Source organism: Antechinus flavipes, chromosome 2 (genome assembly GCF_016432865.1).
Source record: "Antechinus flavipes isolate AdamAnt ecotype Samford, QLD, Australia chromosome 2, AdamAnt_v2, whole genome shotgun sequence".
Taxonomy (NCBI): Eukaryota; Metazoa; Chordata; class Mammalia; order Dasyuromorphia; family Dasyuridae; genus Antechinus; species Antechinus flavipes.
Window position 1 is genome coordinate 261,942,443 of NC_067399.1, and position 72,089 is coordinate 262,014,531.

General features: G+C 34.1%; 5 protein-coding genes and 1 pseudogene across 6 annotated transcripts in view; all 6 read right to left on the minus strand.

Annotated features, from left to right (window-relative positions):
• Positions 1-10,198: 10,198 nt before the first annotated feature.
• On the minus strand, positions 10,199-11,149 carry LOC127552493 (olfactory receptor 11G2-like). Its single transcript, XM_051982997.1, has one exon. It carries the CDS (start codon positions 11,147-11,149, stop codon positions 10,199-10,201), a length of 951 nt encoding a protein of 316 aa, XP_051838957.1.
• Positions 11,150-23,438: 12,289 nt separating this feature from the next.
• Positions 23,439-28,123, minus strand: LOC127546603 (olfactory receptor 11H6-like). The gene is made up of 2 exons (XM_051973631.1): positions 27,901-28,123; positions 23,439-24,091 (listed from the first exon to the last, which is right to left on the minus strand). Exons 1-2 carry the CDS (start codon positions 28,121-28,123, stop codon positions 23,439-23,441), a joined length of 876 nt encoding a protein of 291 aa, XP_051829591.1.
• Positions 28,124-36,999: 8,876 nt separating this feature from the next.
• On the minus strand, positions 37,000-38,121 carry LOC127546604 (olfactory receptor 11H6-like; annotated as a pseudogene).
• Positions 38,122-46,993: 8,872 nt separating this feature from the next.
• Positions 46,994-47,935, minus strand: LOC127546605 (olfactory receptor 11G2-like). Its single transcript, XM_051973632.1, has one exon. It carries the CDS (start codon positions 47,933-47,935, stop codon positions 46,994-46,996), a length of 942 nt encoding a protein of 313 aa, XP_051829592.1.
• Positions 47,936-64,011: 16,076 nt separating this feature from the next.
• LOC127552494 (olfactory receptor 11G2-like) lies at positions 64,012-68,108 on the minus strand. 2 transcript variants are annotated; one of them, XM_051982998.1, is made up of 2 exons: positions 68,077-68,108; positions 64,012-64,942 (listed from the first exon to the last, which is right to left on the minus strand). In XM_051982998.1, the coding sequence occupies exons 1-2, from the start codon at positions 68,106-68,108 to the stop codon at positions 64,012-64,014; spliced, it is 963 nt and encodes a 320-aa protein (XP_051838958.1). The 2 variants fall into 2 exon arrangements, with proteins under 2 accessions (XP_051838958.1, XP_051838959.1); XM_051982999.1 differs by lacking the exon at positions 68,077-68,108 and having other exon boundaries at positions 64,012-64,950.
• Positions 68,109-71,246: 3,138 nt separating this feature from the next.
• The window catches only part of LOC127546606 (olfactory receptor 11G2-like), a 4,223-nt gene continuing 3,380 nt past the window's right edge, over positions 71,247-72,089 (minus strand). The window contains exon 2 of the mRNA XM_051973633.1: positions 71,247-71,301. Coding sequence (XP_051829593.1) covers positions 71,247-71,301 — 55 coding nt within the window. The remainder of the gene's footprint in view (positions 71,302-72,089) is intronic.

A 72,089-nucleotide genomic window follows, 5' to 3' on the forward strand; every position in this document is an offset into this window, starting at 1 on the left:
TTCTTTGGACACAAAATCCTTCCTTCTCCATAGATCTGAGAGGTAAACTATCTTATGTTCTTCTAATTTGCTTATAATATTCTTTATGTCTAAATCATAAACCCATTTTGGCCTTATCTTGGCATATGGTGTTAGGTGTAGGACGTTGTCTAGTTTCTGCCATACTAGTTTCCAATTTTTTCATCAATTTTTGTCAAATAGTGAGTTTTTATCCCCAAAACTGGGGTCTTTGTGTTTTTCAAACACTAGGTTACTATAGTCATTGACTATTTTGTTATGTGAACCGAACCTATTCCATTGTTCAACAACTTTATTTCTTAGCCAGTACCAAATTGTTTTGATGACTACTGCTTTATAATTTTGTTTTAGGTCTGGCTGCCTTCATTTGCATTTTTTAATTAATTCCCTTGAAATTCTTGACTTTTTGTTCTTCCAGATGAACTTTCTTATTATTTTTTCTAGATTGGTATGACACCAAATAAGTAGATTAATTTAGGTAGTATTGTCATTTTTATTATATTCACCGGGCTTACCCAAGAGCACTTCATATTTTTCCAATTGATTAGATCTGACTTTATTTGTGTGGAAAGTGTTTTGTAGTTGTGTTCATATAGTCCCTGACTTTGCCTTGGCAGATACATTTCTTTTCTTTTTTTTTTTAATTTACAAAACATATGCATGGGTAATTTTTCCAACATTGACCCTTACAAAACCTTTTGTTCCAATTTTTTTCCCTCCTTCCTCCAACTCTCAGCTAGCTGGCAGGTAGTCCAATACATGTTAAATCCAATATATGTATACATATTTATACAGTTATCTTGCTGCATAAGAAAAATCAGATCAAGAAGGAAGGAAAAGAAAAACTGAGAAAGAAAACAAAATGCAAGCAAATAACAACAGAGAGAGTGAGAATGTTAGGTTGTTTCCCCACACTCTGTTCCCATGGTTCTCTCTCTGGGTGTAGATGGCTCTTCATCACTGAACAAGTGGAACTGGTTTGAATCCTCTCATTGTTGGAGAGAGTCACGTGCATCAAAATTGATCATCATTGATCTATGGTTCCTCTGTGAGAAGTAGCCTTAGGTAGTGGAGAACTGGTTTTCAAGTCTCATTATATATATTTACTAGCTATTAGACCTTGGACAATCAGTCGATCTTTTTTTTTTTTTTATGATTCTGTTTCTTCATTTGGGCCACAGAATATTAAAGAAGAGTTTGGACTTTACCTCTGAGCTCCTTTCTAATTCTTACTCTATTTTCCTATGATGAACAACAGCATGTCAACTGATTCAGCTCTCCATTCTTCCAGGGAGTTGTGTGAATATATTCACATATATTCAACATTTTGACAAGCATCACCTTAGGACAATGACAATTATGGGTATATGGGTCTGTAGAAGAATCTTCTATTTATTAATTTTTGTCCAACTTTCTGATGATTGTATGTATACATGAATGTGTAATAGTATGGGTGGATGCATACATATTTCCTTTTCCATTTTCATGTCCCAGTTTTTTAGCTATGAGTTTCTTTCTTTTTTTTGACTATATGTTTCTTTTAGAATTTCTCTATCTAAATATATCAGCCTATCTGATTTTATTTTTGCTAGTACATATATTCAGGTTAGGACTTCAGTTTTATGAAATAAAGCCAAAACTTTATTTTAAAGCTGTATTTTAAAAGTATGTAATAAAAATTTTGGTATCATCACAATTTTATTAAACAGTTAAAATATAATTAATTACTAACCAATGCTCCTTTTATAAAAGATGAAGGAATTGGAGGTCAATTTAAAAATAGAAATTGACAAAATCAAATTTTTTTATAGTTTTCTTATCCTACAAAACCATAGATATAAGTAAAATGATGATTTGAGCCAACATTGTTATCATATTATGTTATTATATTGATATCATATTGAAAAACTAATTGGTATTTCAAATTCCAGAGAATCTGAATCTACAGTTAAGTAATCCTGTTTAGATGGTGCCTTTTCCTCCCCCTGTGTCCAGAAGATTAGAGGAATGGAATGAAATTCTTGCTGAACTGCATCTATGGAATTGGTTAGTTGTGGCCATTAAAAAGTATTCAGCACCTAGAGAATGAGACATCAGTATCAGATCTTGCTATTAGAGAGTCATGAATCTCAAGACTCAAGATTGAAATGAAGTATGAAATTAACAAAAGTCAATAATAGATGAATGTCATGAATCCAAGAAGCAAGAAGGTATCAGAGATCATTTTGAGGGAAAGAATCTGAAGTCTATAAATCTTATAAGTCACTCCCCTACAAAAACACCAACTTAAAAACTAGATCGAGGTATCAACCATAGTAGAACCAAGGTCAAAATTAGCCAAGATATGCTAGGGACCTATGGTGGAGAACTGGTAGGTTTAAACCTATAGTAAATAAGTAGCTGATTATTATTGGAGCATGAGATGAAAAGCAGTAGAAGATGAATCTGGTGACCTAGAGATTTCTTACATGCTCTTGCCAATTTTCATCCTCATTTGGATTTTTCTCAGGGCAGTTTTCATATCTTTATTGTGTAAACTATAAATCAAGGAATTTATAAATGGAGTCACAGATGAATAAAACAAGGTCACAATTTTTTAACATACCAACTGGATTTCCAGTGGTTAGATGGATATACACAAGTCTGAGTGTTTCATAGAACAGAGCTATAATGTTCTCTTCTTTAAAGTATATGTTCTGTGGGAGCAGGTTTCTTGGGGGGCTTCTGGAGGCAGCCTTAGTTTCAGTTCAGTTCAAATGCAGCCAGCTATTAAAGTCCAGATCCTTTATTTTCACTTTCTTTCACTTGGAGCTTGGCTAGCTTTCTGGAGGCCTTCCGGATCTTGGTTTCAGTGTTCTCCGCAGGACAGCCTGCCACCTCTTCTCTGTCTTCCTTCATTCTGCCCAATTGAATCCTGGCTTCTCAATCTCCTAGAGTGCTCTTTGGCCCTGAGAACTTCTTGCTTATATGCTGCACACTGAGTATATTCCAATGATTACATCACTAGGAAACCATTATTTGTTGTGGGATTAAATCAATGCTAAATTAGATTTAACCATTGTCTCCTCAATTCCACTGACTTAGCACCTTGTAAGAATTCTAACACAGAGATACCACAAGTAAGTGGGAACTACAAGTGGAGGAAAACCTAATCCTTCCAGTTGTTGAAGGCACTTACAGTTCAGTTTTGATCACCAGAAAGTAAGATACAAGCATTAACAGGAAAGTGATGATGAAGGAACTCAAAATTGAATTGGAAAGTCCAATTTCTAAAGCAGGGGTATATTACACAAGACCCAATATTGAAGTCTGAGCCACAAAGTGATCAAATATTTTTAGGCCATAGAAGGACAATTACGTATTAAAATAAATTGGAACTTGATAATAAAGAAAGGAACTCATTCAATTGAGTAACATTAGTTTGATGCAGTGTTTGTAAGAGAGTAAGGTGATGTGTCCAGCAAATTGTCAAGACTACAAAATAGCCACAGGGATAGTAAAAAGGTAAGCTGGTGTCAATAGAGAAAAAAAGCAAAATAAGGGAAATGGAAAGTGAAGCAGATGATTTTGGCCTAGGAGAGGAAATTGGGTTTTGTACTGTTTTATTTATATTTATGTAGCAGATTTCCAGGAAGTTGTACATAAGTATATGGAGCCATTAGTTGAATTTCACTGCACAGATGCATACCTATTCTTCACTATGATCAGTCTGTAGGTAAGAAAGAACATATCAAAAAGAAGGATCTGAATTGTCTGGTGCAGAAGAAGCTCAGAAGTTTGAACTTGATCATTCAGTTTTTTCTGACTCCTAAATTTGTGATGCAGACAGATATGACCAAGACATGGATTACTTTGCTCCTTTTCCCTCACACATTCTCAACTTTTAGGAATTTCTAATGCTCTTCCCTGCTTTTAAATTCTAAGATTCCATGACTTTATGAAATCAACAATTACCTATCATAGGTAAACATAAATGAACAGTTTAAAATAATTCTTCGCATTTCTTGTCCAAAGCATGAATTCTGTGCCTTTGCTTTTTTCTTCTTCTAGTTGTCCTCTCCTTTAAAGATAAAATCATATAAGTGACCAGCTTGGGTAAACAATATATAACATTGCAGAAGACTATTTGAGAGCTTATGATTTTCTTATATCATGAGTGTTTGTGATATAAAATAAAATCTGAAAAATTAAGTAAATAATATGTTTTATATGTGTACTATCAAATAATCATACAACTATAATTATATTTAGTGAAAGGGGGAGAGAGAAGAAAAAAAAAGATGAGTAAACTAGTAGAGTGGATTTCTTTGCCTTTTACTTTCATATGACTCACATGGATATAGTTAGAGGAAAGTACTCTCTCCTTACTAAAGATTTTGAGTTCTTAAATTTTTTGTTGAACAATGTAGAGGTAATGACACAAATACTTTTGCTGAAGTTAAAATATTAGTTAATCTAGTATACAAAAGGTTGTGTAGAGAACAGATTTTCATAATTTTGTTGCAAATACGCTTTTCAACCTTAGCTTATTTTATACTAATCCTATAAGATAAGGTCTAGGTTAAAAGTTGATTTCTTGCAATTGACAAAAAAATTTCCTAAGTTTTCCTACTTAGATGTCTTCATTTATGTGATTCCATACAAATAAATTAGCTATTCATTTCTGTAAATAAAAACCATTTGAAGCTCAGTTCAAAATCCACCTTCTCCATGAAATCCAAGCTATAAATATTTTCCCCCTATTATGAACTTTCTTAGCACATTTATTTGTGTGTCTCCCACATTGCCTAATAAACTGACTTGTGCAAATTTTGAATTTAATGAGTTGAATGAATGAATAGACGATCCTCAATTCTTATATCAATATATTGTTGAATCTTTTCTCATTTTATTCATTGATACAGTTTCTTTCATTTAATGAACAAATATTAGTTTTGGGGTAATTTCTTGGGTATCCTCCATTCACTCTCAAGTAGGCAGAGCTACTGATACTAATGAATTTCCAATCTGTACTTAGTATGATCTTTCCAGTGAATCAGAATTTAGAGAGGTTACATGAAAATTTCAGAGACAGTGTGGCCTTGTTGTAATTTTTCAGTGCCCAAGGAGATCTTTTGAAATTTCTCAGTGATTATCTTCATTGTAGGTTTTCTCAATACAACTCTATTTTTGCTTTTGTCTCTGCTTCTGCCTTTATGATCTCTATCTTTCTTCTGTATTTGCTGCTATCTATTTAATCTCTATCTATGACATGTATAGTTCTACCTTTATGTCTCTGTTTCTTCCCCATCTTCATCTTTATCTCTATATCCTCTTTATCGGAATCATTTTCACCTTTATTTTTACCTTCATTCCATCTATATCTATATCATCCTTATCTCTATGTCATCTCCCTCTCCATTTTTATCCTGTTCCACTTTCCTCTTTCATTTCAGTTATGAGATAAACTACTTTATGGTAGTGATGAGGTTTAGATTTGGGGAACCCAAATGAAATTAGGGTTTTTGGTGGTCAAGGAGTTAAATGAGGTCTAGTGGCAGGTTTGGAGTTCAGGGAATTAAAATGGAGGGGTTTGGCTCCCCTGCAACCCTTCAGGATTCGACACAAGGATAGGGAGTTTTGGAGAACTCTCTTCTGGTAGCACAAAGGCTCCCTGTAAAGGAATTTACAGACCCAAAAACGTACATTGATAAAAGAGGTTTATTATGGGGATTGGAAGTAAGGTTAAAGTCTGATTAGGGAAAATAGGTGAGGGTAAAGAGAGGATAGCACTGGAAAGAGTATTCCAGTGGACAGAGGCTCCTTGGGATGCTAAGGATGGTATAGTTAGCATGTTTGGAACCTCTGCAAAGAGAGGATTTTAGTTGGCTCTTTTTATAATGAGAGATTTAGCTAAAAGGGGCCTATGGGTGGAATGCCAAGTTGGCTCCTAGCTGGGTTTCAGCTAGGGCTAGAATTTGAATTGAATTCAATGAGTTTCAGGACTGAGCCGACCCCACCCAGATAACAAAGATGAAATTGTTTGTCCTTGGGGCAGGGTCCCTCACTGAGGCAGAGTTGAAGGAGATTTTCTCCTTTAAGGATTTTCAGACTTTGGGGATCCCCTCTTCAGTAGAACCTATCAGGGGCAATATGTTTCATTGGCAAATTATTATTTGGAATTATGACTTGGATTTTATGAACACATTCAGATAGAAGGAAAAGCACTGAACCATAATCATAGGACCTCTGTTTAAATTCAGATGATTCTCTTTATTTCTTTTGTGAAGGTCAAGTGAATCTCATTGGCTTCAGTTTCCTTATCTTTGGATCTTAAAAGGTTAGATTCAATAATATCTAAAGTTCTTTTCAATTTTAAATCTATTTGAGAACATATGAACATAATATTATCCTAGATCTTCCCTTCTTGTCCTACCTCCTGAGGATACCCACTTTATTGATGCTTCATAGTGAAAGGAATTTCAAAAGGCCTGTGGATGGTTGGTGTTTATGGTAGAAATGGGAAATAATGAAATAGTAAAGGGGAAATGGAAGAACCAGAGGCTTCAATCATTCAGGGAGGTAAGAAAAAACAGAATCTTCTTCCAGGAACCCCCCAGGAATATTTCTTTGTCCTATTATTGACTTTATTGCTATAGGTCTCAAAGGTTGATCTGTTTGCTTTATGCTCTGAAAACACCTGATGCTTTTAATTAGGATTTTCTTTTCAGAAGAGGGCAGATTTGAATTTGTTTTCTCAAAATTTTCCCTAAGTACTTGACTCTAAAGCATATATATAATCCACTGGGAATTTCCTAAAGTGTTATTTAAATTGCTAAGAACAAAGGGGACATAGGATATAAAAAGAATCCCTTCTAGGCCAACTCTCTCTCCCTCCATTTTTTCTTTTTTCTATTTAGTCTTGTCAGGAAAGACAAACTGAGTCTTTGTACACAAAGATGAAATTACAATTTAATTATATTTCAGGAAAAAACAGATTTTGGTTAATAAGTACTTGTTCTTTGGATCTGAGATGAGGATAGGAGCTCTGAAAAGTAGAACAAGATGGCTGAGTGTAAAAAAATGATATGGATATTGCTTTGTAGTTTGGAAAACCAATGGTTGTGGTAGAATTTAAATGGACTTGGATATTTAAGATTTTTTTCCTTCTCTCCATTTTCTTTTATCAGTCCTACTACTGTGTACCAAACTTAGATGGAATGAGAAGTAGGCATGGAATAGGAGTGAGAATTAGTCCTAGACCACAGATAAAAAGAGTATGAAGAGAGAGAAGGAAATGTTAAAAGACACCAACAAGTTTATATGTAAGAAATGAGAGTAGGTGAGTATACACACACACACACACACACACACACACACACACACACACACACATATATATATATATTCCCAGTTTTGGAAGAAGGTTCAGAAATCTTCTGCTCCAACCCTTGCTTGAGTGGAAAAGACCATTAACATTTACCCAATAAAGATCGCCTAGCCTATGCCAAATGTCTTAAGAATAGCAAATGCCTTAGGAGTTCAGAGTAGGGACTAACAATCAGGACTTGAGGTAGATGAAGAGCAGCTTGAAAAAGCAATCAGAGAGTAATTAACTCAAGAAAATTAGCCCTGAAAATCTGGGATTACTCAATGTCGGTTGAATGGCCAGCAATTATGAACAAAGGTCCAAGGTTGCAGCATGAAGGTTGCATAAGGTCACTATTCCCAACAATTGACAATAGTCCTTAAAATTTATGACACCAGGAACTGAGGTAGAGATATATTTTTGGGGCAAGGGAGACTACCTGGACCCCTGAAATGCCTCTTAATGATCTGCTTATTTAAATTATTGGTAATGTAGACCATATGCTTTAAACAGAATACAAGGTAAATAGAAATCAGGATTTCCAGGTTGTAAAAAAAAAAAAAGCAGGAACAATAGGACAAATAGAAATAATAAATATGAATAATATATGAATGAAAATTATTCATAAGACTGATTCAATTAAATTCAACAAACATTTATTATGCATGTACCATGTACAAGGTTCTTTGCTAGGCTTCATATATACAAAGAAAATATACAATAATCCTTCTAGGAGCTATCAAGAATTCTACTTGTTTGGGATTTTTTTTCTGACATGTGGTTGCTCTTTTTTCTCTCAGCATCTGATTTACTATTGTATCATTGAGATATTTATTTGACCATAAGAAATGGTAACATTTCTAGCCCTTAGAACCCCTGTCATTACTCTTTTTTTCTTAGTTCCTTCTTAGAATCCATATCTCTAGCACCTGTGTTCTCATGAACATGTCTATTTTCCTATCTTGAGAAAACTTTAAGTGCATAAGAAAGCAAAAATCCAGAGTCTAAACATTCCATCTTGCTCATGTCTTTATAATTGGTACAGGCCTGTTTACTCTATTCTAGCAAAGGTGATTTTTATTTTGTTTACCAAATCATGTCCATATTTCATGAACTCACTTCATGAAGTTTTTCAGAGTGAAGATCCAGAGAAAGAAAGAAAATTCAGAGTCCCTTGTTTGTTCATCTGTGTTCTAAATCCATTTCCTCTGAGAAAGAGTTGGAAATCACTTTCTGATTCCACAAAACCTTTGCTTCTTACTCTGAAATATTGACTGAATGCAAGAGCACATGAAATTCCAGGCAACTGACAACTGAAAAAGGGAATAAAAAGAGACACAGATATGATCTAAGAAATTATTTGGTATATTTGTCCCAGGATTGAATTTTAGATATGTGTCAAAGAAGACTGAAGAACTTCATGAAAACATTTGAGTATTTCTCTACTCAAGAATCAGATATATTAGGGGCTCAAAATGCAGGATTGTGTCAGGGGAGAATTTTCCATCTTGTTGCAACTGGTTGTCCTCTTCCAGATTCAGTATCCTCTTGGGATTCAGTCTCCTAAATGATTATTGTAATATTTTCATTCCATTGTCATAACAAATTATCTTGATTCCATTGATCCCTCAATTCACTATCTTCTATGGGTCAGGCACAATCACATCACCATTCCTTTCTCTCATTTGTTAACACAGAACTCTTAGATTTTTTTGGGGGGAAATCCCCCCCCCTTTTCCATGAATAAAAACATAACAGTTGTCATATGGCATAATTAATGGTCCATCTAAATTAGACAACTTGTGTCTCATTTTGCACCTTTCTGATGAGAGTTAACTCATCTTTCACCACCTGTATTCTGAAGTAATCATTGGTTACTTCATTGACTATAATTCTGTCTTTTTCCCAATCTTTGAGAATTCCTCTAGGTCTCATACATTAGAATTCCAACATCAATTTCTCTGTACATCTGGGGTTAGTATTTGATAAAAAAATGTAGAATTTATTTATAAAATAGTTTGTAAACTCTTGCTTTTTGTTTTCATTAATCTAATATGCTCATTTCTCTTATATTCTTTTCTTCCCTTTTTTATTTTGCCTATTTGCTTTGATCAATGTAAATTGACAAATTTATTTTACAAAGCATATTTTAAGTTATTTAAATAGATTTTTTAAACTTTGTCTTTTGTAACTATAATTTGAATATTAAGTATGTCTCCATTTAGCAACTCTTCTCCCTTGTCACTCTCTTTACCCTAGTCATTTGTGAGCATTTTGTGTTGTTTTCTCAAAATGTCATACCATGTTTTTTTTTTTTTTTTGCTGAAAAAATTGGGATCAAGTGACTTGTCCAAAGTCACACAGCAAAGAAGTGTTAAGTGTCTGAGACCAAATTTGAACTCAGGTCCTTCTGAATTGAGGAATGGTGCTCTATCCACTGTGCCACCTAGCTGCCTCATACCACTTTTTTAAAGCATGGAGAGCATAATTACACTTAATGTACTAATTTAGACATACTCATACTTTTGCTGAAAATGCTAAGTATTTTATGTCTGTGTTAGCTCCAATTGATTGCTGTAGCCAGAAAACTCTAAAAGGTGGTCTATTACATGAATACTTGGCCTCAAAGCCAGGAGGACCTGGATGGATTCAGGTCTCTCTTCTGAGATATGCTTATGCAATCCTGGGCAAATTATATCAAGGTTAGAAAAATAATGAGATTCCATGGTTATTGAAATTTAATAACTGGGTATGGAAAGGAATTAAATTTTCCTGTCCTTTATCTTGTGAAGAATGTTAAAGACTTAGATGTTCCCTCAAGGATCTCTTATATTAAGATTTTAATTCTCTCTTTCCTAGAACCTTCTTGAGTGCTTCCTTCATTTCTCTGTTTCTAAGACTGTAGATCAAAGGGTTTAAGAATGGGGTGACAACAGAATAAAAGAGAGTCACAATTTTCTGGGTCCCAGAATCATGCCCTGAATTTGGCTTTACATACATCACCATCACAGATCCATAGAATAGTGAAACTACAGCTAAGTGAGAACCACAAGTGGAAAAGGCTTTTCGACGACCCGCTACAGAAGGGACTTTCAGCACAGCTCTCAGGACAAGGGCATAAGACCCCATGATGAATCCAAAAGGGGCAAAGAGGTTCAGAGAACTCAAGGTGGAACAAGTGAGCTCCATCATAGGAACTTGGGTGCATGTAAGAGCTAATAGTGGCCCAGAGTCACAGACAAAGTGGTCAATAATCTTAGGATCACAGAAGGACATCTGAGAAATAATAATGATGGGGATCAGGAACCAGAGGAAGCCAAGTGCCCAGCAGCTAATCATCAGGTTGGTGCAGAGACGTCCTGTCATGATAGTTGGATAGTGCAGAGGTTGGCAGATGGCTAAGTATCTGTCAAATGCCATAATTGCTAGAAAAAAACATTCTGTGATACCCAAAGAGAAGAAGAAGTAGAACTGGAGGAAGCATCCAGAGAAGGAGATAATCTTGGTTTCAGAGAGGAAGTTAGTCAACATATTAGGGATGATAGTAGTAACATACCAAATCTCTAAAAAGGAGAAGTTGGCCAGGAGCACATACATTGGTGTTTGGAGTCTCTGATCCCAGATTACTGCACAAATGATGGCCCCATTTCCCAGTAGAGTTAGAATATAGATGACAAATAACAGTGAAAAAAAGATGAGCTGGGTCTCTCTATGACAAGGGAAACCAAGAAGGATGAAACCAGCAATATGATTGGAGATGTTGTGAATGCTATAAATATTCATTTTCCCATAAGCTAAAACAAAACAAAAGACAAAATTTGTCTTATTGACAAATCCAATGATTTATTGATAAATAGCTTAGTACATTGGGAGTATAGTTTTAGTGTCTATAGTGGCAATGTATCATAGTGTGTATCATGTTGGATGTGGAGCCAGGAAGATTTGGATTCAGATTCCACCTCTAACATTTACTAGCTATATAGCAATGAGCAGATTATTTATCTTTTCTGAACCTCTATTTCCTCATCAGTAAGATGAGGATAATACTAACTTTAGTCTCCAAGTTGTTGGGAGGTCCAATGAAATAATTTTTCAAACTTCAAATTGCTAGACAGGTTGTCCTGAAAGACCATGCAATTTTCAGCGATTAACGCTCAAAACAACACTAAGACTTTTGAGACAACCTGTATAAACAATGATTATTCATTTATTATATGTCAAGTTACAGACATCTATTTCTTGCAAGTTGGGAAAAAAGATTTTCCTAAACTTCTTTCTGTCACCAGTGACATACATTTCAATGACTCCTATTCTTTATTCTAAATTATTGTTATTAATTTTAACTCTCTTTGTTGCAAGCTGATTTTCCCAGAATCAGAAGCAGTGATAACATAATTTTCTCCTCCATATTCACTTAATTTGAGTTTCTCTGATATTATATAATTATCCTTACTGAAATGAGATCTCAATACACCTCATCTGTCAGTCTTCTATAGGTACAGAACTTAGCACAGTTCCTGAAAGATAGTGGGCATTTAATTCATGCTAATTGGCTGATGATAAATATGGAGAATGTTGAGCTGCCATGATTTAGACATGAAGTAGTAGTCTGTGTCTGATCAAACTTTCATTCTATTATTCTGATGTATGCTGGATGTATGCTTTAGAACAACAAGAATCAAGAAATCATCTCAGCACAGACAATTATGAATCTCTGTATATATCCCAGCAAAAAAGGCTAAATGTGAGAGGCTGATGTAGCTACACTATTCTTCCTCATTTCAAATGTTTCTGGCCTTGTACTTATTCACTTTGCTCTTAGCACATATATCATTTCCAGGTATGAGCCCTAGGTATTGGATACACTAGGTCTCTTTTCATGACTATCTTCTTTAAATACCTAATCAAAAGGACTTCCTTTACTCCAGTGTTCTCAGGGAACTTCTTGTGAGCTGTGGAAAATATATCTTGTGCTCTCTTCCATTTACATAATACATAGGGCTTTATACTCATTATTAAACTGACATTTTGCACATTCCAGGTGCATTTTAGAAGCTCTTTGTTTAAAGATATTTTATATGAGGAAATTTCCTGGGTACAAAAATCATCAAATATCAGAAAGAATACAAGACTTAGAGTAAGGGGATTCTTTATTATTAATTTTGTCTGTATTGTCATATATAAATAACCAATAAATCTCAATTTCTTGCTCTCTAAAATGGGAATAATGATAATACCTACCTTACAGTGATATTGTAGGGATCAAATGCGATAATATGTTTAAAGTACTTAGCAAACCTAGAAATGTTATACAAATACAAGTCATTTTTGTCATTAACAGAAAAAGAAACAATCAGATTTAGCAAGAGTTGAGATATTTGCCCATTCTTTTTGACATATTTCCTAAATAGATCATACATGTGGGGTTTGGTGGGTAATGTACAAATATAATATGAAAAAGAGCAATTAATTTGGAGACATAAAGATCTGAGTTTAAATTCCACCCTAGATATATACAGTACAACTTTGGACAAGTCCTGTTAACCTCTCTGTGTTTCATTTTCTTCATCTGTAAAATGAGAGGTTGTATTCATTGATGTTTAAGATAATTTCCAGCTTCAAACTTATGGACTATTATTCTGTGCAACCTCCAAGTATTTCATTCTGAGGCAAAGAAAAGGATTATAGAATGCAACAGAAAGATGTTCTGGGACTGAATCTCTAGTCAAGGACTGCTATCATTTATCTCCTGAGAGCCTACTGCCAAATACATGAAAAGATGGCTTTTGCTTTATAAGAAATCCTGATTTTTACTCTGCCCTAATCACCTAATGGTATCCACCAGAATCTCTAAATAGGGGAGTTTGCTCCTTAGCTTGTAAAATAAATTGTTGTACTTGGAATTCCTTGATTATTTCCATTTTGCATCTCCAAAGATTATTACCCCTACAATGTACTCCCTCCAAGGTTGATGATGATGTCCTTTGAAATCCATCTTTTTTTTCTAAGATTCAGGTCTACAGTGATTTCTTCTATCTTTTCATTAGTATTTCAGGGGAACAGCTAAAGGAGCTAATGATCAAGGAAGAGGATGAATGAATTTGGTTCTAGGAATTCTAAGAGAATTAGAAATGAAGAAGGGGAAAGAACAAAGAGTGATGATGAAGAGAAAATGAAAAGGAAATTGTAGAGGAGGAAGAATTAAAAAAAGAAAAAAGAGAAGTTTTGGAGGGTTACTAGAGATTATCAAATCCAGCTCTCTAATTTTATATCTGAGGGAACCAAGGACTCAGAGAGATAAGGTACTCCTTGCCCAAATGTTGAGAAGTACATGTAAGATAAAAATCCATGTTTTTGAAATGAAATCTATCGTTCTTTCTCTTGGAAAGAGGAGGAAAAAGAAGAAGAGGAAGAATAAAGAGAGAAAATTTTCATTGTACAGAAAAAGACATTGAAGGCATTTTGGTCTTTGGATCTTGGAAATAGAGAGTGGAACCAGGTGGTTCTAACATGTGTCAGGAAGTAATAAACTGAAGTGGTGGTTGTGATGATATATGTGTGTTTCAGTGGCTCTGAACCTTAGGATATAGAGGTGAACATTACACATGAATAATACACATTAGTATTACTGAAGAACCTGATGGGAATGTGGAAAAACCAACTAGGGCATACTTGAAAGGCATTTGATTGTTGGAACAGATCGAGAGGAACCCACATACCTGGAATCACAAGCTGGTCATTAAGAAATCTTGGAGTGAAAGGTTGGAGAGGAAGATGCATTTTGCTTTTTTTTTTTTTTTTTTTTTTGTTGTTGTTGACAGGTTCAATCACCGGTTATGTGCCTTATTTCCTGTGTCAAGGTAGGGAGTCTGATAATCCTCATTCCCAATCCTCTGTTCTCCTTGTATCATTGAGATTCTGAAGGAAAGAAAGCAAAGGGCCAAGAGTAGAAGAATTACATTAGTGTGAAGATCTTTCAGTATATTTGCCAAAGGACAAAGACAATATAAGGCTGTTTTCCATCTTAAACTCCCCACTCCCCTCAGTCTATCTCCTTGAGGGATTAATTTGTTAATTCAAGAAGAATAGTGCCAGGGGAAAATTTTTGCCAATTATTTCCTTTCCTTGAGTTCCTGTGTTCCTTAGGGATGATTTTTAATGTGATTTTAATTAGAGAAGCATCTATTGAACACCTACTATATGTAATGCTTTCATATACTAATGAACCCTTTTGTTTTTAGTAACATAGTAATTTTCTTTGCTTTTTTGTGTATGTGATGCTAATTAGTTCTGGTCATATCCAGGGTCTCCCAATTATTTTCTTGGATAAATTCTTCATGATGTATGAGAATAAGACTTCTGCATCATGCACAGATCTTATTCTTTATTCTTGAACCATATTTTTCATTGCATTAAAACAAATTATCCTTTCCTTTGTCTGCTTTGCACTAAGGTCTTGGCAGTGAACTTGGAGTCAATAAAACTTGAATTTGGCCTCAGATAATTTCTAGATATGTGGGCAGGTAACATAAGCTCTGACAACTTCTGTCTTATTATCTGTAAAATGAGGATAACCCTTCACAATGTAATTGTGAGAATCAAATGAGATAATGTGTGTAAAATGTTTCTAAGCTATTAAGTGCTATATACATGTGAACTTATAATTATGTTGACTTAATTTTGTAATTAATTTTCAATATCTTTTATAAATGTTATCTTCTCAACTGTCAGTCAAAACAAGTATCTAATTTAGGTCCCCAACACCTCTCCTCAATTTTTTTTAACCTACTAATTGCCCCACATCATTCCTTTCTTCACTTAGTTGCCTATTGTGATTTTTCTAAAGCTAAGATTTGGACATATCACTTTCTTTTCTCCAAAACTTATCTTCACCTGAGGTCTAGTGGCTCCCTATTACTCCTATTATCAAATATCAAGTCCTTTGTTAATCATTTATAGTTTTTTAAATAACCTTTCTCTTTCTATCTTTCCATATTTCTAAATGTCTCACTTCCTTCAATGTATTTTATGATCAAACTACATTAATCTACTTACACTTTCTCAGACACTTTCATCTTATCTTGTACTGACTGTTCCTATACCTAGAATGCTCTGCCACATCACCTCCCTCTCTTAGTATTCCTGTTTTTCTTCAAATCTATTTTCTGTAGGAGGCCTTTCATAGTCTGCCCAGTCGATAATGCCTTCCCTTTTCTGACTGTCTTTATCTACTTTGTTTATATATTTTATATACCTAGTTGTTAACCTATTGTCTCTGTAAGCTCATTGAAGGCAAAGTTTGTGCTGTTATTGTTTTTAAAAAAAATCTTCAGCACTTAACACTTTGCCTGGTACATAGCACTTACAAATGTTTGTTGAACAGTTGGTTAACTTATTGGAGGGTCTTATGGAGGTCATGATAGAATTTCTCTTCATTCTTTGCAGCATAAACTACAATTCTTTCCATAAGTTTTTCTTTTTTAATAATAGTCACAATGTAATAAATACAATATTATATTTAATACATTATGTATAATATATGTAATATAAATATGATAGTTTAATAATACTTATAATTCATGTAATATGAGAATACTGAATATTTTATGAAATTATGTTTCTTGTTTTTGGATTCATCATAAATCCATCTCCACCAATTTGTCTACTGGAATGTCTAAGTCTAGTGAGTGAGTCATCCTTCCATTTAGATACAACTTCTGGAACATCTCAGATTCTTTTAAATTAAGTCAACAATCATTTAAAAGCATTTGGTCACATTCCAGGGGAAAACCAAGTAGATGCAAAATGCGTGTTTTCTAGAAAATTGGATGGACAACATCAGCGTGTGTGTGTGTGTGTGTGTGTGTGTGTGTGCATGTGTGCATGCATATGCATACATCTTCTACAATGCACCTGTTAATCCTGTTTAGAACTGAATTGTGGGGGAAGAAGGAATTATGTCAACTTTGTTCTTTTAATAACCTGAAGATTCTCCCTGAAACAAAGGTTCATTAAAAATGAAATAAAATAATAAAAGGTCCAAAAAAATTTTTAAAAAAGTCTAGTTTTTCTTCCTCTCCTTCCTCACTCCTGGTAAAAGAACAAAAAGCAAAACCATGGTAAAAATATGCATAATCAAGCAAAAGAAATTCTCGTAGTGGAAACATTGGTCTTTTTTTAAAGACTAATGTTTATTCTTGTGAAATTATGTGTTATGAAAACACTGTAGCGTACAAAAAAATAAAGGATAACACAAAGGGAAAAGGAAAAATTTATGGTCAGAGACTACAACACATTGCAAATGAAAGATTACACGAATGATATAGTGCAAAAGATATAAAGTACATAATCAAAAGGATATATGGACTGGTCATGTGGTGAGCATAAGGATCATCTAGATACTGCCCTTGTGCTCCATCCTGGAAATGTCAAGATAACCCAAGGAAGGCCTTATGGTAGACTTCCCACTAATCCAAGGAAGGGGCAGAAAGAGAAAAGTGAGCAGTTTAGGAAGTCCCATTTAGAGTTGCCTTGTAAAAGAAGGGTTATATTTATGTGTATTGGTTCCAGCAAGGAAAAATAGGGTTAAAAATAAGAGAAAGTCATAAAGAGGTTAATTACCATTTGAGATAGGGGACAATATCTTAAAGTTTGAAGTAGTAGAATGATTTACCCCAAGTCATGGAATTTAATGGTAGGCAATAGGACTTGAATAAAAGAATCTGCATCCTCAAATGATATAATTGTTGTTGTTCATCCTTTGTTTCTGAAGAGGACTGATGACATTATAGGTGATGTCTTGACTTTCATATGAATTGGATTTAAGTGAGGCAGTGTTGTGCAAATTCATCTGCTATATACTCTCTTCCAGGGTTATCAAAGTTCAATGTTAAGACAAAAGACAGGGTGACTGGCAATGACCTAGGATCCGTCCAGTGGTCTTGATGTCTTCAGTGTCTGACCAAACTCTAAGCACTTTCATGGCCATTGGAATAAATTGCTATCATTTACCCATCTCATGAGGAGAAGTCTTTACATACTTGGGTTAGACTTCTTCCTTCCTCATTGATAAGTTTGAAGCCTGTTGGGTACTCTCAACCTGGTTTAGCTAGTCTGCTGAGATAGTTTTATTGTGGTGTAGCTGCTATGTATATTACGGATTCTTGGAGCCATAGGTGAAAGTTGAATGACAGGTACACACCAAATGTAAATGAACAACCCTGAAAAAGACTTGGCATGCCTTCATGCCAGAGGAACTAATCCTCCCTGAAGACCTCATTTAACTCCAGATACATGTCTATATTTCCATCCATTTCATCTGTAAAATATATACATATATATCTTCATATACAGTGCTCCAAGCATTATGTGATGAAGCCTTTTATTTTTTGTGTTATGAAGACAACTTTAATCATAAACCCTTCACAGACTCATATTGAACAGAGAAAATTTGAGAAACATCTATTTCCTAAACGACAGGTTTATTTATTTATTTTTGGTTACAAATTTCTATATTCTAGAAAAAAGCTGCTGAAATTACTGAGAGTTTTGAAGAAAATGATCTCCTCAGATCCATTCATATTTAAGGTTTTTAGTGTCACAGTTCTCTTTGGCAGACTGGTAAAACCTTTGGACTGACTTCTCATAATAATGTTTTTAATATACAAAATAAAACTAATAGTACTATAAAGGAAATTCAATTATACTTTAATAGTTGTCAAAATATTTTTTAAAAAGTTCATAGACTTCTTGAATCTATCTACTTGTCAGGAATCCCTGTTCTAGATGCCTAGTTCTGATCAAAGATAATTTAATGTAGATTTTTATTATTTTAATTAATTAATTTTTTTGTAAAATATATTTTTAATTACACGTAAAGCTAATTTTCAGCATTATTTTTATAGAACCTTGAATTCTAAATTTTTCTCCCTATTTTTGTACATGTATGTTCTTTTTGCTTTTTTTTTTTGATCTCTTTGGGATACTTACCTAGTAGTAGTATTGCTGGATCACAGAGTACGTGTGGACAATTTATCACTTTTGGGGATAATTCTAAAGTACTCTCCAGAATGGATCTAGGTATACAATTCCAATGATGCATTAATGTCTCAAGTTTCCAAAACATTATTATCGTGTTATATTAGTAAATTTGATAGGGATGAAGTAGTACTTCAGAACTATTTCTAATCAATAGTGATTTAGAGAATTTTTATATGATTATACAACTGCCTGTTCATATTTTTTGAACATTTATGAATTGGGAAATGACTTGTATTCTTATAAATTTAACTCTTCTTCATGTATTTTACAAATGAGACCATTATCAAAAACACTGGTGGTTAAAATTGTTTCCCAGCTCTCCACTTTCCTGCTAATCTTGGTTGCATTCTTTTTGGTTGTGAAAAACTTTCTTTTTTTATTGAAGTTTTTTATCTTCAAAAGAATTACAAGGATAATTTTTCAACAATGACCCTTGCAAAATTCTGGGTTGCAATCCCCCCTCTTCTCCCACTCTGTACTCTAGATGGCAAGTAATCTGTAGAGGGCTGAAATACTTGAGTTATTGCACTGAGGTTGGTTCAAGCACTTAGGGCTAATTACTGATTGGACAATACTCTATGAGCATATCTTTGGAAAATGGTCCTTTCCACTATCCTGTGCTGGCTCAATGTTTGGAATATACAGAGGATTGTAAGAGGGACTAGGGAGTGGAGTAAGATGAGCCAAAGTCACTCTTTGTGGTAGATGAGGGAGAAGGCGGTCGCGGAGATTCTGCTTCCATCCTGTTCAATCCTGCATCTAGAGACCAAGAATAAAGACTAAGGACTTTTGCTTACCCTGACTCCGGCTGATTCTGAGGTGTCCTGGGTGCTGGCGCGGTCATCACAGTAATCCAATATGTTAAACATGGTAAAATATATGTAAATCAAATATAGGCATAATATATATACACACACACACACACATACACATATGTATGTGTATATATATAATTATTTTGCTGCACAACAAAAATCTGATCAAAAAAGAAGAAAAATGAGAAAACAACAAAAGAAGTGAAAACGTTATATTGTGAACCACACTCAATTCCCACACTCCTCTCTCTGAATGTAGATGGCTCTCTTCATCATAAAATCATTGGAACTGGCCTGAATCATTTTATTGTTGAGAAGAGTCACATCCATCAGAAGTGATCATCATATAATCTTGTTGTTGCAGTGTACAATGATCTCCAAGTGCTGCTCATTTGACTTAGCATCAGTTCCTGTAAGTTTCTCCAAGCCTGTCTGACATCATCCTGAAGATCATTTTTAATAGAACAATAATATTCCATAATATTCATATACCATAACTTTTTCAGCTATTCTTCAATTGGCATCCACTCAACTTCCTGTTTCTTGCCACTACAAATAGGGCAGCCACAAACATTTTTGCACATGTGAGTCTCTTTCCCTCCTTTAAGATCTCTTTGGAATAAAAGCCCAGTAGAAACACTGCTGGATCAAAGGGTATGCACAGTTTGATAGCCTTTTGAGCATAGTTCCAAATTGCTTTCCAGAATGGTTGAATCCATTCACAATTCCACTAACAATGCATGAATATCCCAGTTTTTTCATATCCCCTCCCATATACATCACTATCTTTTTCTGTCATTTTAGCCAATCTGAGAGGCGTGTAATGGTACGTCAGAGTTGCCTTAGTTTAATTTCTCTGATAAATAGTTATTTAGAGCATCTTTTCATATAACTAGAAATGATTTCAATTTTTGCATCTAAAAATTATCTGTTCATATCCTTTGACCATTTATCAATTGGAGAATGGCTTGAATTCTTGTAAATTTGAGTCAATTTTCTATATATTTTGGAAATGAGGCCTTTATTACAACCTTTGAATGTAAAAATGTTTTATTAATGTATTGCTTCCCTTCTAAACTTGTCTGCATTAGTTTTGTTTGTACAAAATCTTTTTAACTAAATATAATTACAATTTTCAATTTCGTGTTCAATAATGGTCTTCTTTGGTCACAAATTTTAAATATTTTAAATAGATGCTACTATTTTAAGCAAAAGTCCATTGATTCCTATATTGTTTTTAATAAGAATGGACATTGGATTTTATCAAATGCTTTTTCTGCATCTATTAAGATGATCATATGATTTTTATTAGTTTAGTTATTGATATAGTTGATTATGCTGATAGTTTTCCTAATATTGAACCATGCCTTAATTCCTGGTATAAATCCTACATGATCATTGTGTATTATTCTGGAGATGACTTTCTGTATTCTTGTTGGTAACTCTTTATTTAAGATTTTTGCATCAATAATCATTAGGGAAATTGGTCTATAATTTTCTTTCTGTGTTTTCATCCTATTTGGTTTAGGTATCAGTACCATGTCTGTGTTATAAAAGGAATTTGGTAGGAGTCCTTCTTTCCCTGTTTTTTCAAATAATTTATATAGCATTGGAGCTCTTGAAATGTTTGGTAGAATTCACATGTAAATCCATCTGACCCTGGAGATGTTTTCTTAGGAAGTTGATTAATAGCTTGTTCTATTTCTTTTGAAGAAGAAACAATTTTCAAAAAATTAAAGTTTGTGAAAGGAAAAACCCACTACAATAATTGTAGTTTTAATCTGCATTCAGGCTCCATCATTTTTTTGTCTGGGTGTAGATAGAATTTTCCATCATAAATTCATAAAGACAATGTAAAAAGGAAAATATTCTCAATTTGAGCTTCATCATATCATCCTCTCTAAATTAGGACTATCCTCAAAGCATCTAAAAATATCCAATTTATAGCTTTTTTTTATGTCTCGATTGTGACTGTATCCAGAGGGTTTTTTGATGCTAATTATATTTTCAGCTTTGACCACCTTTTCAATTTTGTTCCAAAAGTCAATTATGAGCAGTTTTAAATAATATTTCTTATTATTAACTCTATCATTCCTATTCAGGTATTATCTCCATTGAGAGAGTTCTTTTATAAACATCCAAAGAGGATAACACCATGACTACAGGAGAAGAAAACACTGAAAAAGTCCTATTTGAAATGGTGGGATTTGAAGATTACCATTGAGATGTATTCCTTTATCTCTTTTCTCTATTTTATTGTTCCTTTGGTCATGTTAAAACAAAGTTATATAATCCTATTTTTTAAATGAAAAAATATTGAGGCCTATGGAAGTTAAATGAATCATTAAATTAGCTAATTAATGTTAGGAAGACAATACTATACCTATATTTACATATTACGAGTTCAGTTTTATTATCCATTTCCTCCTCTACCAATGCTGGGATAATTTTTGTCCCCTTGCTTATAGAGTTGATATGAGGATTTTACAAGAAAACTTTCTGAATCATGAAAAGTGAGAAATGAGAGACATCATCCAAGCTCTTTACCATCTAGATCACATCTATGATGGTAGTAGATTTTATCTTGAATAATAGTTTATTGTCAATATCCTTTTTAATAATCTGAGGTATGGTTTACTAATTTAGTTTACTAATTTTTAATTTACTAAATACATAAAAAATCATTTAGTTTACTAATAAAAAAATCAAAATAAAGCAGAGTGGTAGAGGATAACTTGGTGAAATGACAAGTCTCATTGTGAAATACTAATCAAGGTAATGTTTCTAATGAAATCTCCATTAACTTTATGAATTGTGAAATCCTCAGGGTCTCAGATAATAGAGCAAGTATAATCTTTCATTATTACATCATCATGCTTCAAGAACTCAGAAAGTTAGGGTTTCTCTCCAGAAATCTTTCCTTTCTTGTCCTCATGTCCCCCAATACTTTAACATTTTCAATCTTTTAACTTATTTTTAAAAAGTCATTTTCCACTCATTATATTTTCTATATTATCTCTAAAATGTGGAGCTCAGATTTGAGTTTTATACTTCAGATGGGGTGTAACCAGGGCAGAATATAGGGGGATAGAATGTCAGTGCCAGACATTGGTTACCTTTGTTAATATAGATTAAGATACAACAGATTATTGAGCTGTCCTAACACACTCTTACCTCCCATTATCCTGTAGTCAGATAAAAGCCCACAGTTACCAATCGTCAAAAATTAAAACAGGGTGCTGGCAATAATTTGAATTTACCTTTGAGTTCTAGTGAGGAATCACTTTTTAGGTCTGCTGACAATTGCCATATTGTATTGATATAAAAATTTTTCTTGTGGAACTAACTGTTCTGTTTAATATAATTTCACATAATTAAATTGGCATAGAATGAAAGAGTATATCATGGTCAGTGGAGCATGACTTTATTAGGAGTAAAAAAGAATAGTTAAAAAAGAGCATGAGGTTACCAGATAACCAGAAGAGATATGTAGTCAGGAATTCAGGAAGACAAAGATGAATTTAAGACACAGATATGTTTCAAAAGTCAGAGTAAGTAAAGTCTTTTTTTGGCAGTTGGGGTAAATGACTTGCCCAGGGTCATATTTAACTATCTGAGGTCATATTTTAATTCAGTTCCTTCTGACTTCTGGGTCAATGCTCTATCCATTGTGCTGCCTATCTGCCCTAAAATAGATAAAGTCTTAAGATGAAAGGATAATAAATTTAGATTTGGAAGATAATTTAAAGGCATCAAGATGTACTGAATAAGCCCTGGTCTTAGGATCAAATGGCCCCAGGTTAAACCTTGTCTGTTACTTATATTTAGTACCTGTGCCACTTTGGTCAAATCACTTTGTCTATAAAATGTCCTTTGCACAACTAAATCAATGATTGTATGATTTCTTTCAGTTCTTTCAATTTACAGATGAAGGAGCTAGTTGTGAATTGCCTTAAGTTGCATGGAAAATGTTAGAACCAGGCTTCAAACTCAAGTCTTTTGTGTTCACATCCAGTATTCTTTCCATTGAACTGCCATGGAAAGGTCATTTAACTTCTCTTCATCTTGCTTTCTTTATCTCAGATATGTATGTCAAGCTGAGACCTGCTGGGAGAGTAGAGGTATGTGAACCTGACTGTGAACCAAAGTCTGGTTTATCTTTTTCCTAATAAGACAGAATAATTTCAGGAAATGCATGATGTCCTGGGAGGTATGAGTCAAGATGCAGGGAAATAGTTACATCCAATTAGGGAGTTATTAAGGACGAGAGAAGAAAGTGTAAACACTGAATAAAACAAAGTAATAATCGTTTGTGTTGTGGTTATATGTTCTGATGTGGGTGTGATATACATGACCAAGACAGTTCCAAAGAACAGAGAGACCACAGTCAGGTGGGACCCACAAGTGGATAAAGCCTTCTTTCTTCCAACTGACAAAGGGACTGGTAACACAGCTCTGAACACCAGATTATAGGATCCAAGGATGAAAGGGAAAGTGAGGAAGATGACAAGAGAAAATATAATAGAAAAAGAAAGCTCAATTCCTGGAGCATGGATGCATATCAAAGAAATCAGGGGCCCTGGATCACAGATAAAGTCATCAATGACATTTGAGCCACAGAAGGGCAATTGAGACATAAAATAGATACAGATGGGAAAGGAGAGAAAGCTAGTAACCCAGCAAACAAGCACTAATTTGATACAAAAATGTCCAGTTATAATTATGAAGTAATGCAGAGGCTGCCAAATGGCTAGGTACCTATCAAAAGCCATAAGAGATAAGAAGAATGGCTCTGTGACATCTGTAGAAAAGAAAAAGTGGAACTGGAGGAAGCAAGCAGTGAAGGAAATGGTCTTGGTCTCACAAAGGAAATTTGCCAACATATTTTTTAAAATTTAATTTTATTTAATAATACCTTTATATTGACAGAATCCATGCCAGGGTAATTTTTTGCAACATTATCCCTTGCACTCACTTATGTTTTGATTTTTCCCCTCCCTCCTTTCACCCCCTCCCCAAGATGGCAAGCAGTCCTACATATGTTAGATATGTTGCAGTATATCCTAGATACAATATATGCTTGCAGAACCGAACAGTTCTCTTGTTGCACAGGGAGAATTGGATTCAGAAGGTAAAAATAACTCAGGAAGAAAATCAAAAATGCAAATAGTTCATATTCGTTTCCCAGTGTTCTTTCTTTGGGTGTAGCTGTTTCTGTCCATCATTTATCCATTGAAACTCAGTTAGGTCTCTTTGTCAAAGAAATCCACTTCCATCAGAATACATCCCGATACAATATCGTTGTCGAAGTGTATAATGATCTCCTGGTTCTGCTCATTTCACTTAGCATCAGTTCATGTAGGTCTCTCCAAGCTTCTCTGTATTCATCCTGCTGGTCATTCCTTACAGAGCAATGATATTCCATAACATTCATATACCACAATTTACCCAGCCATTCTCCAATTGATGGGCATCCATTCATTTTCCAGTTTCTAGCCACTACAAACAGGGCTGCCACAAACATTTTGGCACATACAGGTCCCTTTCCCTTTTTTAATATCTCTTTGGGGTATAAGCCCAATAGAAACACTGCTGGATCAAAGGGTATGCACATTTTGATAACTTTTTGGGCATAATTCCAGATTGCTCTCCAGAATGGTTGGGTTTGTTCACAACTCCACCAACAATGCATCAGTGTCCCAGTTTTTCCGCATCCCCTCCAACATTCATCATTATTTTTTCCTGTCATCTTAGCCAATCTGACAGGTGTGTAGTGGTATCTCAGAGTTGTCTTAATTTGCATTTTTCTGATCAATAGTGATTTGGAATACTCTTTCATATGAGTGGTAATAGTTTCAATTTCATCATCTGAAAATTGTCTGTTCATATCCTTTGACCATTTATCAATTGGAGAATCGCTTGGTTTCTTATAAATTAGGGTCACTTCTCTATATAGTTTGGAAATGAGGCCTTTATCAGAACCTTTAACTGTAAAGATGTTTTCCCAGTTTGTTGCTTCCCTTCTAATCTTATTTGCATTCGTTCTGTTTGTACAAAGGCTTTTTAATTTGATATAATCAAATTTTTCTATTTTGTGATCAGTAATGGTCTCTAGTTCATCTTTGGTCACAAATTTCTTTCTCCTCCACAAGTCTGAGAGATAAACTATCCTATGTTCCTCTAATTTATTTATAATCTCGTTCTTTATGCTTAGGTCATGGACCCATTTTGATCTTATCTTGGTATATGGTGTTAAGTGTGGGTCCTTGCCTAATTTCTGCCATACTAATTTCCAGTTATCCCAGCAGTTTTTATCAAATAATGAATTCTTATCCCAAAAGTTAGAATCTTTGGGTTTGTCAAACACTAGATTGCTATAGTTGACTATTCTGCCTTGTGAACCTAACCTTTTCCACTGATCAACTAATCTATTTCTTAGCCAATACCAAATGGTTTTGGTGACTGCTGCTTTATAATATAATTTTAGATCAGGTACAGCTAGACCACCTTCATTTGATTTTTTTTTCATTAATTCCCTTGAGATTCTCGACTTTTTATTGTTCCATATGAATTTTGTTGTTATTTTTTCCTAGATCATTAAAATATTTTCTTAGAAGTCTGATTGGTATAGCACTAAATAAATAGATTAGTTTAGGGAGTATTGTCATCTTTATTATATTCGCTCGGCCTATCCAAGAGCACTTAATATTTTTCCAATTATTTAAGTCTGACTATTTGTGTGGAAACTTTTTTGTAATTTTGCTCAAATAATTCCTGAGTTTCCTTTGGTAGGTAGATTCCCAAATATTTTATGCTATCAACAGTTATTTTGAATGGAATTTTTCTTTGTATCTCTTGCTCTTGGATTTTGTTGGTGGTGTATAAAAATGCTGAGGATTTATGGGGATTTATTTTGTATCCTGCTACTTTGCTAAAATTATGAATTATTTCTAATAGCTTTTTAGTAGGATCTCTGGGGTTTTCTAGGTATACCATCATATCATCTGCAAAGAGTGATAGTTTGGTTTCCTCATTGCCTATTCTAATTCCTTTAATCTCTTTCTCGACTCTTATTGCTGAGGTTAGTGTTTCTAATACAATATTGAATAATAATGGTGATAGTGGGCAACCTTGCTTCACTCCAGATCTTACTGGGAAAGGTTCCAGTTTTTCCCCATTGCATGTGATGCTTACTGAATGTTTTAAGTATATGCTCCTGACTATTTTAAGGAAAAGTCCTTTTATTCCTATGCTCTCAAGTGTTTTTATTAGGAATGGCTGTTGGATTTTATCAAATGCTTTTTCTGCATCTATTGAGATGATCATATGGTTTTTGTTTGTTTGGTTATTGATATAGTCGATTATGCTAATAGTTTTCCTAATATTGAACCAGCCCTGAATTCCTGGTATAAATCCTACTTGGTCATAGTGTATTATCCTGGGGATGATTTTCTGTAATCTTTTTGCTAATATTTTATTTAAGATTTTAGCATCAATATTCATTAGGGAGATTGGTCTATAATTTTCTTTCTCTGTTTTCAGCCTACCTGTTTTAGGTATCAGTACCATGTCTGTGTCACAAAAGGAGTTTGGTAGGACTCCTTCAATCCCTATTTTTTCAAATAGTTTATTTAGCATTGGAGTTAATTGATCTTTAAATGTTTGATAGAATTCACATGTAAATCCATCTGGTCCTGGGGATTTTTTCTTAGGGAGTTGATTGATAGTTTGTTCTATTTCTTTTTCTGAGATGGGAGTGTTTAGGATATTTACTTCTTCCTCTGTTAGTTTAGGCAAGCTATATTTTTGGAGGTATTCTATTTCATTTAAGTTGTCAAATTTATTGGCGTAAAGTTGGGCAAAGTAAGTCCTAATTATTGCTCTAATTTCCTCTTCGTTAGTGGTGAGTTCTCCCTTTTCATTTTTAAGACTAATAATTTGATTTTCCTCTTTCCTTTTTTAAATCAGATTTACTAAGGGTTTGTCTATTTTGTTGGTTTTTTTCATAGAACCAACTCTTAGTTTTATTAATTAATTCAATAGTTTTTTTACTTTCAATTTTATTGATCTCTCCTTTTATTTTTAGAATTTCAAGTTCAGTGTTTGATTGGGGGTTTTTAATTTGTTCCTTTTCTAGCATTTTTAGTTGCAAGCCCAATTCATTGACCTTCTCTTTCTCTATTTTATACAAATAGGCCTCTAGAGATATGAGATTTCCCTTTATTACCGCTTTGGCTGCATCCCATACATTTTGGTATGATGTCTCATTATTATCGTTTTCTTGGGTGAAGTTATTAATTATGTCTATAATTTGCTGTTTCACCCAATCATTCTTTAGTATGAGATTATTTAGTTTCCAATTTTTTTTTTTTGGTCTACTTTCCCCTGGCTTTTTGTTGAAGGTAATTTTCAATGTATAGTGGTCTGAAAAGGATGCAGTTACTATTTCTGCCTTACTGCATTTGAGTTTGAGGTTTTTATGTCCTAATATATGGTCAGTTTTTGTATAAGTTCCATGAACTGCTGAAAAGAAGGTGTACTCCTTTCTGTCCCCATTACATTTTCTCCAGAGATCTATCATATCTAATTTTTCTAGTATTCTATTTATCTCTTTGACTTCTTTCTTATTTATTTTGTGGTTTGATTTATCTAATTCTGAGAGTGTAAGGTTGAGATCTCCATTTGCCAACATATTAAGAACTGTGGTGTTAACATAACAGGTCTCCAAGAATGAAAAGTGGGCTAGTACAATATACATGGGAGTGTGGAGGTGTTGATCTAACTTTACTGCACAAATGATGGACCCATTCCCTACCAGGGTCAGGGCATAGGTCAGAGTGAACACCCATTCATTTTTCAGATGAGGAAGCCAATACCCAGAGATGTTTAATAACTTGTCCATGATAATCTAGCAGTAAGTAGTAGAAATATGATATTACCTGATTAATTTAATTTAAAATCTAGCCATATTTCTACTAAACAATACTTCCTGTTTAATAAATTTATGTAAATTTGCTTTACTGCTAATTATATTTTAGTCTTTTTTTTTTCATGTATCAGGTTAAGAAGTTCCACAAAGCCACATATTATATAAAGTTGAATATGAACTGCTTAAAGGTAGTCGCTGTTTAATTTTTGTCTTTGTATTCCCAGCCCACACTCTTATACCTGGCATATATTAGGTTCTCAGTTGCTTATTGAATTGAATTGTTTACTTTTATTTATTCTAGGCTTAAAGCTTGCCAATCAAATTAAACCCCTGATAAGCATAACTGATAGAAATAAAAAGGGGACAGGTATCACTGTTTTATGGTCTCTTCTGACAACTTGGGAGTATTAATCACACCATTTTAGGAAAAAAAAAACACGTATTAGTTGAAAAACATTTGGAGTAGAAAAATCAGAATGGTGAAGGATCTCAAATTCATTCCATGTGAGGATAAGTTAAAAAAAAACAGGGAAATTATTCCTGGGGAAGAGAATGCTTATTGGGGGCAAATAGAAGGAAAACATAGTAGTTTCTTTAAGTAAGGGAACAAATAATATTTAGAAAATTAAGTGATTTATTATAGCATAATTAAAGCCTACTTCCTAGAAATAGGTTTACTGGGCTAGTGCAACTTTTGGGGTTCTTTCATAATACTCATATTTTACTTCCTTTTCCAGACTGGCATCTAGTTTAATTTAAGAAGCACTAAATAAGCACAAGTAGGTTTAAGGTATTATGGTAGCAATAAAATATGAAAAAGGAAACATAAAGAAAACAGTACATTCTTATGGGGTTGTACAACAGAGAGACTTAAAGTATAGTTAAGATGACCTTGAACTTGGAAGAAGTACAATCTTGTTCCATCATCATGCATCCTCCACAAAGAACTAGAAAACATGCCAGGCTGAACTATAACTGGGAAATTTAAAAAAAATCATTTTTCCCAGTCTAAGTTGACCTAGGAAGATAGAAAACTCTACTGTTCCTAGAAATCTCCTAACAAGGAGTGTGTCAGAGACTATTCCAGTTCCCAGGAGTAAGGAAGGAATGAAATTGGACTGTGTATGTGAGGAAGTCTGTGGCAGAAAGAGATCCCAAGTGATGTGTGAACTTATTGAAGGTACAGAATAGATGCTAATAGTAACCTTGCTACCCATTACTCAATTGTGGGGAAGAATTCCAAGGAGGAATAAAGAGAAGACCTGTTCTTAGGTAGGGAGGAGAGAAGTGGTTGTAGCTATGTGTTATTGTTATTTGCCTTTGGTTCAGGAAGAACACCATGACTTTTGGAAGGTGATACTATGTCATGCAAGTGAATTGGATTTAAGTGAGAACTATGTAAACTCACCTGCCTTACTTTTCCTTCCCTCTATGTCCAGTTATCAGATATAGATCAGGATTAATGGAAATGACCCTCGATGAAGACCTTGGACTTTTTAAGCTAAGGTCTTCAACAGGTCTCATTTTGTTTGAGGTGACAACCATTTACTGATTAAGGCTAGATAATGATCGAGGCAAAGAATCTTTTATTTCAAAAAAGTCTAAATAAATAAATGAATCTGGGAGAGGAAGACCTTCAAGGTTTTTGGTCAAAACTAAAATGATTGCTATTTACATTCAATTTAAGTCATTCAGGACCAATGACCAAATGGAGCTTGACCAGGGACCTATTGGTGGTCAATCAATGAGAATCAGTTTGATTTTGGTTTAAGTCATGATCCTTAAAAATCTAGCCAATAAACCCCAAGATATCTTGGGAGAGTTCAGGGATAAAAAAGAAAAGAAAAAATGCTTTTAAGAGCATCTGTAGGTAAGGATATGATACCCTATGTGAACAGGACGGAAGAGAAGGATGAAAGGAAGGAAGGAAAGAAGGAAAGAAGAGAACAGAGTTTTCCAACTGACCAGTTCCAGTGTGGAGGTCAGCTACATGCTAAATGAAGAATAAGTTTAGAAATAAAGAGTAGATATGTGACTGCTTTCAGGAGCAGAAAAACTCTCAGTTCTAGCCTCAACCACAAGCATGGAAGCCTTCAGAGTAATAACCAGGCCAGGAATCACATAGCAAGGGAAAGAATGAGGCTCCTTTGCTTTGAACTAATAGTGTTTATAGCAAGCTAATAGTGTTTGAATCCATCACAGTCTACTTTAGGTTAGGAAACAACCAAAAAGACACAAGTATGACACTAGGAATGGCATCAGATCAGGAGACCACTAAGGACATTTTGTTCTGGATCACATGACTTTGACAACATTGAAAACTTATGGATCCCCATCCTGAGCTATTAAAGAAGCAGAAAGACAAAAGAGCTTATCCTAGATATTCCCCTCAGAAGTATGCAGAGCCCATGTCTTATATAAAGTTCAGATTAAGAATAATCTGGAAAATTTGCCAAACAATAAAAGAACCCTACCGTAAAGAGCTATTATAAATAGCAATTATATAGTACCTGTTATATGCCAGTCACTGCACTAAGCATTTTATAAATATGATCTCATTTGATCCTCTCAGGAAACCTAGAAGGTAGGTTCTACTAACAGCATTATTTTACATTTGAGGAAACTGAAGTAGACAGTCATTAAATTACTTTTCCAGGATCATATAACTAGTAAGAATCTGAGAAATTTGAAGTCAGATTTAAACTCTATTTATTGTGCCACATAGTCACTTATTATGTGACATGGAAGCTTAAGATAAAAAACTAAAAGAAGAGATTGACTTCAAAACATATGCAAGCAAATCTCAGAGAAAAATTAGTTCTGGATACACATACAACCAGAATTCCTTTTTTAAAATAAAGCTTTATATAGCCAAAACATATGCATAGATAGTTTTCAACATTCACCCTTACAAAACCTTGTGTTCCAAATATTTTTCTCCCTCCCTCCCTCCTGCTCCCTCCCCTAGACAGCAAACAATTTAATATGTGTTAAACTTATCCAATTCCTCTATACATATTTCCACAATTATCATGCTGTGTAAGAAAAAGCATATCAAAAAGGAAAAAAATGAAAAAGAAAACAAAATGCAAGCAAACAACAACAAAAAAAGTGAAATACTATGTTGTGTTCCATATTTGGTCCCCACAGTCCTCTCTGTGGGTGCAAATGGTTCTCTCCATTACAAGACCATTGGTACTTGCTTGAATTAGCTTGGTAGCAGCCTAAAGCTGCTGTTGCCTATAGAGGAAGCTTGGGGCAAAATACCCTTTACCCTAAGAGCAGATATTGACCTAAAAGAAAATGAACAAAAAAGCAAAAAGAACTCTGATCATAGATAGCTTTTATGGAGAAAGAGAACAGACCTCAAATCCTGAAGATCCTAAAGGCAAATCATCTCTTCTTATTCTCTTCTTACTCTGCCATTCTCCAACTGATGGGAATCTACTCAGTTTCCAGTTTCTTGCCACTACAAAAAGGACTGCTACAAACATTTTTATACATGTGTGTCCCTTTCTCTCATTTATGATCTCTTTAAGATACAAACCCAGGACAAACACTCCTGGATCAAAGTGTATGCACAGTTTGATACCCCTTGGTTTAGTTCCAAATTGCTACCTAGAATGGTTGAATCAGTTCACAACTCCACCAACAATTAGTATTGGTGTCCTATATCCGCCCTTCCCCCCAACATTTGTCATTATCATTTCCTGTCATTTTACACAATCTGGGAGATATACAGTGGTACCTCAGAGTTGTCTTAATTTGCCTTTCTCTGATCAAGAGTAATTTAGAACACTTTTTAATATGATTAGAAATGGTTTTAATTTCATCATCTGAAAATTATCTATTCATATCTTTTGACCATTTATCATTTGGAGAATGGCTTGAATTCTTATAAATTTGCATCAATTATCTATATGTTTTAGAAATTAGGCCTTTATCAGAATCCTTGAATGTAAAATTTTTTCTCAATTTATTGCTTCCCTTCTAATCTTGTCTGCATTATTCTGTTTATACAAAATTTTTTAGCTTAATGTAATTAAAATTATCCATTTTGCATTCAATAATGTATTAGAGTTCTTTGGTCACAAATTCCTTTCTTCTCCACATATCTGAGAGGTAAACTCTCCTTTGTTCTTCTAATTTGCTTATAATATCACTCTTTATGTCTAAATCATGAAACCATTTCAATCTTATCTTGGTATGGGATGTTTTGGTATGGGTCAATGCCTAGTTTCTGCCATACTAGTTTCCAATTTTCCCAGCAGTTTTTTTTTCAAATAGTGAGTTCTTATCCTTTCTGTCTCCATTCAATTTTTCTCCAAAGATCTATTATACTTGACTTTTCTGAAATTCTATTTATCTCATTAATTTTTCTTATTTATTTTGTGTTTTGATTTATCTAGTTCTGAGAGAGAAAGGTTGAGATCCCCCACTAGTATAATTTTGCTGTCTATTTCTTCTTGCAGCTCTCTTAACTTCTCCTCTAGAAATTTGGATGCCCTATCATGGTGCATATATGTTTAATATTGATCTTACTTCATTATTTATGGTGCCCTTTAGCAAGATAATTTCCATTCTATTGAGATCCTTTTACTCAATAATCACTAATCTCGCCTTATTCCTAGGCCCTATCAGAGGGATCTCTGGTAAATATAATATTTAATTTTACCTCGGTTTTGAGGTCCTCAGAAGTCCTCCAGCTGCTATCTCATACGGATGCAATTTGAGCATAACAGAGCACCCGAGAGTTTATGGCAAACAAGCTTAGATTTTATTCACGGGGTTTACACCTCACTCTATTACTTCCTGCACTGCCTTAGTATCTCTCCCCAAGGCTAAGCTCCAGGTGGAAAAGAGCAAAAGAAAAAAGGTGGAGTCCTTCCTCCTCCAAGCTTATATGGGGTCTATGAGGTCACAGGCACAAGCCAATTGATGATGAAGATTACCTCCTGAACTTGACAAGATCGTAGAGTGAGAGTTTGGGATTCCTACCATGGCTGGAGGTCCCACCCATGAAGGAAGTCCCTAAGTACTCAAGTCCAATCACATTAGAGATCCTTGAGACCATTGGTCTACTCCATCTCAACTGCACTTGCCTGACCTTTCCAAAGGACCCTTACACCATTCCTTATTTCTTTTAATTAGATTTATTTTTGCTTTTGCTTGATCTGAGATCAGAATTACTCTCCCTGCTTTTTTTTTTCACTTCACCTGAAGCATAATAGATTCTTCTCTTGCCTTTTACCTTTACTTTGATTATATCTTTCTGCCTTAAATGTGTTTCTTGTATGTTAAGTCCAAACTAGCTCTCTGGAAGCCTCAGGATCAGCCAGAGTCAGTATAAGTAAAAGTGCTTGGTTTTTAGGGAGAGGAGTGAAAGAGACAAGCAAACTGCCAGGAGTTTTGCCAAAGATCTCTTCTCAGTTCTGTAGTCCCAAATCTCTACCTTTCTCCTCCATGTCCTGCTGCCAAGTGGAGTCTCGCCTCTCTCATCCCACCCTCTAATACTTGCTTACAATTATCTTAACATAAAACATTGAGCCATCACCAATGGTGAGAAGAGCCATTTTTCCAAACATATGCTAATAGAGTCATTGTCTCATATCGAATAAGTAATTAGTTTTTAGTGCTCAGTTGTCTGATTCAAATATACCTTTTCATAGTTTTAGCCCTTTACACTTGTAAGCAACATATTGTAGGATTCTGGCTTTTAATCCCAGTCTGCTATCCACTTTTGTTTTAAGGGAGAGTTCACCCTATTCACATTCACAGTTAAAATGACTAATTCTGTATTTCCTGTCATCTTATTTACTGTAAGTTATGCTTTTCTCTTTCCTTTCCTCTTTTCCCTCTTCCCCAGTAATTTTGCTTCTGATCACCACCTTCCTCAAACAGACCTCCCCTTTTACAGCCCCTCTCCCTTATACATTTCCCCCACTACATATGTTTTCACTTCTCTTAGCCTCCCCCTTTCCTTTCCTCTTTCTCTTCCCACTTCACTATAATATAAGATGAGACAAATTTCTCTGTGAAGTCAAATATTTTTTCTTTTTGATTTTCTCTCTTTGAGCCAAATCTGATGAGAGTAAGATTCATCCCCCTCCCTTTTTTTCCCTCAACTAGAATAGGTCTTGTTTGCCTCTTCCTGAGATGTAATTTCCCTCATTTTGCCTTCCATTTTCCTCTTCTTCCTATACAATCCTCTTTCCACCTCTAGTTTCTTTTTTATATTATCACAATAAAATCAAATCATACTTGTATCCTCTAAGTATATCCATAACAGATATATAGTTCTCTAGACTTCTTTTCTTTTTACCCTTTTATGCTTCTCTTGAACTCTGTGTTTGGAATTCAAAATTTCATTCGTCTTTGGTCTTTTTATAAGAAATAAATGAAATTCACCTAAATCACTGAATGTCCATCTTCTTCTCTGAAAGATAATGCTCACTTTTGCTGGATAGTTAATGGTTGGCTGCAATCCAGGTTTTTTTTGCCTTTTAGAATGTTAGGTTCTAGGCCCTTCAGTTCTTTAAAGTAGAAGCTACAAAGTCTTTGGTGTTCCTGATTGTAGCTCCTGAATACTTTCTGGCTACTTGCAATATTTTCTTCTTGATCCAATAATTCTGAAATTTACCTATGGTATTTTTTGAAGTTGTCATTTTGAAGTTTCTTTCAGGAGGTGATTGGTGAATTCTTTCAATGACTATTTTTCCATATGCTTCTAAGATATCAGGACAGTTTTCCTTGATGACTTCCTGAAAGACAAGGTCTAGGCTCTTTTTTTTTTTTTATTGGTTTTCAGGAAATCCAATAATCCTTAGATTGTCTCTCCTAGATCTATTTTCCAGGTCAGTTGTTTTTCCAATAAGATATTTTACATTGTATTCCACTTTTACATTATTTTTGTTTTTTGTTTTTGACTGATTCTTTTTTTTTTTTAAATTTAATTTTATTTAATAATAACTTTGTATTGACAGAATCCATGCCAGGATAATTTTTACACAGCATTATCCCTTGCAATCACTTATGTTTCGTTTTTTTTTTCCCCTCTCTCCCTCCTCCCCCCGCCCAAGATGGCAAGCAGTCCTATATATGTTAAATATGTTGCAGTATATCCCAGATACAATACATATTTGCAGAACCGAACAGTTCTCCCGCTGCACAGGGAGAATTGGATTCAGAAGGTAAAAATAACTCGGGAAGAAAATCAAAAATCAAATAGTTCACATTCATTTCCCAGTATTCCTTCTTTGGGTGTAAGTGTTTCTGGTTTTTGACTGATTCTTGATGTCTCATTGAATCATTCATTTCCATTTGTTCAATTCTAATTTTTTAATGAATTATTTTCTTCAATTGCCTTTTTTAGCTCCTTTTGTATTTGGTCAATTGAATTTGTAAATGAGTTGTTTTGTTCAATGGATTTTTTTTCCCATTTCACAAATTCTGTTTTTCAAATCTATTTTGTCAAATCTATTTTGTAAGGAGTCATATGCTTTTTCCATTTCACTAAATCTAAGGAATTTTCTTCAAGTAATTTCTCTTTCCTTTTCCAAATTATCTTGCAATGTTCTCATTTCCTTTCCCCATTTCCTCTCTCTCTTTTAAGACCCGTTTTGAATTCTTCCAAGAAAGCCTTGTGATATGGAACCAACTCACATCACCCTTTTGAAGTTTCATATGGAGATTATTTGCTTTTAGTGTCCTCAGGGTTTGAAGTTTGTTCTTCCCTTTCTCCATAAAAACTATCTATGGTCAGAGTTTTTTTTAAGGTTGAGGTCTGCTTTTAGGGCAAAGGAGAAATTGTCCAAGCTTCCTCTAAACATGACAGTAGCTGTGCTGGGTCATTTTTGTCTAACTTCTGTTGCTGGATAGGTACGTCCAGGCCCCATGATATTCTGGGGTTCAAGCTCACTATTTACACTCACTATTTACCTTTTGTATTTGTGTTGTTTATCTCACAGCTAATCTGCTAAAGCCAATTGCAATCAGGAATCTACAGATTGCTGAAAATTCCTCCCCTTATATTCCCTGACTTGTAGGGCCTACAATGCCCTGGGTTTCTGGGCTGTGCCTATGTTTGTCTGCCTCCCTATGTGCTCAATTGAAACAGACATTTTCTGAAGTTGTTCCAAAATGTCTTCTGCTGGAAATGTGTTATACTTCAAATACTTGTGGATTCTGTCACTCCAAAACCAGTTCAGAGACTTGATTTGATGTTGGTCTGAGAGACCTCAGGTTTCCTTGCCAGTATCTTGGCTCTGACCCCAAGAATTTCTAAAAGAGAAAAAGCAAGAGTCTAAAAAAAAGAAAACGATTTTACAAATTGATATGAGTCATAGAGGAAAAAATGAGCAAAGAATTGAGAATTGAAAAAGAAATGTATGAAAAAAGAATTAACAGCTTGGAACAAGGAATAAAAAATTTTACCCAAGAAAACAACTTGCTAAAATTTAGAACCAATCAAATAAAAGTTACTGGCTTCATGAGACATTAAGAAATATTACAACAGTCAAAATAAATAATAGAAGGAAACATGTTATCTCACAGTAAAAGCAAGTGACATAAAACAAATCAAGTAAAGATAATTTAAAAATCATTGTACTGTCTGAAAATTATGATAAAAAGTTCATTTTATTGATTAGATTGCTGGTGTATTTGACTGTAATTAATTGATTTTGAATTGGAAGGGAACTTAGATGTTGTTAAGAGTGTCACTCATTTTTATTGATAAAGAAACAGGTCCAGGAAAGTTAAAAGCCTTTCGAAGGGTCACAAAGCTAGTACATTTTAGAGGAGGTATTTAAATTTAGGTATTTATTACTCCAGGTCTGGTTTATTAATCACTATCCATTTATATGCTCTACCACCCTAGCCTGATGGGACAGAGTATGATAATATGGAGGACTAAGTACTGAGTTCATAACTATATGCAAGGAAATGGCAGCAGCTGATTGGGGAATGAAGGAGATATTCGATAAAATTTCTAAGAAAATCAGGTAAATACTCCAGGGAAATTCACTAAAAGTGTTTCTGTGGATGGTTTTTATTCTCATTTGGAGAGCAGTCTTGATTTCCTTGTTTCTCTGACTGTAGATTAGGAGATTACCAATGGAGTCACTACTGAATCAAATGAAGTGATAATTTTATGTGAACCAGCTGTATTTCCAGAGTTGGGACTGATGTATATAACCATGAGGATCCTATAGAACAGGGAGAGCCAGCCATAAGTAGAGAGGACCTTCTTCCAGTCAGCTGCTGAAGGAACTTTTAAGATAGGTCTGAATACTAGAGTGTAGGATCCAATGATGAAAAGAAAGGTCATAAAGATAAAGAGATAATTTAGGGTAGAACAAGAAAGTTCAATCCTTGGGATAGGGACACAAGACAGAGCCGATAGGCATCCTGGGTCACAGAGAAAGTGAGCAATAATATTTGGATCATAAAAGATAATTGAATCATGAAGCAAATAGGGACTGGAAAGTAGAGGAAGCCATTCAACCAGCAGAGGAATACTGATTTGATGCACAAATGCCTTGTCATGATTGTAGGGTAGCACAGAAGCTGATAAATAGCCAGGTACCTATCAAAAGCCATGAGGGATGAAAAGGTTTCTGTGGCACCTGTGGAAAAGAAGTAGAACTGGAGAAAACATGCAGTGAAAGAAATGGTCTTGGTCTCAGAGAGAAAGTTCACTAACCTGTTAGGAACTGGGGTTTTGATTTATGAAAAAGAAAAGTTGGCCAGCAGGATGTATATGGGTCTATGAAGGTGCTGATCCAAACCTACTGCAAGATGATAGACCCATTCCCCATGAGAGTCATGATATAGATCAGAGACAACACCTCAGAGAAAAGGATCTGTATTTCCGTGGGGCAAGGAAAACTCAGAAGTATAAACTCAGTCACTCTGTTTCCTCCTGTTACATTCATAGCTCCAGACCCTATGGAAAACACAGAAATGACCATGAAACAGGTTACCCTATTCCTTATCTCTTACAGAGCCCCCAATTTTGAAGAATTATTAGGGGTTCTTTCATTTCTAAAACTCTTATGACTACTGTTTCATATAGTACAATACAGGTGCTTCAAAAAAAGGACAACAAAACACCACAACAAAGAAAAACTATTATGGGCACATTTTTCAATTATTTAGATAGAATATGTTATAATAGAGAACTGAAATAATAGATTTTCATAATCTAGGTTCTGTTTCCCATTCCAATCGAAACTCATTCTGATGCTACTGTCAAAGTAGACTACATTATCCTCCAATGAAATTCTGTGCCACTTTCCTCCCCCAAATCTAGATTATTACCTCCAACAGAAGTTCCCTTCCCTCCTGTCTTTTTTGTTAATGTTTTTATTATAAAGCTAACATCAACAACCAAAAATGTAGAAAATAATTCTGACCTGAAACATCCTGTTTTTGACAGGGAAGAGTACAGTATTATTCAAATTTATATTTCACTTAAAAGGTTTGCAAAGTGCTTTACAAATATTCTCTCATTTTTAGGGAAATATATATAAGCACAATAGGAGTTTTTCAAGGTCACATAGCAAATATGTCTGATGTAAGATTTGAACACAGACCTTATTGATTTCAAGTTTCACTTAATATCCGCTCTGCCAAGATGGATCTCTAATAATTACAGACATTTGTGCTGTTGCTCACATATAATATTCCATTTTCCCTCTATATTTGCAGTGGCTCTCTCCTTTGCTTGGAAAACACTACTTCCTCATGTTCACCCTTTAATTTAAAAATTGCTAGCTTTTTTCAAAGCTCAGCTGAAATATTACTTGTCTCATCTGAGATCTCTTTTCATCCCCTTGATTTCCCAGTGTCTCACTCCCCAAAATTACATGCTACTTATTATTTAACTAAATTATTTTCTCCTTGATAGAATATAAAATTCTAATGGAAATGTGTTTAAAAGAATTACATATGTTTAACCTGTATTGAATTGTTTGCTGCTTTGGGCGGGTTATTAACAGTGATTAATAAACCAGACCTGGAGTAAGAAATACCTCCCTGAAGGGAGAAAAATTTGGAATACAAGGTTTTGTAAAGATGGATGTTGAAAACTATCTTTTCATGTATTAAAAAATAAAATACTAGCAAAAATTTAAAACAAATAAAAGATTCTAGAGGGCAGAGACTCTTATTTTTCTTTTTATAGGCATGGTGCTTACTGTAGTAGTTGGCACATAGTAGGTATATTATATATACTTTTTTTTTGTTGTTATTTTGTTTTTGTTTTGCAAGGCATTTGGGGTTAAGTGCCTTGACCAGTGTCATACAGCTAGGAACTGTTAAGTGTGGTTGATTTAACTCAATTCCTCTTCACTTGAAACCAGTACTTTGTAGACTATGCCACCTACTTGCCCCAATATATACTTGATGATTGATTGATTGATTGACATTAAAGAAGGAAATGTGAATAGCTACTGGAGAGCAGGTCTTTGAGCTGAAAAGAACTGAGTTCAAATAAGACATGCGATATTTTCTAACTGAAGAATCTTGGGCAAATTGTTTGAACTCTGTCCTACAGATCAGGCACCAGGTCTGTGGCTTCTGCTTTCATTTTAAGGCATTCCCTGATGCTTTGGAAGTCAGTCTCACATCAGAGTCTACTTCTCCTCTCCTGATTTTCTTCAGCTAACCCTGGCCAAACTGTCACTGATTATATGCCCCCAGGCCATAATTTCCCTTCTTTTTGCTTATTGTGAGTCAGATCTCACTCAAATGCTCAGCCACAAAATTATATACTGGTTTTTTGCCTCTAATCACTTTCTTATCACTACCTTAAATTCCAGGAATTAATACAGAGTTTATAACACAGAGCTTGGAACGTGACTTTTGATTAGCACCATATTTGTGTCATTAAAGGACTTTTAGAGAGAATTAACTGTTCATTTAATGTTTAGTAGAATTGACTTGTAAATCAAACTAGTCCTGGAGATTTTTTTCTTAGGGAGTTCATTGATGGCTTGTTTAATTTCTTTTTTTTTCTTCCTAAAATGGAGTTATTTACATATTTTATTTCCTCTTCTGTTAATCTGGTAATTTACATTTTTATAAATATCCACCCATTTAATTTAGATTGTCTGATTGATTGGAATACATTTGGACAAAATAGATACTAACTGTTGCTTTAATTTTTTTCTTCAATGGTGGTGAATTTACACTTTTCATTTTTTGTTATAGGTAATTTGTTTGTCTTCTTTCTTTTAACTAAATTAACCCAAACTATCTGTTTTATTGTTTCCCTTTCCCCTCATAAACACAGTTATTAGTTTCATTTATTAGGTCAATAGTTTTCTTACTTTCAGTTTTCTTAATCTCTCCTTTGCTTTTCAGAATTTTTAATTTGGTGTTTATTTGGGGATTTTAATTTGTTCTTTTTTAGTTGCATGCCCAGTTCATTGATCTGCTCTTTCTCTGTTTTATTCATGTAAACATTCAGAGATATATAATTTTTTCTAAGTTCTGCTTTGATTGTATACTATAAATTTTAGTATCTTGTCTTATTGTTGTTATCTTTGATAAAATTGTTGGTTGTTTCTATGATTTATTGTTTGGTGCACATTTTTAAGTGTAAATTATTTATTTTTCAGTTAATTTTTGTTCTTTTCATAGCTTTATATTACTTGTAATTTTTATTGCATCATGATTTGAAAAAAAATGCATTTAATATTTCTGCCTCTCTACACTTGATTATGAAGTTTTTATTGCTAATGCATGGACAAATTTTCAGTGGGTGTCATGTACCATTGAGAAAAGGATATGTTCCTTTTTATTTCCATTCAATTTCTCCAGAGGTTTATCGTAGCTAACTTGTCCCAGATCCTATTCATTTCCTTCAGTTCTTTCATATTAATTTTCTGGTTAAATACTTATGAGATGGAGAGGTTGAGGTCCAGTAGTATAGTTTTGCTGTCTATTTCTTTTTTCAATTTACTTAACATTTTTATGAATTTTGATGCTACAGTACTTGGTACTTATTTGTTTAGTATTGGTATTATTTCATTGTTTGTGGTACCTTTTAGCAGGATGTAGCTTTTTTCCTTATCTCTTTTAATTAAACCTATTTTTGTTTTTGCCTTGTCTGAGAGCAGGATTGCTATCCCTATCTTTTTTTTTTTTTTAACTTTGGCTGAAGTAAAAATATATATTCTATTCCATTCTTCTACTTCTACTATGTGTGCATTTCTTTGCTTCAAATGTTTGTTGTAAACAACATATTGTAGGATTCTAGTTTTTAATCCATTCTGTTATCCACTTCTGTTTTGTAGGAGAGTTCATCCCTTTCACAATTATGATTATTTTATTTTCCTCCATTCTATATTCCCCTTGTTTATACTTTTCTGTCTCTTTCCTTCAGTCTTTTTTGCTTTAATATTTTTATTTTCCTCAATTAAACAATTTTTTTTACATTTGTAAAACAATTTCTTACTTTGTTTTTAGAATTTTAAAAATTTGAATTCCAGATTCTCTTCCTCCCTAAATCCTGCCTCATAGAGAAGGAACATGTGAAGTTATGCAAAACATTTCCATAAAAGTAACATTGTGAAAGAAAATATAGATCTCCCTCCCCAAAGTATGTAGACAAAATCAATTTTTTTTGTGTGGATAATGATAGCATTTTTTCATCATAAGTCCTTTAGGATAGTATTTGTTCATTGTATTGTTGAGAATAGTAAAGTCATTCACAGTTGATCATCCTACAACTCTGCTATTACTTTGTATACTTTGTACATAGTCCATTTCACTTTGCTTGAGCTTATGGAAAACTTTTCAGGTTTTTCTGAAAAAATCATGCTTATCATTTCTTATAGAACAATAATTATAATCACATACTACAATTTATTCAGCCATTTCCGACTTGACAGACACACCCTCAATTGCCAATTCTTTGTCCTGAGAAAAGAACTGCTATAAATATATTTGCACAAAAAGGTCCTTTTCTCTTTACCATCTCTTTTGGGATACATGCCTAATTGTGATATTATTAAGTCTAAGGATGTGTATGATTTTATGTCTCTTCAGGCATAGTTTATATTTTTTTGATAATTTATCAGTTGGGAAATGGCTCTTTTTTAAAAAATAAATTCGATTCAGTTCCCTATACATTTGAGAAATAAGGCCTTCATCAAAGAAACTTGCTCCAAAATTCTTTTCATAATTACTATTGCTAACTGTCCCCCCTCTCCATTTATTCTATTTTCTCTCTCCTTTCACCTTTTCCCTCCTCAAAGGTATTTTGCTTCTGATTACCCCTTCCTCCAATATACCCCTCTTTCTATCAACCCCACCCCTTCTCAAAATCCCCTTCCTCTCCCATTTTCCTGCAGGGTTTGATAGATTTCTATATCCATATTGGACTTTACAGAGTTGCCATCTCCTTGTTTTGTAGATTATAAAAAGGGGGTCTCCTAGAACAGAGAAATCACAATCAAGCAGAAGCCATATGTATATAAAACCTTATTATAACCACTATGGACTACTATGAACACAAAGTGTAGGATCCAAGAATGAAAGGGAAAGTGAGGAAGATGATGGGAGAGAATATGAATTGAAATGGTCAATCTTGGTGGTAGAAATGCAGGAGAGAGCTTTTCCAGTGTCCTGGGTCACAAAGCAGTCAGTGATATTTGGGGCAAAGAATGATAATTGAGATATGAAAGAGACTGGATAGCAGAGGAAGTCAATCACCCAGAAGATGAGTACTAGTTTGATGTGGAAATTTCCTGCAATAATTGTGGAGATAGCAGATGCTGATATATATCCCCAAATAAGTGAACAGCAGGCTCATGTCAATTTTACTGTCACTTGCAGAAAAGTGCATCATCATGGTGTATACTCTCATCATGAATGAAATCTTGGATGAAATCAAAGAACAATTCTATGAAGACCTGGAGATCTTCATTATCAATGTACCAAAACATGACAAACTTGTAATTTTGGATGACTTTAATGCCAAAGTAAGCATAAATTAGCAGAAATGGATATGATCAGCCACAGCCTGACATAATTACACATTGACCCCCAACATAAAGATGTCATTTTGGTCATTTTTGAATATGAGGACAACAACCAACCAATATTCAAAGACTGAGGACAAGAGGAATTGATCTTTGTTCAACAGACTGTCTTTTTCCTTCACCAAACATTGCATCTAGATCTCCAATATTTCCTCCACTTAGTTAATCAGAAATGGAATCAGAATCTCTCAATTTGATGTACTTCACAAGAAACTTTTCTAAATGTGATTGTTAATCACTGATATGCTTCCTGATTCCTGCCAGTAGGAAATTATTTTATCTGCTCTAATTGCTAATTCCTTTTACAATGGTGCTTTTAAAAAGATTGATTGTTATACCCCACAACTAACATTCATTAACATTCATCCAGAACTTTTCTTCGGGAACATACTATTAATTAAAGGTAAATAAGAGTCCTTTAACTTTTTAGCTCTTTGGTAGAAGTAAACTGGCTTGCAGGGAGTTTCTGACACTGGTGACTAAACATACTTATAGTGAAAATTGTATTTCTAAAGATACTTTGTGATCCAGAATCTTCTCTCTTTTCACTAGTATTTGGGTGAATAACTGATGTTCAATGAAGAAGCCAAAAGGATGATATTCTTGGATCTAACATAGGGGAATTAGGAAAGGAGAAGGGAAAAGAACAAAAGATGAACAGAATACAAAGAAAACAAGTGAAAAGAAGGAAACAGAAAAGAAGAAAAGAGGAATTTTGGAGGTTCTTAGTGACTATCAACTCCAACTCTCTCATTTTGTATCTTAGGGAACCAAGGACTCAGAAAGATCATGTATACCTTGCTCAAAGATAGTGAGTTTGTTTTCTCCATTTACAACTTGTCTCACTCTGGACAATTCCTCTTCCCTACCTTTGTCTTATCCTACATGGGTATTCTCCTTCTACCTGACTTCTTTTCCAACTTTGCTTTATATTTTGTCTTCTGCTATAAAAATGTAAACTTTTTGAAGTTAGGGGCCATCTTGTTTTTTTGTATTTGTATTCTTGGCATCTAGCACATTATCTGTCATATAGTGTGCACTTAAATGTTCTATCTACCTACCTACCTATTTATCTATTTCTTCATTGAATTGAATTCGGATCAACATGTTGCTCTGTGTTGAACATTGATAAACATATAAAATGAGAGAGGGTCTTAAACATAGTTGAACTTCTGCAAAAACTATTTTTCCCCCTAAAAAAATCTTTTCTAGAAGATAAGAGAGGGATTAGTGGGAAAGCATATCTCTGCTTAAGAACTGGAAAGGTAGGTATGTAAAACAAAGATTTGAGTTGTTCTGCTTAGCCCCAGAGCACAGAACTAAAAACAAAGAGTCAATACTGTAAAGTGGCAGATTTTGACTTAATACAAGAAAAACTTCAGAACAATATGAGACTCCCTTCTCCTTGGACTTCATTGAATCAAACTTTAACCTGTATCAGATTGCTTGCTGTCTTGGGAAAAGTAAGGAAGGAAAGAAGAAAAATTTGGCACACAAAAATGTTACAAAAATGAATGTTGGAAACTATTTCCATGTATATTTAGAAAAACAATATACTACTGAGAAAAAAGTAAAGTTAAAAAAAGAAGTGGTTCAGTGAAACTAACCAACATGTCAATTGAATTCAACATTATATGCAGTTTTCACATTAATAATTCTACATAATTGTAAAGAAAAGAGGGATGTACATTCTCATATTTCTTTTGGGGATGCTAATCTTATTCATTAAAATTATAATGGGTTATGTTTGGTATTTCTATATAACATAATCTTAACAGCAAAGGGATTATTATTTTTATTTTATTTTTGGTGAGATTAGATATGCTTTATGCTGGACAATTCCATTTCAATAGCTTAGCTGAATACAAAGTGGGTCCTCTTTTATATTGTTGATCTGTCCTATCTTCCTAAAGAGTAGACAAAAGATCAGTAATACATAATCATAGAGAGCATGTTTCTAATGGTTCTGCTATTGTTAAAAAACTTTGGTGTGACCAACAACTAATGAGATAAATTGGTTGACCTAATGTTGTTTACGAGGAAAACAATCTTTTTCTTATTCTTACACTGCCTTTAGACAACATATTAAAAATAAGGAAATCCAGAATCTGGATTGGTTTCTCAGTGGGCCTTTACATTGTCACTATAGATCTGATTATTTTGACAGGATGGAGAAAAAGATAGTAGGTGGAATCTCTTCATTGAAGAGTGATGTGTCCCTTTGGCCTTTATTTGCATTCTCTTATGCTAGGTAAAACTTTGAAGAAGCCTTGTACTCCAAACCCAGTGAGGATTCAGGTGCAGAGAATGGTAGAAAGCTGGTTAATGATGACTATATTATAAAGTCAATGTCAGCTACCCATTTGTCAATACCTAGAGGCTCCTTACTCATTCACTTAGATAAGTCTGTTAGAAGTCAAGGATGTAAGCAATTAAAGGTTTCAGGACTCATATTTGAAAAGAATGTTTTTGAAGGTGATTAAAATGATTATCTATTATTCATGGATAAGATTTAACAACTAATTTTCAGCTTTTAAATATTTGGATGTTTTTGTTTTTGCATTTTGGAAGCTGTTTCTGGCATTTCAGGTGAAAAAAACCACACCTGTTTTATTTATTTTATAAGGTTCAAATGAGCTTGCCTACTGGAGTTTTCTGGGTATTCATTCAACGACCATTGATTAAGAGTCCAGCATGGGCTAGACTTTGTTAGAGATACATAGTCAGAAATAAAATAATCTAAGCCCTCAAGGAGTTTTTTAGGAAGCAACATGTATATAGCTAAGCAAATACAAAGTAATTTCTTGGGAATAGGGATATGCAAAAAAGTTTCTGTTGAACTGCTTAGTAATTAAAGTATGATCTGGTTCTTCCTCCTATTGGTGCCATCTTTTTCTATAACATCTTTTTCTTCACTATGAGTGTCCACAGGAAAAATGAAGATAGGGCATTATGTAGTTTATTTAGACCTCCCAGAAGAAATGTACATTATTTAAATGAAATGTCAAAATGCATATGGAGAGACTAATGTGAACATGTGAGCCAAACGCTACTAACCTGGTTCAATTCTATCACAACATATGGGTATAGTTAGTACCTCAGGGAAATCATCTTCCCCTGGGCAGAAGATTATCAGTGATGCCTACATGGCATCTCAAGTTATATTGTTTACATTTTTTTGCTATCATTCACATTTGGTCATTGATCCTCTTACCCTTCACCTAACAGATAAACTGTTTCAATTTATCTTGTAGTTGAAAAATAGCATGGGACAGAAGAAAAAGACAACTAGGTGGTGTCATAGTATATAGGGTACTGACGACTGAAGTTCAAATCTGGCCTCAAATATTTTTTAGCTGCTTGACACCAGGCAAGTTACTTATTAACCCCTCTTTGTCTCCATTTTCTTATGAGAGTAACAATAAGTACCTATATTCTAAAGTTGTGAGGATCAAAGAAAATAGTAATTGTGCTTAATACAGTGCCTGACAAAGAATAAATGTTATATAAATGTTTGTTATTCTTATTATTACTAAATAGCTCTAGACCTGAAGTCAGTATCCCCAAAGTTCAAAGTTTATCTGTGGCAAATGTTAGTTATATAACAATGGACAAGCAACTTAGCTCTCAATGTTCCCAGACAACTCTCTAAAACCCTATAAATGAGTTGCCAATATGTATCTGAAAAGGGATATTTTCATACCAGGGAACTTCCTGCACAGATGAAATCACAGGTCCAGATGAAAGAATAAAAATGACTTTGGGATTGCCTCTTAATTGTAATGGGAAGTTCTTAAACTCTACGTAGAACTTTTTTCAAGGCTTCTTTCATTTCCTTATTCCGGAGGCTATAAATAAGGGGATTGAAAAGAGGGGTCATCACAGAGTAGAACAACGTAGTGAATTTCTGCATTCCCTCTGCTTGTCCTGAGCCTGGACTTACATATGTCATCATGACAGATCCATAGAATAGAAGAACCACAGCTAGATGTGAAGAGCAGGTGGAGAAAGCCTTCCGCCGGCCTGAGACTGATGGTACTTGTAACACAGCTCTCAGCACTACTGTGTAGGATCCAATGATGTAGAAGAAGGTGGCAAAGATAAGGAGGGAGCTCATTGTGCCACATATGAGAACAGTCCCTGGGATAGGGACACAAGCGGAAGCCAGGGCCAGCAATGGACCCAAGTCGCATAAGAAATCATCAATAACATTTGGACCACAGAATGGTAGCTGAGTAACAAGGACTACTGGGGCTAAGAACCAGAGAAAACCATATACCCAACAAAAGATGACTAGGTTACTGCAGAATTTAGTGGTCATGATGGTGGGGTAGTACAATGGGCGACAAATAGCTAGGAAACGATCATAAGCCATGATGGAAAGAAATAAGCACTCTGTGGTACCAAGGGAGAAGAAGAAATATAACTGAAGAAGGCATCTAGTAAAGGTAACAGCTTTGGTTTTAGATAAGAAATTGGCTAGCATGTTGGGCACATCAGAGTTGACATAACAGATCTCTAGGAAGGAGAAGTTGGCCAGCAGCAGGTACATGGGCGTATGGAGCCGGAGGTCCCAGTAAACAGCACAGACAATGGCCATATTTCCAAGGATAGTCAGAATGTAAGTCACAGAGAATAGACAAAAAAGTAACACCTGAATTTCCCAGCGGCTGGGAAAACCCAGGAGGATGAATTCAGTTACTGTGCCAGAAGTGTTCCTGGTATCTGAAGGCATTTCCTCCTATCCTGTGAAGGTGACAAGAATGATTAGCTCCCCCATCACCTTATATTTGTTGCCTTAAACATTAAATTAGAGACATCTAGTGAAATTCTCAGTGGGAAAGAATAGAATTGGGTAAAAAACTTGATAGCTTTTCTGAGCTTTGGGGGTAGTTAACATAGGATCTACTTTGAATTAGGAAGCAAAATGGTTCCTATACAATAGAATTTAATACTGGAAGATACCACTGAGACTATCTAGTCTTATTTCCTGTAGTAATTGGGGAATTTTCTAAATTCTGTATGAGAAAAGAGAACACAAGTTCTCCATCTGTTTTAGTTTGCATCCAATCAAGAGAAGTATTGACACCTTTCCATACAAATAGTGAAAAGAGGATTGTGATAATAATAGTTAGCATTTATATGGGGTTTGCTTATTTATAATTCATTTGATCCTAACTATAGTTCGTGAGGTCGAAGCTGTTTACTTTATTAGAAAACTGAAGTTAAGTGATTTGTTCAAGGTCACAAGGTTAATTAAGTAAATACTCAGGTCTTCATAAATCTAGGTCTATCACTCGATCCTTTGAACAAATTTATGTTGACTATAACATTTACCTAGAAACAAACATGCTCCCTAGGTTGCATGCTCAGAAGCTCTCTAAATCCAACATCTTTGCAGTTAAGTACTTTGAAATCTCTTTCATATAGAACTGATGATGATAATGGGATTTCCCTACCAACTCCAGTTTGGCAGGACCTCTCTTGAAATCTTCTATGATGTGTTAAATGTAAACATATTATTCCTCATTCAATAAAAGGGCTTCCTTTCTCCATGCTGTGGTTCTTGGTACTATGACTGAAACCCTTCTTGAGTTAGAAAAAGTATAATAGTGACAGGATCTTAATGTCTGCAGGCTTTGGCTATTCTGCTTTTCAGAAGAGAAAAAGGAGTAAGAAGAAAGAAAAATCCTCATACATGAAAAGGAAAGTGATATACAAAAGACTATTTGGCAATAGTGTTTGTCTATTTGTGGGTAAATATGTAATCCCTTTGTAATATGGCAGGGAGATCCTTGCATAGTCTTAACTAAAGGAATCTGTAACTCTGCAAGGCAATAGCTGAGTAAGGGCAGAGTAAGAATTGAGAAATAAGGACCAGGAAGAATTGAAAGCAGAAAGATATCTGGCATGAGTCTATTTCTTTCTGCCACATCAGTTATCACTTGCCTCAAGCAGAGACTAAGAATAGATGGTCATTGGTTAGTTATAGGGCCCAAAGTAGAGGAATTAGGCATTGGAAAGTGAAAGTTGGCTAGAGCATATTGTAAAGAAATATGTGGTTTACATTTGCCACTGGAATGAATATTTGTCCCAAGTAAGAGTTTTTTTGTTGTTCAGTTATTTCAGTTTTTTCCAACTCTTCTTGATCCCACTTGGGATTTTCTTGACATAAAAACTGACATGATTTGCCATTTCCTTCTTTAGCTTATTTTACAGATGAGAAAACTGAGGCAAACAGGATTTATTGACTTGCCCAGGGTCACCCAGCTAATAAGTGTCTGATGCCAGATTTTAATTCAGGAAAGTGAGTTTTTCTGACTCCAGGCTCAGCACTCTATATACTATGCCATCTAGTTGCCCCAGGCAGGAGGTGGGAACAGGTAATTTTAGGGAGATATTGAGGTTTGTGAGAAAAATAGTACAAACATTGAGAAATAGCAGAGAATGCTATGGGGCCATGGGAAAAGTTGAACAATGGGGGTAGTGCTGGGAATGAAAAGGATAAAAATGTAACTTTTAAGAAAAGGGGACCCTGGTGAGATCATCTTCAGACCACTTTCTAGTACTGTCTGAGATTATACCAAGGCTGAAGTGTCACTAGCATATGTAGGGAACAGGAGTGAAAGTTTGATGTTCCTAGTTTTGTAGGAAATATTTCTGGAGGAGAAAAATAGAGAAAAGTAGAAGCATCTTTGAAGAAACCCTCTTAGGATATCCTTGACCACTGAGAAGCTTCTATTCAGTCTTTGCAGGGTTTTGTTCTAAGAATCCCTAAGAATCTAAGAATAAGGATTAGAACTAGGATAGGGAACTGCTAGTGTACTTATCTGGGAAGAGATCTAATGGCACTGTCTAATTCAGTTTCCCTAGAATAAACTTTTAAATCCTAGCAAAGTTAGGATGGAGAATAGATGCTGACCACATCTTGCTAGAGACACTTGGCAGCGTTTAGACTGGAAGCCATGCTACAAAACTATCTGCCTAAAGCCCAACTAAATCTCTAATATCTCAAAAGAGGAGACAAAAAATTTGCAAATTTTACATAAGATATCACGAATAAAAAGGTCATTACTCAGTTTCATATATAGTGGTAATTGCTGCTTGCAAAGTGTTAAAAGAACTATCAATATCTACTTAATAAGGAAGTGATAGAAGCTTGAGCCTAGGGCACAAATGACACTCCTTTATTTGGAATAATAGCCTGGTGACATATGTGACTGTCTAGGTTGCATATCCAGGGATGATCTAAATAAAAAGACCTACCATAAATAGACTTTTTGCAGCCAATGATGCTGGAAACATTCCCCTCTAGACTCCCCTACAGACTTATCCTCATTCCATAAAAATTTGTTTTTGGTACCATTGTGATTATCCTGTTGTTCCAACTATAAGAGCCCAAGTTTTCATGTTCTATGTCTCATGGAAAATTAAGATTATAAGAGATAAAATGACTTGTCAAAAGTCACATAGGTAATGATTTGCAGAGACAGGATTAGAACTCAGGTCTCCTTTCTCTTGATCTAGTACCCTTTCTAATATTCTATGATGTAGATGTCTGGATAATAGGCAGATAGATATTATTAGAGGGAAAAATGATTTAACAGGTTTCTTTGAGACTGTGAGTTTAATCATATCAGTGCTGAGAATAATGGTTTACAAACAGTTGAAATTAAAGAGTTATTGTTGAATTTGATTGGATTAAACAGGTTCATTCCACATTGCGGATTATTATACGATAATCTAGCATTTTGAATGTGAAAAGCACCTTGATAGATTATTCCTTGCTAATTTGCTAATGTGATTTATCCCCTGTCTGTTCCTATAGATGTAAAAAGATTCCAGAACTAGATGTTGTGCTTAGGGAATCAAATCAGATGTCAAAACCAGCATAGAACATCCTTGTAAGACCCATATAATGGGAACATGCATTTTTGCCACTGTGGGATTCAATTATGGCTTTTCCATTTTCACCACTCAATTTGAGAATTACAGGAGTCTACTTAGGAATTAGCCATCAGCTTGATTCTTAACCCACCAGGATTTCTAAGGCTTTCTTGAAACTTTGTTGAAATTCATTCTACCCACTTCCTGGAAGGGGTTATGGGAAACAAAGAAAGGCAAATGGAAAAGTGTGTGAGTGCTTGTCCTCAGTCCCTAAAAGAATCAACAGATGCTTACTCCATGGAGATCACACTGCTTGAGTCTTGACATAGGCAAAAGATTAATAGAATCAAATTACTCTACCTTAGGAATCAGAACCAGGAACCTTTGGTGAGAAGGATGGTGAAATGTCTTTACATCAGTCTAAGAAACTCTTCTGTATTTAGGGAATAGCTGTGAGTCCTAAGGAAAAAAAAAACAAAGGTAGAAAGGTAGAAAGGGCATATAGGTGATGCAGTTGACGAGGGCCAAATCTGGTCAGTTAGACACATTTTCCCCAATTCAAATCTGGGCTCAGACTCTTACTAGCTGGATGACTCTGAGTACGTCACTTCACTCTGTTTGCTCTAGTTTCCTTATCTGTAAAATTAGCGGGAGAAGGAAATGGCAAACCACTCCAGCATCTTTGCCAAGAAAACACTAAATGGAATTATAAAGAGTCAGACATGACTAGAAATGACTGAATAATGATTCCAAATCTGGGCCTTACTGAAAGAGCTAAAAATGTATCAGAATTCATAGGCATGATAACCTGTGCTGTTTCATCCTAAAAGAACTGTAATACTTTTTTGAGGAAGAGGGTAGACATTGGGAGGCAGTAACCGTTATGACAACAAATGATAGAGATAATGATAGATGAATGCTATAGGAATCCAGAAGTAGATGTTAGTGTCAAAAGGTGGCAGCAACAATGAGGAAAGAGCCCAAGAAAGTAGGGTTGGACATTGGAAAAGGAGAAGTCAATACTCCAAAGCTCGATTATCTTTTCTATGAAATGGGGACAATAATGTTTCCTTTACAAATTATTTCAGAATGACTGCTGAGAGGATCAAAGTAGCTAGTGAATATGAAGTTCTGCATAAATGAAATTAATTACTCATAGTTTAAATTCCTGCATTAGTTTCAACAAGAAGATTCAAAGGATCCTTTATGCCCCCAAATCAATTCCCTCAGCTTACCATACTGGTTATAGTTTTCCCTGAATTCCAGTCAAAGCTGCTACAGATGGTCCATGCATCTGCATTGGCTTCTGAAGAAAACAAGATCACCATGATAATTCTAGAAGTAATTCTCTTTTTCTTTTAGGCACCAGTTCTATTTCATTTTATAAAACCTGGTCCAGGATTTGAAGTGAATTTTAGAAGATTGTAATCAAAGTTTTGAAGAATAAAAGACATCAGCTCTCTGAGAGGATCTGCATTGATTCTCATCTTTTGTTAGTCCAAAACAGAGTCCTTCCCCTGTGTCATTCTTTACCCTGAAAGTAACAAAAAAGGGAAAGCTATGAATTTGAATTTGAATGGAGGTAGCATATTGTTTTCTATAACAGCATTTTGATTTATTTTTTCTCCTGGATTTTTAGGAGATGTTTTTACAGGAATTTTAACTGGCTAGTGAAAGCTTATCCATAAAGAATATGGAAATAATAAATTACAATAGTGAATTAAAAACACTATAATTGATATTCCCTTTTAATTCAAAGGAAGCAGAAAAGTTCCCTCACCAAATTCATATTCTTAGAATAGAAATTATTACTTCAGATCAAATTCTGTTGTCCTTGTCTGATCTTCTGGGAAGAAAGGGTAAGTTCAAGCTGTGATTCACAAAGAGAAGCATGTCAGACATATATGTCTTTCTTCTGTTAGTTATTACCTATGGTCTACAAGACTATGTCTCTGGGGTTTCCATCCTGGGAGCACTTGGGAAAAACTGAAAGCAATATTAGAGATGTGATGTTCAGGGAGGATTTTTTCCTTCAGTGATGAAAATAGAAATTTGTACCTTTTCTTTATCCCCTATGAGGTTGTTACTCTGTTTACCCTGAGGGATTCCTATTTTGATCCAAGTATTATATTTTGCCAAATCTAAGTATAATATCATCTCAAAACATTTACTGCACTCAATCTTGGGGCAAAGCTGTGTCAGTCTAACCCTACATTTCTTGAGGTGGAATGGTGAATGTACATTGACCAATGATCTTTTGCTTTATTTATCATTTTAATTGTGCATTTTCTTGGGGCCAGCAACAGGTACCCTGGTCAGGTTTTTGCCTTTTTGTTTTCTTCACTTTATCTATTTTTATATTCTCTGATTTTAGATATGAGGAATAAAATATATACTACAAGTTTCTTCTAGATCATGGAATAATAATGACCCCCCAAACAAATCATCTTTAAGTTCTGCAAATCACTACCTAATGTAGAAAATTTTAATTAGTGTTAATGACTGAATAATTAATTTTATACCTACAACTAAATTTCTTTTGTTTATTATTAACAATATTTATGTCATCATTAACTAGGTCTCTATCTCAAATCCTATCCATGATCTGATCTCTTCTTTGTTTTCCTTTCCCTTTTCATCTTCTACATTCATCTGTTTCCCTCTTTATTTCTTACTTCCTCTCTTTTTGAACTTGCCTCTTTATATTCTCTTTTCCATCAGCTTCTTCCTATATTAGGGGTAAAAAATCTTCAGGCTTTTTTAAAAATCCAGCTTAAGAGACTAGAGAAATATTGGTAAAAGCAAGATTCATGAATTACTGAACAACTAATTGTATTTCAAAAGGCAGTGACAAGTAGAATTAACTTAATCAGAGTAGGGCATGACAAAGTCCTGGGTCAATCTTGAAGTACTATATAAATAGTAGTTATTAGTTACTATTCTATGTTGCTTATATTTTTGACTCCTTCAATTCTATCTCTTTATAATACCTCCCTCTATAAAATTTAACAAGATTAAAAAAATATATAAATATATATGTATATACATACAAATGCATGAATATACAAATATTTGTGTATATATGTATGCATGTATATGTTTCATGTAAATATGTATTTCCAAAAATCTGACTGAAATTTATGCATTTAAACTGATAGAGATTAAAATATAATGACTGTAGAGAAGACATATAAATGATTTTAAGAAGATAGTTGAAAGAGAAATTGTAGCCCACTCAATGCTCTTTTCCTAGTACCTAAAAACTTTAAAATAGCATAGTAGAGCTGAAAAAGATCTTATTAATCATCTAGTCAATTTCCTTGATTTTATAGAAAAGGAAACTAAGGGAAAGAAGGAAGGGGAAAAAAAGAAGGAAAAAAGGAGGAAGATAAGGAAAGGGAGGAATAGAATTTTTTTTGTCTTTTTTCATAAAAAACAAAAAAGAAAGAATAAAAGGGAAAAGGAGGTTGAAAAAAGGAATAACAAAGAAAGAAAGAGACGGAGTAAAAAAAAAATCTCTCTCAATGTAGTCTTTTGTAGTATTCTCTTCTCTAAAGTATAATCGTTCTCTGGGAGCAGATTTCTTGAGGAGCTTCTGGAGGCAGCCTTAGTTTCAGTTCTGTATAATAATCAGCTCAAATGCAGTCAGGAGTTAAAGGTTCAGATTCTTTATTGTCTCTTCCAAAATAGCCTAGTTAGCTTTCTTAGAGGCCTATCTCTCTCCTTGGTTCCAAGAGCTCTTGCTGCTAGTCCTTTGACTCTGCCAGCTTCAGCCTCTAGCTTTCTCCGAATCCTTTGTTCTGCCCAACTGAATCCTGGCTTCTCAATCTCCCTGTGCTCCCAGTAGGCTAGTCCTTTTACATGCTCTTTTAGAGATGTGAATTCAAAGATTGATTCCTCCTCCAAGAATGGGATTGTGGGAGCTGTGACTTGTGAATCTTCTCCACTGAACCTGTGAATCTACCAACTGAATCCTGACTTGTGAATCTCCCGGAGTGCCTATCAATTCCAGTAACTTAGCACCTTGTAAGAATCCTAACAATCTTTCTCTTTAGAATCAAAGGGGTGGGGGGTGGGGAGAGAAAAGAGAAAAAGAAACCAATAATGAAAGAGGTGATAAAAATAAAAGGTTAAAAAGTAAAAGAGAAATAGAAAAAAGTAAAGAAAATAGAGAAATGAAGCCTAAAAATAAAATGAATCTTTTCATTTATCTTTTGTTTCCCTCAACAGATTTAAAGAAAAATTTAAAAAAGGAATAAAAAAACCCCAAAAATGAACTGACAGAAAAAAGGGGGGGAAAGTAAAGTAGAGAAATTCATTATTTTTTTCTCTATTTCTTTTTTTCTTTCTTTGTTTTTTCTTTTTTTCTTTCATTTCTCTTTTACTCTTTTCTCAGGGAATATAGGAAAGCAATAATCATTCAGGTTAGTTATATGAAATAAATCTGGTTTTAAACACCAAACTGAGAGGTAGGGGTGTGTGTGTGTGTGTGTGTGTGTGTGTGTGTATGTATGTATGTGTGTGTTTGTGTGTGTTTCATCCTATAACAGGCAACTATTGAAGGTTTTTCATTAGATGAATAATGTGGTCAGACCCCACTTTGGCCATGACCCTAGATGTAGACCCAAGAAAATTCAGAAAAAACCAATTCATTATGATTATGAAGTTACTTGGAGAGCTTATAGAATAGGAGAAGAGACTGAAGAAAAATTAAGTGAAAGCAGCACTTTAAAAAAATTCTTTATTCATAGAAAATGTTGAAAATACTTTAATATCTTGGGTTATCAAGACTATAATGTGTAGAGGACTGCAGATAATGGGAACTCTGGGAAAAGTATACTTCAAGCAAGGATACTTACAGCAGGGTGTTTACTCAGTGTGATTGATGAGATAATGGATCTCTAGTTCACATATACTTAGTGTGATATAATGATGTAATCACTCTAGTTGGCATATACTTAGTGTGATATGGTGATGTAATAGTTCCACAATTGGAACATGCTCAGTGTGTTGTAATGATGTAATTGTACTAAGGTATTTAAGGACTGAGAGGACTGGAGACATGAGTATGTGCTCCAGCTTGATCTCAAACTTAGAGACTCAGACATAGACACAGAGGAGACTCCAGACTCCAGACTCCATCTTTGACCATCCTTGTGGTATGCTTTCATCACTTCTCCCCCTAAAAGCAAGGCCCATGCAGAGATCCTCCAGAAAGCTTGTCTGGACACTACAACAATGGAAATATGGGCCAATTTTAAAAATTAGATGTTTTATTCATGTAAACTTTGTGATGACATATATTAGGCAAAGTTAAAGTTGAAATAAAAACCAAAAATTTTTGAAAAAGTAAAGTACTGGAAGTACACTTCTTCAAATCTGTTAAAAAAAAGCATGCATTTGTTTATCTTTATGATGTAGATATACACATACATATTCACTTATACATATATGTACATGCATGTACGCATACATATAATTTCATATTCCTGCTCTGTGATACTGTGAGTGCTATATTCTTGTTTGAAAACAAGGGAAGATATTCATCAAACCACTTTCCCTCTCATGTCTAATTGCTTATTTGACAATTTTGAGACTTATACATTGTTCTGCACATATTATTTCTTTTTTTTATTTTTAATTATATATTTTAAAATTATATATAAATAATTCTAGCATTCATTTAAAAAAATAAGTTCCAAATTCTGTCTTTCATTCCCTTTTCCCTTCTCCTTTCCTGAGATGGCAAACAATTTGACATATGTTAACTATGTGCAATCATGAAAAACATAATTCCATATGAGACATAATGTAAAATAAAACACAGGCCAAAAATAAACTTCACAAAATAAAGAAAGCAAAAAACAGCATGTTTCAATCTCATTTAAACTCCATGAGTTCTTTCTCTGGAAGTAGATAGCATTTTTTATCTTGAGTCTTTTGAAATTATCTTATATTCATGTACCATAACTTGTTCAGCAATTCCTCAATTGATGGGGATGCCTTCAATTTTCAGGGCTTAACCATGACAAAAAAATAGTGCTGTATTTCTCAACAAATATGTCCTTTGCCTCTTTTAAAAATCTTTTTTGAACACAAACCTGGTAGTGTTATTGATGGGAAAGAGTTTGCATGATTATATAGCTCTTTGGGTTTAGCTCCAAATTGCTTTCCAGAATGGTTGGATCAATTCATTCTTCCACTAACAATGCATTTGAATCCCAGTTTTACCACATCTCTTCCAATATTTATCATTTTCCTTTTCTATTATATTAACTCAGAATTGTTTTAATTGAATTTCTTTAATGAATAGTGATTTAGAGCATTTTTTTCACATGACTATAGAAAGTGATTTCATCTGAAAACTGCTTGTTTATATTCTTTGGCCATTTATCTATCAGAGAATGACCAGTATTCATGTAAATTTGACTCAATTCTTTCTGTATCTGAGAAGTGAGACCTTTGTTGCAGAAACTTGCTCTTAAAAGTTCCCTCAGCTTTTTACTTTCCTTTTAAACTTGTCTGCATTGGGTTTTGTTTGTGAAAACTTTTTTATTTCAATATTATTAAAGCCATTCATTATATATTTTATAATTTTTTTAATCTCTTAAGTGATTAAATTCTTTCATTTTTCATAGATTCTTATATTTTCCATAAATCCTGACAGGTTAACTATTCCATGCTCTCCTAATTTGCTTATGGAGTCACCCCTTTATGTCTAAATCATGCACCCATTTTGACCTTCTCTTGGCATATTATTGAAATGTTGGTCTACAAATAGTTTCTGACAAAAGGTTTTTTTAGTTTCCCAGAAATTTTTGTCAAATACTGACTTCTTCCAAAATTATTTCAATTAATTTTAGTTGATTCTCTAGGATTCTTTAAGTATACTATCATATCATCTGCAAAAAATAATTGTTTTGCTTCTCTTGCTTACTTTAATTTCTTCAATTTCTTTTCCTTCTCTTATCTCTAAAACTAACATTTCTAATATCTAATGATTGTGGTGATAATGGACATCCTTGTTTCACTCCACCTCACTGAAGAGTTTCCAGCTTATCCTTATTACAGATAATGTCTGTGATAATTTTAAATAAATAGTACTTATTATTTTAAGGAAAGCTCCATTTATTCCTATACTTTTTAGTGTTTATTTTTATTTTTAGAAGATTTTATTTCCCCTCAATTACATATTAAAACTTTTTTTTATTTAAACAAGGTTTGAGTTCCAAATTCCATCACTTTCTTTCCTCTTTCTCCTCTCCCATCCCTGAGAGTATAAGCAATCTGATACAAGTCATGCATGTGCTTTATGTAAAGCATTTCTATATTAGTCATTTTTTGCACAAGAAGACTTGAATAGAAAACAAAGAGAGAAACAAAGCAAACAAGCAAAAAATAGACATTTTCCAGACAATATTAGTTATTTCTCTGGAGGTGGATAGAATACTTCTTCAGTGGTGCTTTGAGAAAATCTTGTATCATTGCATTGCTAAGAGCTAAATCATTCACAGCTCTTCATTTTATAATATTGCTGTTACTATGTACAATGTTCTTCTACTTCTCTTTGCATCAGTTCATGTAAATCTTTCCAGGTTTTTTTCTGAGAGCTTCTTGCTAGTCATTTCTTATATCAAAATAACATACCATTTCAATCATGTACCACAGCTTTTTTGTAGCCATTTCTCTATTGATGGGCATCTTTTCAAATTTCATTTATTTGTCACCCCCCAAAAAAGCCACTATAAATATTTTTTGTACAAATCCATTGTATCCTCCCCCTTTTTAAAATGTTTTTGGGTATAAATCCAGCAATACCACTGTAGGATAAAAGGGTATGCATAGTTTTATGAAATTTGGGGTATAATTCCAAATTGTTATTTAGAATGGTTGAATCAGTTTACAAATCCAACACAGTGTGTTAATGTCCTAGTTTTCTCATGTCCCCTTTAACACATCATTTTCCTTCTTTTTTAAGACATATTGCCATTTTGATAGGTATGAAGTCATAGTTCAGTGTTATTTAAATTTGCATTTTTTATTCATTTCTAATTTAGTGCATTTTTCATATGGTTATAGATAGTTTTGATTTTTGTGTCTGAAAATGCCTTCATAGTATTTGAACATTTATCAGTTGAAGATTGTTTTGTATTTTTTATAAATTCAACTCAATTCTTTATATGTTTGAGAAATAAGATCTTTATAAGAGTTACTTGTTGCAAATTTCTCCCCAGCTTTTTTTTTTGGCTTTCCTTTTAATGTTGGTTGCATGGGTTTTGTTTGTGCAAAACTTTTAAAATTTTACATAATTGAAATTATCTATTTTACATTTTGTAATGCTCTTGATATTTTCTTTAGTTCTAAATTCTTTCCTTATTTATAGATAAGACAAATTAACTATTCCATGTTTGCCTACTTTTCCTCTGGTATAACAGTTTATGTTTAAATCATGTTTCCATTTTGACTTTATCTTGGTAACCATATAAAATGTTTTGTACCTAGTTTCTGCCATTATGTTTTCCAATTTCCTGAGCAGTTTTTGTTAAATAATGAATTTTTGTTCCAAAAGCTTGGATCTTTGGTTTTACTATAAACTTGAAAATTATGATTATTTACTATAATATAATGTGCATCTGATTTATTCGACTGATCTACCACTCTAATTCTTAGTACAAAATTGTTTTTGATAATTACCACTTTATAATACAGTTTGAGATTTGATACTGCTAGCTCATCTTGCTTCACCATTTTTTTCATTGATTCCATTGATACTTTTGAATTTATTTTTCTAGATGAATTTTGTTCTTATTTTTTTCTAATTCTATAAAATATTTTTGGGAAGTTTGATTGATATAGCACTGCATAAATAGATTAATTTAGGTAGAATTGTCATTTTCATTATATTGGCTTAGTCCCTTCATGAGCAATGGATATTTTTCTAATTGTTCACAGCTTACTTGTGAGAAAAGTATTTCACAATTGTTTTCATATAGTTCCTTTGTTTGTCCTCGCAGGTAGACTCCTGAGTTTTTTTAAATAGAATTTCTGTTTCTAAATCTTGCTGTTAAACTTTGTTGGTAACATATAGAAATACTGTTTATTTTTGTGGGTTTGTGGGTTTTGTGGTTATATCCTGTAACTTTGCTAAAGTTGTTAATTATTTCAAGTAGTTTTTTAGTTGATTCTCTGAGTATACCATCATATTGACAGTTTTTTTCCCTCATCTAATTCCTTTAATTTTCTTTTCTTCTCTTATTACTATAATTAAGATGGCTAAATCCCATAAACTTTGATATTTTGTTTCATTGTTGTAATTCTCTTTAGTAAAATTATTATTTCTATTATTTATTCTTTGACCATCCTCATTCTTTAGTATTAGATTATTTTAAATTAGTTTTCTTCTATGTTTCCACCATCCTTTTTTATTGCAGTGTGATCTGAAAAGAATGCATTTAATATTTTTGGTTGTCTGTATCTGGTTGTGAGATTTTTATGCATTGATAAATTACCAATTTTTGTGTAGGTGTTATGTACTGCTGAAAAAAAAAGTATATTCCTTTTTCTTCTTAATTTTCTTCAGAAGTCTCTCATTTTAAGCTTTTAGAAATTCCATTAATCTCTTTCACTTCTTTCTTATTTATTTGTTAGATTTATCTAGTTCTAAAAGGAGCAAGTCAAAATCCCCCCACTTGTATGATTTTTACTGTTTCCTAATGTCACTCCTTTTTTCCCTTTAAGAGCTTGGATGCAAATATGTTTAATATTGATATCACTTTTATCATCTATAGTATCTTTTAGCAAAATATATTTTCATTATACATCTTTTCTAATCAGGTTTATTTTTTTCTTTTGCTTTTTTTTGAAATCATGATTGCTTCCCTACTTTTTGTCTTTAATTCAGCTGAACTATAATAGATTTTCCCACATTCCTCTATTTTATAGGATTCTGGTTTTTAGTGTACTCTGCTATCCACTTCCATTTTATGGGTGAGCTCATCCCATTCATACAATTATGATTACTATTTATTTCCCTCCATCTCTCCTTTTATTCAGTTTTTTAAATATTTATTTTACTTCTGATCACTGCCTACCCCACTCTGTTCTCCCTTCAAGCAATCTCCTTCTTTTGTCACCCTTTACTCTAACTTCTTAATAGGGTATGACAGATTTCCATTGTGTTTCTATGTTATTCCCTCTTTGAACCAATTTTGTTGAGTGTAAAGTTTAAGTAATTCCCATGCTTTCATCTTTTTTCCATTCTAAAAGCTTTTTTTTATACTTCTTTTATGTTAGATAATTTAACCCAGTGTACCCCTCCTTTCCCTTTTCTCATCCTTTAATTGTATATTTTTTATATTAGTGCTAGTCAATAGACAGCCATGCTCTCTTTCTAAGTACATCCCTTTTAACTGCCCTAATAAAGAAAAAAATTCTTAAGATTCTTTCCATATGGAATGTGAATAGTTTAACCATATTGAAATCCTTATGATTTATTTTTCCTGTTTATCTTTTTGTATTTCTCTTGAGTCTTCTATTTGAAAGTCAGGTTTTCTATTCAGCTGTGCTATTAATGATTAGAAAAGACATTAAATAAGAGGTTTTGTCATTTACTTTGCTGCTGCATCCTAAGGACTATTAAAACTTTATATGTGACTAATAGTCGCAACTTTACATGTGTTGTCTCCCATGTTAAATGTGAGCTTCTTGAGAGCTAGATTGTTTTCTATTTATATTCCTAGCTCCTTTCACAGTGCTTTGTACATAATGAGCATTTTCATTCATTTGTCCATTATTAAAATCATCAAAGATATATGATATACTTTGGGGTGCAGAATACTATCGCAATCAAAAGAGATATAAAAGAAAAAGACAATCTAGTTTGATCTGAAAGGGGCTGAGAGTTTAAAGGCACAATGCACATAAAGGATTTTTATTTTATTATCAGGGAACAACACTCATAACACCAGAAGTTAAGAAACATGAACCCAGACTTAAATCAACATGGTATTAGAGCAGGAACTCCTTAATGTCAACATTAAAACAAGACAATTAAACACTGAAGTTGAGTGATAGTTGCTCTGTCATAATCATTCAGGTTCAATCCCAAAATTTTTTTGGAGGAAACAGTCTAACAAAAAAAAATCAAAGCTCTTTATACAGTTACATTTCTTTTCAACAATGTCCATTCTGCAGGAAGATCTTCACTGAGGAGTCATCTTGGAGGAGCTCAAATAAGTGACTTTAGTTGTGAGTTTTGATAATATGCATTTGATGTAAATATAACATTATGATCCTTAAAAGATTTCAATTAAAGATGAAATGTTGAAAATTAAATAGTATACATACACATATAGGGAGATAAAGGTAATATGACACTTTTGCTTGCTTGCTGTACTTATGAATTTTACAATTTCTACAAAGTTCCCACCATATAGACTAATGTACATGTATTAGACAGGACTCAACCTTTTTTCATATCTTGGAACTCATTGACAGTCTGTGTCAAGGAATTCTTTCTCAGGAAAATATTTTTAAATGATTGAGGGAAATGCTAAATTTCAGTTAGAGGCTGTGAAAATAAACTGTAATTCCCTATACAACTTGAACTCTATCCATCTATCTCTTTGGGGATTTTTGAACACAAGTTTAAGGACATCTATATTAGATGAAGCCAGCTTAAAGGTTTATATATAATCCTTGATATATGTATTTTGTGATAAAACTTACAAGGACATGCACAGAATCAGACTCTATTACTTCTTTAACCAATTAATACATCCCCAAAATCTCAATGTGACTATATAGAAGTAAAGAAAAAGAGATAACGTCTCCTAAAAAGTTAAGGTTCAAGGAAATCCAAAGTAGAGGCTGAAGTGTAAGGAAGCAGAGAAAACAATCTAGAAAGAAGGTTTTAAAAATAGAAAGGCAGGAAGATTAAATCACTGTGGGTATCATCTTTCCTTATAGATATATCATGCTTTATGCCAGTGTGGATTGCCACACTCACAGAAGACATGTATACCATTCTTTTTATACTGTTCCCCCTAGTCTTAAAATGTAACATTTCCCTCTCCATTGTAAAAAGTTTACATGAGGGAAGAAGGATAAAAACAGCTATGTGTCCCTCTAATAAAGGTCCAGTCAGCAGTGGAATCTGTCTGTCTTTCTATCTATCATCTATCTATCTATCTATCTATCTATCTATCTATCTATCTATCTATCTATCTATCTATCATTTCCTTGATGTGTTGCTAAATTGAAGTCAGCCTGGTGTGTAATTTACATGGTGAGAGGGATCAAAATGTTTCAGCTGAGTTTGGAGATGGGAAGACTGAACAGCCTAGTTACTTTGGAAAATGCTGAGAATAGTAGTGAAAACAGGAACAATGACTATACTGGTTAGAATGCCATTTTTCAGAGGAGCCTCTCTATTTTTGATTCCTGACTCTGGAGCAGGTAACATTCTTACTCAAACCTGACCATCTGCTTTCTTTGTGTTTCACTGGCAATAGCCAGTGAGTTATAAATTGAATTCTTCTCATAAGAAGTAGAGGCAGCCAGGTAGTATAGTGGATAGATTCTGGACCTGGCAGCATGAACACCTGAGCTTAAATTCAGCTTCTGACTACTTTCTTCAGCTGCAGAACAGGAACAATAATAGAATCTATCTCTCAAGCTTGTTGTGAGGATTAAATGTGATAATAATTGTAAAGCTAAATTGGTACAGTACCTGGCACATAATAGATACTTAAATGCTTGTTCCTTTCCCCCTTCATTCCTTTTCATATAAATCCAGAATCCTAGTAATGGCAGGGAACTCAATGGCCATCCTTTTTAACTCAAATACAAAAGCAACCCCCACTATAACATGCCCTGCAAATTGAGATTGAGGAATGAAGATCTAAGGATCTGGAAAGGTAATATTCAAATTCTCCCCAGGACTTTTCTTAAAGCAGCCTTAATTTCCTTATTACGAAAACTGTAGATCATGGGATTGAAGAATGGAGTGGCAACTGAGTAAAACAAGGTAATGAATTTTTGCATTTCAGGTTGGCTGGCTGACCCTGGGCTCACATACATCATCATGATTGAACCATAGAATAGTGAGACCACAGCTAGATGGGAAGCACAAGTAGAGAAGGCTTTTTGTCTTCCTGAGCCCTTTGGCACTCGTAGCACAGCTCTTAGTACCTGGGTGTAGGACACAAGGATGTAAATTAAGGTAATAAAGGTAATGAGGGTACTTACAGTACCACAGATTAGAGTAGTTTTGGGGACAGGTATACATGATAAAGCAAGCATTGCTCCTAAGTCACATAAATAGTGATCAATGATATTTGAACCACAGAAGGGCACCTGGGAAAGGAGAGTAACAGGGGTCAGTAACCAAAGGAAGCCACCTACCCAGCAGGCAGACACAAGGGTGGCACATAGCTGCCTAGTCATAATGGTGGGATAGTGAAGTGGGTAGCAGATAGCAACATACCGGTCAAATGCCATGAGGGCCAGGAAGAAGAGTTCTGTTGCACATAGAGAAGAAAAGATGTAGAATTGAAGGATGCAGCCATTATAAGAAATGGTCTTGACTTTAGAGAGAAGATTTGCTAGCATGTTGGGCACACTGGAGTTGATGTAGCAGATCTCAAGGAAAGAAAAATTGGCCAGTAAAATATACATGGGAGTGTGGAGCTGCTGATCCCACCACACAGCACAGACAATTGTCCCATTCCCCATCAGAGTCAGTGCATACACAGTAGAAAACAATACAAAGAGAAGGATTTTTATTTCCTGACTGCATGGAAAGCCCAGAAGAATGAACTCGCTTACAGTCCAAGAGATGTTATGATTGCCTAAGATGGTCATTTCTTCATCACCTTTGAAATACACATAGATTAGACTTGATTATTTACTATTCATATATATATATATATATATACGCACACACATTTGTCAATACATTTCTATCATTCATTTATCTATCATATGTCTATCATCTGTTTCTATCTTTGTTCTTCCTCTTTTTCTCTCTCCCTCATTCTTTCTTCCCTCCTACCCAGAGTTTTGAGGAATAAATATTTTATATTTCAGGAAATGTGTCCTCAGATGAGCAATATGACATGTATTTTTGTAAATACACATAATACATATGTGTATATGTATGTGTGGGTATATATATGTGTGTATGTATACATATATGTATATATATAGGTTTATTTTGTGTGTGTATATTTGTATGTGAGTGTGCAGAGAAAGAACATTTTCAGATAGGTGGGAATGCTACTATTGCTCTGCTTCTTTCAGAATTTAGGATTACTTCCATGTTATAATGTACAGATGATTGGCTTCACTGGAACTCTGATTCTATTACTTCAAGTGCTCCATCTTTCAAAGGAGTACACAATAAATGAGAACCAAAGTATTTTGAAGTGAAAGAGCTCATTTTCTTGAATAGCTAACATATTAAAGAAGATCAGCTATTGATTTAGGAGCAGAGAGAATGTTGTAGTTACTTTAGTCACTCATTCCAATTATCAGAAAAGAAGAGACTTATCTCTATAGCATTATTATTAATAAGATTTAGGTTTCAGGATAAAATAGAAAAACTGATAACCACAGATTAAGAGTCAGAAAAGATCTTGCAGAGTCCTAATCCCTTTGTTTTATAGATGAAAAAAGTGAAGCCTAGAAAAATTGAGATTTGCCTAAAATTACACAGATATTAAAAAGTCAAATGCAAATTTGAACCTATTCCCCTACCATTAGAGCCTTACCTCTTTCTATTTTTTATGCATTTTCTTCATGTACATCTTCCAAAATTATCCCATTTCCCAAAGTTGTCTTTCTCTTGAGGTGACTGATTTCATCTAGTTGTTAGGCCATTTAATTCATACTGAAGTAAGGATAAGAATAAAGATGAGAGGTTGATTTTCAATTTCATTGACATAGGCAATTCCCAGAGGCAATTTACTATCTCTATTTCCTTTATCAATGCAGACAAGTAACTTCCTGGCTATCTTTGAACTCAAGCTTTGTTGTCTTAAGGCCAGATCTCTATCCACTATGCCACATTCTGCCTTTTTATAACCTTCCTTTATTTTTTATCAATGTGTTCTCTGTAGCCACACAGAGAATGTCTTACCCTTCTTTCATATAGTAGTACTTTGTGTATATGAAATCATTTTTCTCAATATCGGGCATAATAGAAGCTGAGATGTGCAAAGACTAAGGATCGATAATCAATAATTTCAACTCTGTGTTTCTGCTCATTTTGGGCAATTGACTTCTTTGGGCCTCAGTTATCTTATCTGAAAGATGAAAAAAGTAATAATGAATCATTTCTGAGGTTTCTTCTACCCTAAGTTTTGATCTTAGGAATTTTCCAAGGTTTTAAGCCTTGTGCCTGCTCAGGGTGACCATATGCAGATGCAACAAACACATGAGAGAAGGTAGGCTTAATACATTGGAATCTGAGAAAGAGAACAGTCCTTAAGAGCTCAAGTAGTTTCATGTTTGATAGACTAACTGAGAACCAAGAATATGGGGACATTCAAGTAGAGTGGGTATTTGATGCTGGAATGAATAACTTGGGGAGATAGCGTTGAAGTTCAGGAAAATATAAGTGCCTGGAGAAAAGTAAGATTCTTTGTCTGAATGGAACATTTATGAGAATGAGGAAATCTCAGTTTCCATGAAAACTTCTCTGAAGTGAGACTACAGTGAGAACAAAGGAAGTTGCTTCATTTATATGCAACCTGGAATGAAATGCTTGTCCTGTTGTGACTTTTAATATTTTATAAGACTCATCATTAATTCTATTGTAAAATTCAAAGTCTTATTTAGTTTGGAAAACCCCAGTGATACACATGAGGATTGAATAATACAGGAATCATACTTTTTTTTTTTTTGATGTGGGGACAGATATCATGCCATTTTTTGTTACTGTTCTAGTCTGAAGAGATTTTCCATCCCTTTTTCTAATATGAAATAAAAATTTAATTTCCCTAATGGGTAAGATTAAATAATTATATGAAAATAATAAGCACCACATTTTTATAGATAGGATTATTTAGTCCAGCTCCTATCAGTTTACAGATGTGGTTACTAAGACCCAGAGAAGTAATGTCACACCCAGGCTCACACAGATACTCAATAGCAGACCAAGAACTCTAAACCAGGAACTTGGAGTCTACATTTAGTTAAGTAGTTTCCCCCATCCTCTTTCTCCAAAGTAATGTTACCTTTCCCACTGCTCTTGCATTTTACAGAATTTGGCACTAAGCTATAGAACCCATTAACACTTACCCCACGATCTATATTCTGTGTTAGACCTTAACTTCCATTCTCCAGCCACCTAAAGGATTATCAACATTTGACTTTTATTAGAAGAAGCACCATTGATTACTGAAAGAAGACTGTGTTCTATGAAGTTATTGCTTTCTTCCAATGATTATTTCTTTTTATTCATACTTGCTTTTACCCTTTTGGGACGTCTCCAGAGGAACACCAGGAGAAGTTACTGATTATTCTCTTGGGCAGGCAGATTTTACTAATAGTGAGTAGTGATAAAAAAAAAATAGTAGAACTTAAATCAGCATTGCAAGCAATCTCTTCCTTCCCTTCTTTCTTCACCATCTTATTCCTCCAGTATAGAATCACAGGGGACCAGAGAATATTAAAGCTGGGAGGAACATTAAAGGTCATCTTGTCTAATTCCTTCATTTTATTTATTGATGACAAAATTAAGGCCCAAAGAATGAAAATGATTTGCTTGAGGTCAAATATCTAGTAAATGGCAGAGCTGGGATTTACATGTGAGTCTTCTGTGTTTCTTGACTCTTATAACCCATGCTATTTCTGCTTCCAAACAAGTAATTTCATATTAAAATGCATCTGACAAATTAAGGGTCTGGTAAATGAACTAATATGGTTGGGGTAGATGCATAGTAGGCAATCATGTTTCAATTCTTTGCAGCTCCTTTTTGGAGGATTTATCTAAACCAACCAACAGTGCTAAAAAGCATTAGAATTGTAAAAATTATAGACATATTTTACTTTACACAAGGGAAAATACAACACCTGGGGGATATTATTAGGAGGCTAGGTGGGAGGTAGGGGAGGACACTTAAGGACTCAGCCTGAGTTATAACAATCCTCAAACAGAAGGAGGAAAGCAATTGATGATCCAGGTGAAAAATGGTCCATTCCTTTAGCACCAGAATATGCCAGGTTCTAGGTGATTTCTCCATGTCTTTGCTGAAAGCAGCCTGTCTTACATAACATGATTAAATAACAGTTTGGAAGAGGGCCAAGAACTTTATAAGAAGGATGGAATGTGATTCAGGTGCACCTTATTGATTTCCTATCTAGGCTGGGAAGTACAAATCAGATAGGAATTCAGAAATTTTTAGCTTGATTATTTTTAAGCATAGGAACATGTTTCATAGGATGGAGGAGAATGTTCCAAAAAAAGGGGCAGAAGAGAGATTCTAAGCAGGAGGATTATCTCTAGAACAGCTACAAAAAAAAGCCAGTGTAATAATGGGCCAGAACTTCTAAACTTGAGGTTTTTTTCCCCCTAAACTAATATAGGTAGAAAAAGAGATTAAGGGCATTTGAGGAAGACCTTAATGCCATTATTAGAAATTGTATATTTATCTTGAAAACAATGGGGAATCAATGAAGGATTTTGATCTAGTAGTGATAGATTAAAGTGGTATTTTAGAGAAAGTCATTTAGTATGAGTGTGTAGTAGAGGTGGTACAGAAGGGGACTGGTTAAGAACAAGAGGCTAATTGGGAAATGGTTGCAATAATACTACAAGATGATATGACCTTGACCTAGATTGGAAGAAAGAATGAAAGAAAAAGAATTATTTGATAGCCCACAAGAGGTAAACAACAGTAAGATTAGTTGTTATGTTGAATTTGGCAAATAAGTAATATCATGTTTTAAAAGATAACTGGAATTTCAAGCCTCAGGTGATGTTAGAATGAAGTTAATTCTACAGAAAAGAAATAAAAAAGTAAAGTAAAATATGTTTTGCCTGAAGACATTAATTAAAATATTAGATATATGTTAATTTTGACATACCAAGGGAATTTCAAGTAGGGAGATGTGTGATAGCTCAAGATCACAGATGAAAAGATGTGAGGATCATCTTTTTTTGTCACATTTAATCATAAAGAGTTTTATGTAATAGAAACAAAATCTCAGAATGGGAAAGGATCTCATTGTTGTTCAGTCGTTTCGGTCATGTCTTCATGAACTTATTTGGGGTTTTCTTGATAAAGATACTGAAGTGATATGTCATCTCCTTTTCTAGTTCGTTTTCCAAATAAGGAAACTGAGTCAAACAAGGTTAAGTGACTTGTGCAGAGTCACACAGCCAGTAAAACAGAGAGAGGTGGTGGGGGGAGGGAGAGAGAGGAAGAAGAAGGGAAGGAGGGAGGGGGAGGGAGGAAAGAAGGAAGGGGAAAGGGAAGGAGAAACAGAGAGACAGAGACTGAGAGTCAAAAACAAGAAGAGAGGACAGAAGGGAAGGGAGAATGGAGGGAAAAGACAGTATAGGGTAAAGGGGAAGGAGAGACAGGGAACAGAGAAAACAATAGGAAAATAGAGTTTTTGTAGGGGAAATGGTGGATTTTAGGATGAAAGGAGGAGGAGGAAGAATAGAATAATTCTATAATTGAAATAATATTGGTTGGAAAAGGTAATTTTTGCCTTTTAAAGATTTCAATTTACTCATCATATGAAGGTTGGATTGGGTGATCTTTATGGTCTGTTACAGCTCTGACTTTCTTCAATTCCATGATTATAAAGGGAAAAATATATATGTAGTCATGGACACATTATGTGTCAAGAATATTGGGCATCTATCATGGAATGAGCTCTGAAAGAGGCTGAGTAAAGGCCAATTCTTTCTGCATCTTCTATCTTTGATCTACTCCCTAAAGTTTATATTAAGGAGAGCAGGCTGAATAACTGATAGTTAAATTTTAAGAAAGTGGGCATGGGGCAATAGAAAAAGCACACAATTTGGAGGCAGAGGAATTTGATTTGATCAAACTATTTAACTTTTCTGGGCTTCAGTTTTTTCATTTACAAAAAAATAAGAATGACTTCTAATTTACCTTTCAGCCCTATTTATGATCCTATGAATGCACTACTCCCTGGCTGAACCTCCCCTCTTCTGTCTCCCCTTGACATATGAGACTATATGGTGGACATCTTGAATTCCAGTTGAAAATTCTTGAAAGCACAAAGATTCATCTGAGATAGAACCTTTTCAGTATTCCATGCCCTAAATCAGCAGAATAAGAAGGGACCTGCAGCATTTTGCAGCAGACAAATAGGCATTTTGCAATAGGCAGTTAGGTGGCACCAAAATGCACAGAATTCCAGGCCTGAAGTTAAGGATGCTTCATCTTGAGTTCAAATCATATCTCAGACACTTACTAGCTATGGGACACTGGGCAAGCCTCAGGTTCCTCATCTGTAAAATGAGCTGAAATAGGAAATGGCAAAGTAAAAAATAATTCTCATCATGTGTTGTGAATTGGGGAGGGGAGAGAGATGAAAAAGATTAAGGTTGCTATCTTTGACTAGTAGTTTTAAAAATCTTACTGGCTTAACTAATTTCCATGATTATTCATAATAATTGTTCATTGTCCCTACCAATATATTTCTTCTTAATTTGTTAATATAATATAGGTGTAGGTTATATTTGACTGTTAGTGTAAATTCTTTAAATGGGAACATGAGTTATATTCATTAAATCTAAGGAAGCTATTACTTTACTGATTATCCAAACAAGAAATGCAATATTTGAGTTATTCATTGGGGCAGTTCAATTCACAAACCACTTACCAAATAGTTCCAACGAAGTTTTTTAGGTTATTTGTATGGATTAATTTTCCTTTAAGAACCTGCATTATTCCCAATGGCCATCAGAGAGAGATGAGCAAACATAAATTCAGACTACTCTTCCTACCACTGAGCTACAGCTTCTTTACCCATTAAGACCAGACTCTGAATATGTCTTCAAATATATATTTTAAAATATCGTTTAAATCTGTGGTTTCACCTTTACCCTACATATGAACTTGCCCTATCAGTCGAACAAATCTCAAAATTTCAACACCATAGCTAACATTTTATGACTATTTAGAAATAGAGAAAGTTTGGAGGAGGGATTGGTCCTTCTCTATAATCCTTCTTTATGGATCACCCAACTCATTCATTTTCCCAAATTCCTCCAAGATATTCTCTAACTCTTCCTGCATTGTCCATATAAGTGCAAGTCATAAAGCATAAAGAAAGAGGTAATGGATTCATTAAGCATTGGAACTTAACAAAGGAAGGCAAAGTAAAAAGAGAGAGATTAGATTTCTGGCTTTGGCATGCTGTTCTTTGAAGTTTTATGACAGATGACAGTATTAAACATGTGTGAACCTGTCTTAATCAAAAATATCTCACATAGAGAAAATCTGTCTTATTTCTTGGTTCCTTTAAAAGCTTTTGGTGATAACCTATTTAGAAGTTTCCTTAGAGCAAGGTCTCTTCACCTAATTTGTGTCATGGAACTCTTTTGAAATCGGGTGAAATCAAAATTTTATAGTGCTTTTCAGAATAATGTTCTAAACACATAAAACATATAAAAGCATAAAGAAAAATAATGACATTGAAATATGTTTAAAATATTTTAAGAAAAACACATAATTTCAAGGGCTCAACTTAAAAACTTCAGCTCAAAAATCTTTTTTTTTTGTATTGCCTACAAATTTAGATTCCTTTTTCTGGCATTTAAGTCTCCATGCATCTAGCTACCAATCTTACAGTCCATATTATGTCTATCTAGACATTTAATTCTCCAGCCAAGTTCCATTGCATAGAATATAAAACATATTCTATGTTGCCCTAGATTCATAACTCTGTTCCCATTTTTCTCTATGCTAGAAAGGCTTTCTTTCCTATCTCTTTATATGTCAAATTCCAACCTGTTT

Bases quoted from the DNA above. Each gene is read 5' to 3' on its own strand.
- LOC127552493 (XM_051982997.1), bottom strand. From the start codon at position 11,149: ATGAATATTTATAGCATTCACAACATCTCCAATCATATTGCTGGTTTC.
- LOC127546603 (XM_051973631.1), bottom strand. From the start codon at position 28,123: ATGGACAAGTTATTAAACATCTCTGGGTATTGGCTTCCTCATCTGAAA. The intron at 24,092-27,900 runs GAGATCTCAACC...TGTTGGCAAATT, and splicing joins TCTTAATATGTTGGCAAATG to TCCTTTGTGAGACCAAGACC.
- LOC127546605 (XM_051973632.1), bottom strand. From the start codon at position 47,935: ATGCCTTCAGATACCAGGAACACTTCTGGCACAGTAACTGAATTCATC.
- LOC127552494 (XM_051982998.1), bottom strand. From the start codon at position 68,108: ATGCTTTTTAGCACTGTTGGTTGGTTTAGATA. The intron at 64,943-68,076 runs AATCCTCCAAAA...AGAAATGACCAT, and splicing joins ACTGTTGGTTGGTTTAGATA to CTTAGGCAATCATAACATCT.